Source organism: Malus sylvestris, chromosome 15 (genome assembly GCF_916048215.2).
Source record: "Malus sylvestris chromosome 15, drMalSylv7.2, whole genome shotgun sequence".
In the NCBI taxonomy this organism is placed as follows: Eukaryota; Viridiplantae; Streptophyta; class Magnoliopsida; order Rosales; family Rosaceae; genus Malus; species Malus sylvestris.
This window is the reverse complement of record NC_062274.1, coordinates 19,031,201-19,085,712: the sequence shown is the minus strand read 5'-3', so window position 1 is coordinate 19,085,712 and position 54,512 is coordinate 19,031,201. Positions and strand designations below refer to the sequence as shown.

The window sequence follows — 54,512 nt, the reverse complement described above, 5'->3', positions numbered from 1 at the left end:
AAATCTCTAACGGCTTGGTACCTCTCATCCATTAACCTCTCATGCAAAAACTGATCCGTTAACGAAACGCAAGCCAACCAAAGCAACTCATTTGTGTTCTTCCTCAAGGAATGTGACAAGTCATACATCAAACACCCTGAAGACTTACCATGAAAAGTACCCAAATGATAATATAACCTCTTCAGGTCCCGAAAGAGCTTAACTAGGCTGTTCTCCCGATCCACCCTTCTTCGCTTTCTTGACCCGTCTCCATTTCCTTCTTCTTCTTCCTCCTCACTCTGGCTGTTATCACTGTCACTGTCGCTATCCGATTCAGGGCCAAATTCATCTTCACTATTCAAGTCACCCACATTCACCAAAGCTGACAGATCCTCAATGTCATACACCAAATCAGCCTGCCTTTCATCATCCAAAGTATAGAGCACAACCACACGATCATTCTGGTCGCTCAGATTATGCAAATGGATCGGACGGTGGCTGTCAACCACGAAAACACGACCCTTGGGAGACAAATTGAGGAGCTTCTTCAGGTCTCGATGGCAGCCCAAATTGATCAACAGTATCGAAACCGAGTTTTCAGACGAATGACACAAATCTGGGTCCTTCTACAGATCCAAATCCAAACAACATTTGGGTATGCTGTATGTTCTGCTGATAAATGAGAAATTGGTGTTGGGTGTGGATATCGAAGGTGGATCTACTGAGTTCGTGATTGGAAAGGAAAGAAATGTCATTTTGGAGGCTTCGTTGAAGTTGGAGCATGGTAATTTAACCCAAAAGTTTGTCGTTAGCAACTCAGTTGAGGGCGTGGAGAAGACCTCGGCAGCTCTGAAACTTCTGAAGTAGATCGGGGTTTACGCTGACGCCAAGAAGGCGAAGGACAGCCACGTGATTCACCCCGAAAAGGGTAAGATGAGGAACATAAGGTACATCAACCGCAAATGACCTCTCATTGTTTACGAAACAGAAAGAGCCAAGCTGGTGAAGGCCTTCGGGAACCTTCCCGGTGTCGAGATTATCAATGTGGAGAGGATCAACCTGATGAAACTCGCTCCTGGTAGGCATTTGGGTCGGTTTGTGATCTGGACCGAGTCTGCTTTTAAGAAGCTCGACTCAATTTACGGGTTGTTTGACAAGCCTTCGGAGAAGAAGAAGGGATATGTGCTGCCGAGGACCTCAATCACCGAGCACCAAGATCTGGCATCTGTGTTCATGGCTCTAGACGGCACAGGTAGGCGAGAGGACCTATCAGGTATTTTTTGTGATTTTTGAGATTGTTAAAGGTCCATTTGCTGTGGTGCAAAAGCTTGGACAGGTACAGCCATGGAGAATTCTCGTTTGCTATCGTGCAGGTCAGCTCCTGACTCGGATCCCTCGAACTCGGAATCTCAACCCAGTGACTCTCAGCAGAAAAAATCGAGAAAACACAGAAAGTAAAAGCAAAAAGTAGAAAAGAAAAAGAAAAATGATGAGTGATGGGCACGACCAGGCTGTCCAAGAAAGCAAGCGGGTGGTATCAAGGCTGTCATGTTACGTTTTACAGAAGAACATGCAAGAAATAGAAAAGAAGAAACAAAACAAAAGCAAAGCAGAAAGCAAAAGGAATGATGTGATTTGCTTTTATTGTTTTTAGGGAACTTTAACGAAAAGCACATGGTACTGTTCACTTTAACGAAAAACCACATTTTTACACTAAAAAGTCAATCATGGTACTATTCACTTTACCCTTTATTTTGTCCCTATCATTAAAACTTAAAGTTTTCAAGCCCTTTTCATTAGTTTTCCTTTGTTTTTATGATGTAATTTATTTTTATCTTTCGGAGATATCTGTATAAACCCCATCAGAGGGTAATATGTACAAACCCCATCAGAGGGTTAAAAAAAAAAAAAAAGGGCCCAAAATAATGGGCTACAAGCCCAAAATAAGGGGCTGCAATGTCATGTGGAGGGCGAAGGTCCATATGCCCAAAAGAGCCAAGCCATTTATTATCACCAACCAGGGGACCAAAAGTACGCCCAATACTCCACAATTATTCGGCAACCTACCGCTATTACTACCAACCAGGTGATGAAATGTACAACCTGTACTCTCCTTCATGCCACCAACCAGGTGATCAAAAGTACGCCCAATACTCCAAATTATACATGAGCATTACTCATGTCATTCATACATAAACATTCATGAGCATCACTCATGACAATCATACATAAACATTCATGATCATCATTCATGTCAACATTCACGAGCATCACGCATGGTAACATTCATGAGCATCACTCATGACAACATCCACGATCATCACTCATGTCAACATCCATGAGCATCACTCATGTCAATCAAACGTTCATGAGCATCACTCATGTCAATCAGCTTCAAAAGCTTTATTTACAAAAGCTCTAGCTTCAAAAGCTTCATTTACAGAGCTACAGCTTCAAAAGCTTCATTTACAAAAGCTCTAGCTTCAAAAGCTTCATTTACAGAGCTACAGCTTCAAAGCTTCACTTACAAAGCTTCAGTGCAGGGTATACAAATACCACCTCCGAACAACCGTCACTTCGGCACATACATGGATTCAATTTAAAGTCTCCAGCCAACAAACTCTATTGATCGAAGACTTGGGGGACTACATTATGTACCATATGTTGGGCCTCAATTGGGCCTCATGAAAAATACTTGGGGGACTTAGCCCATTACTTATGTATTGAGGAGCGAGCCCTTATTCTATAAAAGGGACTCCCTCACTTTCATTAGAGAGCACCCATCGTTCATGTACTGATGAGCGAGCCTTTATCTTATAAAAGGGACTCCCTCACCATAATTAGAGAGTAAGGCCGCCAGTTGAGCAACTGTTTCGCCGCGAGCATCACTCCTAACCCATCACTTATGTATTGAGGAGCAAACCCTTATTCTATAAAAGGAACTCCCTCACCACCATTAGAGAGCATCGCCGCCTATTGAGCAACGGCCTCGTCGCGAGCATCAACTCTAGCCCATCATTCATGTATTGAGAAGCGAGCCCTTATTCTATAAAAGGGACTCCCTCACCTTCAAACACCACAAGCTGAGCCAACCAAGGCAACATAAGCCACGAGCCGAGCAGTCTCGTAGCGTGTGCTACTTTTAGTTGAGTGTCATTTCAGATTGAGCACTGCCACATATCGAGCATCAGTTCAAGACAACATCTAGTTACTTCGGCCCACACATGGACTGAATTTCAAATCTCCAGCCAAAAGACTCTTTTGATTGAAAACTTAGGGGACTACTGTTTATACCATATTTAGGGCCTCGTATTTAGATCTCGTACAAATACTTGGGGGACTTAAATGTAATTATGTGATAAAGGAAGGGGCAAATATGTAATAAGTGAGGAGTCCTTATTCTATAAAAGGATCCCTCACCCTCACAATTAGAGGAGGCTCATTTCACCCTCGGAGGCCATTTCTGGAGCCTTCTCACCCCTCTCACCCCCTCTTAAAAGTCTCTCCTATCTAAAGCAAAGCTCTCACACTCTCTCCCTCACTTCTCAGAGAAATACAATCCAATCAGTGTGGACGTAGCCCAAACCTTGGGGTGAACCACGATACATCTTGTGTTATTTACATTTCATGCAGATTCACGGTCGGATTTACGTTGTTCCAATACCTCCGGTTTTGTGCATCAACAGTACTGGTTCTACAATACAAGCATCTCCACAACATACTCTTCATTCCTCTCTAAATTCCAATACTTTGTTGCCTACCCACAATCTTGCACACCTTGAGGTACATCTCTTTCTTGATAATAATAATGCTCATGTTGAAACATCTGGTGATTCAGCTATTTCTCTATCTCTATGTCTTCTCATCATCCTATGCAAACAAGACTTAAGTCGAGGGTTATTTTCAGAAAAGATTATAGTTCTTTTGCTGCTTCAACTTCTGATTGCTCACAATTGTCTATCAATGGATGTTCTGATATTGCATTTAAAAAGGGTTATACTACTGTTCTAAGCATTCAAGATTCTATTAAGATTACTACTTTTAGATCATCTGTTATTCATGATCATTGGAGGAATGCCATGGTAGAAGAATTTAATGCATTACAGAAGCAAGGCACTTGGGAATTGGTTCCACCACCCACTGATAGGAACATAATTGGTAGTAAGTGGGTTTACAAAGTAAAAAAAAAAAAAAAAGATCAACATGGAAATATTTCCAGGTATAAGGTACCGTTTGGTACACAAATGAGACATGACGGAATGGAGGTTCCGTGTTATGTTTGGTATGCGTAGGACAAAATGAGAGGGTTGTTTCGTTCTGCGTTTGGTACGTGCTGGACAGAACGAAACCGAAGAATTAAATGACTAACTTATCCTTGTTTCGTCTGTTGTTTGGTACAATGTTTATGCGTGAGACTAGACCTTTTTTTTTTTTTTTTTTTTTTGAACTTGTTCATGTTCGAACACATATATGCTTATCTATGATATATTTTTTACACTAGCACATGGCTGAAGATATGTTATGCCATGAATTCCGTCATCTTTTACAACAATACCATGATTAGCTTTTGGAGATTGCAGAAGAAGCAAAACAAAAAACAATGGTAGAGAATTTAGAGAGAGAAAACGAATGACTAAAGATTGTATTCATTGAACAATGAATGAATTACAAAGAGAAAGATAGAGGTGTTTGTTATTTATACAAGTGTTCTTTGCTTCACTCTTCAGCTACTAACCAACTAACTTCTTTATATCCCTACAAATCCCAATTGACTAACAGCCTTCTTGCAATCTCAACAGACCCATACTGATGTGTACATATCAATTAACAGACCCATGACCTGAAGCAATAACTTCATATTTCTTGAGTATTCATCTAATAAAAGGCTATTTGGGACAAGACTGGATCTTGAAGATAATCTAATGTGCTGCAACAACATACACAGAGACATATAAAACGAAAAGCAAAGAGCATGGGTAAGCAATAATAAAATAGAAAAACTACACAAATCACAATAAGTTTTAGATGCATAACTTCCTAATGAATTTTAGAGCAATTCTAAAGCCATAGTCAAAGTAAAGTTTCACAAAACCCAGTTGCACAAATCTTGACAAAACCCAGTAATTAACAAATCAAAGCTAATGACAAATAGACCCAGAAATTTTCAGTGTTCAATAAACCCAGAAATTTTGCACCCAGTAATTAACAAATCAAAGCTGATGACAAATAGACCAATAAATTTTCAGTGTTCAATAAACCCAGAAATTTTGCAAGTTGCAGTACACACAAGGAGAAAGTATTATCAAGAGTGTGTCACCTGACCTAACTTGAAGATGCTCTCATTAGAACTTTTGCAGGTTGTAGTACTCCCCCAATATGATTCCCATATACTTTTTTGAGGCATTTAATGAAACAACTTGGAGGCCAAATATGCATAGTACCCACAAAAGTGGAAAGCGAGAGTCACAAAACAAAGATAAATTGTGATTCCTGTTTCAATCAACAATCACAAGTTCATTTTTGAAAAAAACAAAGCAGAAATTTTTTTTTTCTTCAGAGTTTGGAAGAATTGAAAAGAAAATTTTCAAGGTCTGGGTGAAAAATCATACCTGAGATATTTTAGATAATCAACTTGTTGCAAACTATCAATCCAAAAAACCCAAGTAGCATATTGAAATAAAAGGGCTGTATGCTACAGCCGAAGAGAGAGAGAGAGAGAGAGAGAGAGAGAGAGAGAGAGAGAGAGAGAGAGAGACCATTCTTGGTCAGCAGTGTCCTAGATCTGAGCCTTGACACTCCTGGCCAGAATCTGAGACTTGCCCACCGCAGAGTCTCCTATCAGTACCACCTTGAACACATAGTTTACCTCATGGTTTCAATTGTATCAGATAATATTGTGAAAAAAAAGAGATTGGAATTGGATGTAGAGATCGAACCTGGAGATGTAGAGCTTTGAGAAAATGGAAAGAAGCTGATAGGGAAAGGATGAGGAGGAAGGTTGCGAGAGACCTGGGAGATGTAAGGCAGTGACAGAAAAGATGGAAAGAAGATGATAAGGTTTGTTTTGTGATTTTGTTGGTGTAAATGTTGAAAAAGATAAGGGGAAATTTTGTCTTAAAATGTTATAATTTTGTGTTCCACAAGGGTGGAACAAGTTGTTCCAGAGGGGAGAGGTGGAACGAAAATTCAACCAAAACTCGTTCCTTGGAATAACGCGTTCCACCCGTTTTTGGCACACCAAATGTGGGACGGAACACTTCATCCCACTGTGTTCTGTCCCGTCCAACATACCAAACGGTACCTAAAGCTCACTTAGTCGCTCAAGGTTATAGTTAGGAGCATGGACTGGATTATGATGATACCTTTAGTTCGAATTGTTTTAGCTTTGTTTATCACAGAAATGGCCATTAAGACAATTAGATGTCAAAAACGTTTTTCTTCATGGAGATTTACAAGAAGAAGTGTTTATGAAGTAGCCTTAGGGTTTCTAAGATTATGTTCATCCTCAGTATGTTTGTAAGCTTGTGAAGTCTTTGTATAGAATTAAACAAGCCAAGAGCTTGGAATGTTAAATTCACCACTTATTTACCAAATCTAGGCTTTGTTGTTTCTGATTTAGATACTAGATTGTTTGTCAAGGCTCATGGTAGTGAAGTTGTCATCCTACTCTTATATGTTGATGATATTATCATCACTGGCTCACACTCTGGTTTAGTACAAGAAATTATTGATCAGTTGTGTGACAACCCATCCCTAATTTTAAGTTTTATAAATTTTAAAATAGTTATTTTACGAAAATGCCCTCAGAGGTGAGGATGTTTGAATTTCGTTGACCGCTCGAAGTCACAATTAATATTTCCAAATAGATTTTGAAGCTATGAACACATAGGCAAAAGCCTTTGTGAGTTCAGGTTATATCGGTATAGTTACGGACATTTGAAGTCGTTTCACTAAACTATAGATTTAAAGGAATATAAACTTCCACCTTGTGGGAAATAGGCCATTCAGGCTAAAGGGAAGGAACCAATCAGTTAAATGGTGGAGGACCAATCAAAATTTAGGGGGGAGTGAGCAACCAATTAGAAGGAAGGAAGAAAAAAAAAGGAAAAAAAAGAAAGAAATGAAGCTTTCCATTCCCGACGACCCGTGCACCCGCACACCCCACTGAACCAAATCCAGTGAATTTTCGCCATTTTTCCATCGAATCACCATCAACCAGCACCTGTAACCTCTCCCTCATTCTCTCATCTACCATTTCCGCCCAAGATTGAAGGGTTTTAGGTCCCATTTCGTGTATAACTCCACCGGAGCACCAGAGGGGCTTGACGACGATTCATTCGTTCCGGCGAGTTTCACCACCCACCACCCTTCCTAATCAACTCCCCTTAGACCCAGGAACAAGACCCAACCAGTGATAGGGGCATTGGAACACCGGAGAAGTCAAATTGACGAACACCCATTCTAGGGTTTCCGACGGGTTCGTGACGATTTGAGGCCTTTTCTGGCCAAATTGGACTTGGCCACAGGTATAAAACTTGTTATACTCATTGAGATATTCATTTATGTGAAATTTGAGAATTTTTAGAAATAGTTGATTTTTCCTGCGAGTTGGGGCGGGTGGGATGAGGCACCCCCTAACCTTCCTAAGCTAAGTTTGATACCCCAATTCCATAGGTGAAGTCCGATTGATGAAATCTCATCGTTTGAACATATATTTGATAGAGACCGCTACTTGATCCTTATATGAATTGACAATACGTTCGTTGGATCATCACCAAACTTTAATACATTATAGTATGTAATATTTGAGGATATTAGAAACTTATGGATTAGGAATCCGACATACGGATCTTCCCAAATTGGATTTGTAAGTTCGTAAAATAAAATGTTGACCGTCACTTGAATTTGTAATTGGCGGAGATCCAACCGTTGGATCGTAATGAAACTTTCCTATGATGTTCTAGAAGCATAATGTGGATCCTTGAAAGTTACAGATCGAAAATCCATGGTACGGATCTTCCAGATTGAGTTACGTAGGGTTATGGATCCTACCACCGACCTTTAACTGACGATTGAATTTTGGTCAATGGGTTACAAATCATTTTAGAACGTCCTTGGGGATGTGTTTTATGTAAGTTAAGTGTTCTATTGATAAAAATTTTGAGACGTGATTAGATATTTATTCTAGGTGACGATCGTTCGTGACGTCTTGATATTTGTGCTAGGGAGTTGTAGCGTGGACTTGAGGTAAGTGGGCATTTGTTTATCTATATATATTACGGTTTCCATAAATGTTTTAAATTGATTATGCATAGCATGCCATGATTTAAATGTGTTATATTTAAATATTGCATTACGATGAGATTTGTGATCATGACGAATGATCCTACGGAGGCGCAGGTAAGTTCAGGTGAGTTCTTATGTGGTTGAAATGGTTGCATTATATGAGCATGCATATATTCATTTAGAGCTCATCATTGCTGTACCCCGATATTAGTGCTCCCGTCTTGGGCCAGAACGTGATGTTCACCTCCCGCACCACACGCTCGTCTTGGATCCAAGTAGGTGTTAACCTATCATACAGACTGCATTAGGCAGTTCCGACTCATAAGTGACCTAGGATTTATCGCTAGCCATCACATGATCTTAGCACTAGAGCGTACATATTTACACCCAGCCTGTTATACAGGTCACACTAGGTGACTCTGACATGCTAGCATAGACTGATGAGCAATAAGTCCAGTCATACATGTCACATTAGGTGACTCCGACTGGCATGCTAGTTAGACTGATTTCACACCTGGCTTACTCCGACTGGTATGCTAGTTAGACTGATTTCACACCTGGCTTACTCTTATTATTGCTGAGATATCGTGGCATGGCATGCTTCCATTTTCACTGCACTCAGACATTCGTTTTCGTACTTATGTAGTATTATTTTCTGGAAACTATACGGGTTTTATAGGGAGGGGTTATTACTTTCAGAAAAGAGAAATGTGTTTTCTAAAGATTTGTTTTTGTGCCCACTCACCCTTCTGTTTTTCGCCCCTCCAGGTTTTAGTAGCTGAGCTTCCGTATCGACGAGGATTATTGGCATATCCCAGTATAGGTGGCTACCTATGATGGTATAATCATTATCTTACGTTAATGTACTTATGTTCTGTAATCATGCGGGAAATGGGTTCATCTCCGCTCACAGCGCACTCTTATATTTAGGCACTTTTAGGTTTAAATTTATTCACATTTTCCACATCACTACACTTTATGGCTTCATTACCTTCCAGGTGTTGGCCAACACAGCTCGATTCGGAGTCCTAATGGACATATCGGGTCGAGGTGTGTCAAGTTGGGTGAAGTTTTTGATATGAAGGACATGAATCCCTTAACTTTTTTTTCAGGGCTTCAGGTCACTTACAAAGAGAATGAGGATCTATTCATCTCTTAATCAAAGTATGTGAATGATTTACTTAAGAAAGCATCCATGGATTCTAGTAAACCATGTTCCACTCCCTGTAAACCACACACTCAGCTTCTGAAGGATGAAAGGACACCTTTGGTTGATCATACTCTATTTAGAAGTCTGGTAGAGGCTTTTCAGTATCTTACCTTTACCAGACCCGATATAGCTTATGCAATTAACTATGCTTGTCAATTTATGGTTACTCCTACATATACACATTTTTGTTTGGTGAAAAGGATCTAAGGTACTTACAAGGCACATTACATTGTGGTATTACATTTCCTGTAGCAGAATTTATGGATTTAACAGCCTATAGTGATGCTGATTGGGCTTCTGATAACAATACCAAAAAATCCACCACAGGGTATGTTGTATTCTTAGGACAAAATCTAGTATCCTGGCAGTTGAAGAAACAAGGAAGTGTTTCCAGGAGTTCTATTAAAGATGAGTATAAAGCCTTGGCAAATGCAGTTGCTGATGTGGCTTGGATTCGATTAATTCTGAAGGACTTGCATGTTTTCCTGCGTTCTCCTCCACTCTTACATTGTGACAATGTTTCTACATTGACTTTGTGTTCTAATCCTGTGTTTCATATGAGGATCAAACTCCTTGATACAAATTTTCATTTCATTCTTGAACGAGTTCAGAAAGGGGATTTAATGGTCGAGTATATTTCTACTGCAGATCAAGTTGCAGATATATTGGCTAAAGGCTTACATGGTCCGTTGTTCTTGAAACATTGTTCCAATCTCAAACTGGGGTTTTCCAGTTGAGATTGAGGGGGTATTAAGTGTAAGAATGTAATTGAACAGCTGTTATAATCTTGGATGTATATGTGTCACAATCTTGTGTCATTTGGTAGTTAGAGGATTACTTAGTCATTAAATTTTCTATTTCTATATATAGTTAGAGAGATAATAGTTGTAACTAATCTTTCACATTGTAATGAAATCAGTTTATACTCTTTCTCTCTCTAAACTTTTCTCTCAATTTCCTCTTTGTTTAATCGTCCGCTGGTTTGTTAAGAATAACAACCCACAATATTTTTAGGTTTGACAACTCAAAAGGCTTGTCTATAAAAATTGAGATGAACGTGAATGATAAACTTCTATTTCATTAGTCTCCTAGCAAACAGTCTATGGAAAATGAATTTCTCAATGTCTTGCTATGGAAAATATGTAAATTGACTGAATATATCTGGAATTTTGTCGTTAATATGTCATAATATTTCTAAAATAAAAAGAAAGTTAGTCTTGGTATTTTTCATCCCTGTTCCTGATCATGCTTTGAGCTGACTAAATGTTAGTCTTGGTCGTGGGATAGCATTATTGGTCCAACGAGAGTGTTTGAAAATTTTGGTTTTAATCAATTAGTTTCAGTCAACTTTAGATTAACCTTTTAGTGGATCTCACAAGTCCATTTAGGTGAATCCAATTTAAAATGCATTATTCTTTATTGAAAATAAATCTTCCATTGATAGATGATGGATTTTGCATGATCTTATAAGTAAGTTAGCATACTTCTCATAATACCAATTAATTTTATGGTGGAATCTCAATTTTGTTTATGGTATTTGAGCAAGTTGTCCTATATTTGAAGTTCAACGACTACACTCCCTTCATGTCATACTATTTGTGTTGTCTACTTGCTAAACTTAAAAATTTGTCACACGTGAAGAGACGTGTTCACATTAATGGGAGGAAGGACTTTGCATGAGTTTATAATTAAGTTGAAATACTCTTCATATTACCAATTGATTTTATGGTGAAAACCATTAACTTTCTTAATTTTTTTTTAATTCAAGAATACAACCTTTCTTTCATGAAATTTCAATCCAAAACCTCCTCTACCAACAAGGCTAATGATTCTTCCATCTTTCAGTGATTTACTATACGTATTTTTTCTTTTGAGGGAAATGTGTTCTCTATTCATTAACTCAAATCGTGAAGAAGTGAATGATCAGAGACTGAATTAAGAACCCCTTTGTCATATAAAGTGATATGGAAGGAAGAAAATCAAACCATACATCTCTAATATGGACTAATGGGTGAAAATTGAAACATCCTCGTCCTCAGTTATTAAAAGAAAAGCCCAAAATTTCTGTCTCTAACGGATACTATGTCACACCTCGAAATAGGGGTTATTAAAATTTGTCAAACCCATAGAGTGCCATAATCAGGGTTATGATACACACTTTCTGTTTCTTTAGGTCCTTTCCAGAGTCTCCTCCCAAGTGATGGGTTATGAAGTGATTTGAAATCTATGTTTATTATTTGGTAATGTTAGTTATTATTTGGTAAGTTAGTTATTATTTGGTACTGTTAGTTATTATTTGGTAATTGGTATAATAGCTCGGTCTTCACTAGCTCAAGGGCAAGACCAGGGATTCATGTAGGTAGCGTGCATTTTTTCCCTAGTTCCGTGGGGAAGAATTTTTGCGTAGAAGATACTAAATTTCTCAAAGATGGGGATGGGCTATAGTAGGAGTCACCATCTGATTCCGCTTCTAATTTTATTGGAATTAGTCTTTCAAATCAAAATCTATAAACGACAATTATTGAATTAAATAAATAATATTTAAGATATTATTCATACATTTATATAGACAAATTTAGATACAAGGTTAAGTGATTCATTTTTGCAACAAGAACTAAATTCTTGTGTTCGATTCTTTCTTCTCAATATTGCAATTAAAACTAATAACTTAGGGAGCTCTTTTTTATGAAAATTGAAACAAGAAATATCATATTACATAGGATTATTGCATTTTATTTGGAAAAAGCCTTTAATTGTAACAATCCAAGTTGTCCCATGGACTCTCCCAATATCTCGCTGTACCTTTTGTAGAACCCAATCCTACTAGCAACCCTAGCGTCCTGACCCTTGCCACCTAAAGCCCTCCATTGTTGATGTTGGTGATCACTCCATACCCGGGAACCCGACCCGCTGATGTGTCTGCACTAGATGGGCTCCACGTACCAGTGATGACATCATGGCTTGATGGCTTGTTGCCCTGTGGAGTCATCCAAAACCTTATGGCTGTCTTGAATGATACAACCGGTGTAGAGCAAAAAATAATCAAGAAAATTATTAAGGTAACACGTGAATTTTTAGGTTAAAAGGACAAAATTACTCTCGAGGCACAACGGGATTCCCACACTCATGCAATGGACAATAATGCTCAATCAAGGAAGAGTTAAAAGTGATCAAAATGATATTTATTCAAATCGCTCTCATTACTCCTCATCAAATCCTTATTCAAAAGGTAACTCTCAAAACTTCCTATTTAATTTGGATTAATTATTATGATAATTGCAAGATATTATTTCACATAATATCTTGCAATTATTCTCTAATTACACCATATATGGCCGGTCACTATTCTTCAAATATGGTCAGTCACTTCCCTATAATATAATCCTATTATCCCACTAAAAAGCTAAGTCATTTGTTATCCACAAACTCCAAAACCCATTCTTTTCATAATTCTAACTTTGGCATGAGAGATTTTTTTTACCAAAGCCCCCCCATTCATCATGGGCGTATGAGACTTTTGGCCTTAATCTTTGGTGTTATTATTTTACAGGTGCCTTTTCATCAAATGAGAAGATGGCAGAAATTTGCATCCACAAATTGGTGCTTTCATTGAGAGTTTGATTCACACGCTCAAAGAAGACTCTCGCATTCAAAGTTTCTCATTTCTCATTCGTTCGTAAAATTTTCTTACTTTCTTATTCCTAGAAATTTTTTAGTTCTTTGAATAAAGGTAAGGGAAAAATACAATAACGGGAAATTCAGAAACCATGACAAACGGAACTTCCTACGTTCAAAGATCTGGATCAACTGATAGAGACGTGGCCCCACCACGATGATTCACGAGGCTCAACACGAGGGCAAGATGATCAACTTTGGCACCACGGAGCACCACCACCATAGCAGCCATTGGGAACATCGTGGCAATGGGGAGTGGGCCAGCTCCATGGCAGCAAGCCTACGAAGAATAGGGAGCAGCTGCGCTAGCAGCCCACACCGCAAGGTAATAGAGCCAGTCTCGTCACAAGCCAGCCCAAGGTGTTACCCCAGCAGTGCAGGCTCAAGGCGCATCACAGGCCCAAGCCGTGCCAACAATCCCCTCGACCTAGATCCAACGCGCTCCTAGCGGCGCACCGCATCCTGCACGTGGCACGACTCACTTTCGCAGCCTAACCTGCCCCCGCAACCCATTTGGTGATCCAAACCGGTCCAAGACCGATTTAACCTTCCCGGCTTCAGATTTCTGGACCGACGATTGAACCGGGGATATTTTCACATGTTTTTTCATATATTTGACATATCCTAACTCAAATCTCGCATCCGGAGTCCATTACACTTCCACTACTCAAGGAGATGCATATCGTCCAAACTTTTCCACCCCATATGGTGAACAACAATTGTCTCAACAAGTTATAGAGTTGATTAGCGCCCTTGTGTAGTAGGTGACCATGGTGAATCAACTTTTGCAACATATCAAGATACAGCATGCCCAGACGAGGTGTCCTGAAGTAGGACAATGGCAGACAACGAACCTCTCCAGTAATGTCCCAGCAAATAGCCCATTAACCAGCCATAAACCAAACATTCTGGTAGTGTACACTCTCGGTTAAGCCCACAAACGATCATACATTCACGGTTGGGGCCACACTCCGATAATAAACATGGACAACCATCCAGGCGAAGTGTTTATTTGCAGTTAAGCCGCAATGAGCATCATCCACCTCATATTATAGTAGGTAGCACGACAGACGAAAAGAAGTAGTCACTCAATCCAACTTAAGTTGAATCAACAGCCTGCGAGTAACCCTCTCGCCTGCCAAGAACATACCATATGCACCGCAACCGCAACATAGACCAGCCGAGCATAAGGAAGAGCAGCCTAGACCAACATGTCACAATTGGGGGCAACTAGAAGCTTCGCTGCCCTAGTAGAGGCAAACTCAAAAAAAAGGTGAAAGGTTCCTGACCGAATGATTGTGCGATTTCCAGCGTAATGAAGCTACTGACGAGGTGCTCCAACGAGGCATGACCAACATAAACAGATCACCTTTCATTGACAAGATTGAGCAGAATGTATATGTTCCACGGCTATCGGCAACCCCCGATCTTGCACCTCAGTTCCCAACCATGCCGATCTTACCATGTGGCTCCTAATCGGACCGACCAAGCCCATGATACTCTAAACTTCAAAACATCAAACAACTGAGCAGAAGACATGGATTTATTAACAGCCCCTGCTAGCAAAATATTTAACGATGAAAAAGCTTGCAATCCATTCATATTCTCAGCTGATCACCAACCAAGCCTTAAAAGGTCACACGACAAAACATCTAACTATGATGCAATACTTAAAGAAAGTTTAGGAGCAGTTTACCGCATTTTCCACGTACACCCTTACGTGAGTTCCACAAGCAGTTTGAAGTCTTAAGCTGATCGTCGAACAAGACCTAACAGGCTAAGGATTATTTCAGTTGTCTAGCAGTCTAGTTTTCCTCAGATGCACTCATAATAACGACTTCCATAATCTCTAGTGCAAGAGGGTAAACCAATTTCTCGACACCCATATGGGTAAGCTCTCTAGTGCGAGAGGGTAAACTAATTCCCCGACACCCATATGGGTATGCTCTCAAGTGTGAGAGGGTAAACCAATTCCCCGACACCCATATAGGGTCTGTTATCCAGTGTGAGAGGATAAACTAATTGTTCTCCAGTGTGAAAGGGTAAACTAATTCCCCGACACCCATCTGGGTCTACTCTCCAATGCGAGAGGATAAACTAATTGCTCTCTAATGCGAAAGGGTAAACTAATTCCCCGACACTCATATGGGTCTGCTCTCTAGTGTGAAATGGTAAACTAATTGCTCTCCAGTGCGAGAGGGTAAACTAATTCCCTGACACCCATCTGGGTAAACTCTTAAGCGTGAGAAGATAAACCAATTCTCCAACACCCATATGGGTCTGCTCTACAGTGCGATAGGGTAAACTAATTCCTGATCCCATCTAGGTCTGCTTTCTAGTGCAAGAGGATAAACTAATTACTGTCTTGTGCGAGAGGGTAAACTAATTTCCTGACACCCATCTGGGTAAATTTTGCAGTGCGAGAGGATAAACTAATTCTCTGACGCCCATCTGGGTCTACTCTTCAACGGAATTGGGCAAACTGCCAATGAATTTCCACACAATTACTCATTTTGATTGATTAGTTAACGATTTTCATATTCCACAGATCTTTATCATGTTGTGATGCAGGCCACACAGCTCAAAAGATCGAATACTCGAATACCAACTAAGCAACAAATGATCAGGAAGCAACAACCACTTCACACTCAACAGTTTGCTCATCCGACACTTCATGTTCAGCAGCTTCGATCTTGTAGAGATAAATAATTGCCCTATGAAGTTGATTTAATCCCCTACTTAAGGTAGACTTAAATAGGCTTTGGAGGTGATTTATTTCTCTCTCCTAGACGAATCTAATTCCAAGTCCGAGTGGGAATTTGCATCAAAGTTGGATATCTTAACACCTGCTGCATGCCTTTTCCTGCTAGCAGCCCAGCAGGAATGGGGCATTTGTGGAGCAAAAAATAATCAAGAAAATTATGGAGGTAACATGTGGACTTTTGGGTTAAAATGACAAAATTACCCTTGAAGCACACCTGGATTCCCATGCTCATGCAATGGACAATAACGACTCAATTAAGGAAAAATCAAAGGTGATCAAAATGGTATTTATTTAAATTGCTCTCATCACTCCTCGTCAAATCCTTATTCAAAAGGTAACTCCCAAAACTTCCTATTTAATTTGGGATTAATTATTATGCTAATTGCAAGATATTATCTCACATAATATCTTGCAATTATTCTCCAATTACACCATATATGGTCGGCCACTATTCTCCAAATAGGGCCGGTCACTCCCTTATAAATAGCCCTATTATCTTACTAAAAAGCTAAGCCATTTGCTGCCCACAAACTCCAAAACACATTCTTTTCAGAATTCTAACTTTGGCATAGGAGATTTTTCGGCCAAAGCCCCCCTCCCCCCCAAAAATTTATCATGGGTGCATGAGGCTTTTGGCCTTAATCTTAGGTGTTATCATGGGTGTGGAAATTTGCATTCATAACCAGGTCTGTGGCCACTAGATCTGGGTTGTTTATCAGATCCTTTCCGATTGCTTGGCTCGCTTGACCATACTTGTAGTAGCTAGAAAAGTCAAGATGAAGTCAATATCCTAATGGTCAAAGTCTAAAAGTCAACATATCATATATTTGTAATAATTAAATTCTTTTTACCGTCACATTGTGCTACAGACTATGTATGAAAACAAGTGTTATTGTATATAAACTCAACATTCACCAGTATTATAAACTCAAAACTCAACATTCAGACAAAAAAAAAAGGACTTTTTCAAATCTTTTGCAAAGTTGGTGATGATGAATGCTTTCATGTTGAAAGATAAGATAGACTTATTGGGTGAGTTGAATGGGTCCTTTGCCATAATATTTCTTGTCAGCAGTGCATGGATATTGGTTGGAAGAACAACACACATCTTGGTTTTTTTTTGTTAGGACTCCATGTGAATTGTCATTGATATTATAAGAATAATCAACGTAGAATTAATTAATTAAAGTCAAAATTATCTAGAGAATAAAATCCCTTGTTTGTAGGACACTAAGTGTATGTGCATTAGTTGTGGTTTTACAACTGAATAAAGGTGGAGGATTACTAGGCTTCATCTGTCCCATGATAGCTAGGATGCAGTTGGGTAATTTGCCTATATAGGAGATGTCCTTGCTCACAGGAAGATAACGTCAAACACTTTCTAGCACTATCACTAAGGTTTGACACAAAGGTTCCTTAGTGAGTAAAAGGCTTCCCTTGAAGAACTAGGGTTTTCCTACGCTTGTCAGACACATCACTTTCATCTTGAAGCATGTGAGTTTTGCCTGACAAATGTTTGGGCAACAAAGCAAAATTCGTTGCGCAAGTGAGTTTTGCGCGACAAAAAAAAAAAGCTTCATCGCGTAAAAATGGTGCTACTTTGCGGGACGCACAATTGTGTTTACACGATCAAAAAATAAATATTCGTCATGCAAAATCAGTAAGAAAACCGCGGGTAATTTTTTTTTAACGTGAAAAGATTGCGCGACAAAGTTTTTTTCCGGGGAAATCCCTTCCCTTTCTTCACGTCATGACACTGAATTCTATCCTTATCCTTTCTTATCATCATCATTTTTGTTTTAAAGAAAAGGGTCTCGAACAGAGGCATGATAGGTAAGGCAAAGCGCTTTCTTTTAAGAATGTATCTAGTTCCATCTTTCTTCCCTTAGTTGACCCACATTTTTCTAAAAGGGCCCGAGCTTTCCGATAAACCAATCCCTATTTTAGGGAAATCTCTTTGTTAGCTTGACACAGGTTGCCTCGCGCAAGGTCCCTAATCTTCCTATAAATATGCACTTCTGCTTTCCTTATTTTTTACAATTCGTTTTAGAAACGTAAAAGCCAGAATTCCTTTCATAGAATTATTATTTTAATTTTTGTTTTTTTTTTGTACGCAATGGCAGACTCTAGTGGTCCTTCTTCTGCTAAGAGCTGTTACCGAATCACTTACACAAAATTAGTAGGATATAAGAAGTCGGATATAGTGAAGCAGTTTAGGGGTGACGTTAGGGTATAAGTGCGTGACAGATGCGGAGTGAATTGAGAGTCTTGGAGAGACGTCCCCGATGAGATAAAGACTGTCATGATCGATGCGTTAACAATACGTGTAAATTATTAACTGGTTAAATAATAATTTAGTTCTTTAGATAAAATATATTAGTGATATGTATCATTTATTTATTTTTGCATATCAACCTAATTAGGACACTGACAAAAGTGATGCAAATCTGATGAAGTGCATCAACATTGTGTTCAAGTATCGTTTCCGGGAGTTGAAGTGTGATGCTCAACGTGATGTAGAGCAACACAGAGAGACTGGACCAGCGGAAGATTAGAATAGTTTTTTTATTAGTCTATTTATGGTTAATTAAATAATGGCACTAAATTATTAATAATTTGGAAGAATAAATTTATATGAACTGTATTTATTTTGTTTCAACTCAAAAACAGATTCCAAAAATACTATAATATTGACATTAGTATTTTGTGAAGCTGTTTTCGAGACGGAATAAAATAGATAATTTCAATTGTTGCGCAAGGTTTTACGCGACAAAACCTTTGTCGCAGAAACCATTGCGGGACGAAATTTTGTCGCGCAAAACACTTTAAAAATGTCCATAAGTGTTTAATTTTTGGGTCAAAGCATTCAACACATGGTAATCCGCGGAACACTTGCGCGACAAAGGCTTCGTCGCACAAAGTCCAGTCAATTTTTGTGTCAGAGCATTCAATGCATGTGAATCAGAGGAATCAGAATCAATACTGTATTTAGTGCAGAGGTTTGCGCGACAAAGGCTTCATCACGCAAAGTGCCTAACCTTCCTATAAATATGCTTTTATGCTATCTTTATTCTTCACAATTCTCTTCGTGCTCAAATGGAGGATAAAAACCAGGAGCAAAGCATGCCCTTCGGACCTTATCATGTGGAGTTTGCATATGCAATTGATGCTGTGAAGCCAAAAATAATCACAATGTGACACGTGGACCTTTGGATGAAAAGGACAAGAATGCCCTTGAGGCACACCGTAATTCCTATGCGCGAGTAGTGGGCAATTATCCCTCAACCAAGTTAAAAGTACCCAAAATAGGTAATAATTCAAAACATATTTCATCTATCCTCATTAAATCCTCTCCATAAGGTAACTCCCCAAATCTTCCATTTTTTATTAGCTAATCAATTAGGTAATTATTCTATTAATTAGCTAATTGATTAGGTAATTATTCCATAACTCCCAATTTAACACAAATCAAGAACCTGGCCCACAAAGGGAGCTAGGTGGCCGGTCTTCTCTCACCCAAGGAGGATGGCCACTCTCCTATTTAAACCCCATCATTCTCCTCAAAGTTCACTTCCAATTCGCTAGCAAAAATCTATAAAATTCTCCAAACACTTTCCCTCAAAATTCTAACTTTGGCATCAGAGTTTCTTGGGCAAAAGCGCCCCCCCCATTTCATCATGGGCTTGTGAGGCTCTTGGCCTTAACCTAAGGTGTTATTTGTTTTGTAGGTGCAATTTTGTCCAAGATCAAGGAGGAAGAAATTTGCATCCACAAATTAGTGCTTTCATTAAGAGTTGAGTCCCACACTCGTAAAAGACTCTCGCATCCAAGGTTTTCTATTTTTTTGTCTATTTGTAGATTTTTTCGTACGTTCTTATTTTTAGAATTTTTTATTTGCAAAAATTCTTTGATAAAACATAAAAGAAAAGTACAATGGTTAGAAATTTAGAAACTTCAACGAATGAAAAAGAAAAGTACAATGTTCAAGAGATGGGACCACGGCGATCCACGAGTCTAAACGTGACAATAAGTGGAGCGACACCACCACCACAAGGCTCTACCATGGCAACCACCATGATGGCCACCACGGTAGCTATCCGCGGTGAAGTCCATGGTGTCACCACCATGACCCGAGTCGTGTCATCCAAGGCTCACGGTACCAAGGCCTCGGCCCAAGCCATGTCACTCAAATCCCAACGCATTGTCAAGTCGAGCCCTAGCCTCACACCCACGTGCGCAACACGTCGAGCATCCCACTCTCGCGGCCCAACCTGCTCCTGTGGCCCAACCTGCTCCCACAGCCCAACCTGTTCCCTCAGCCCAGTCTGCTCCTGTGGCCTTCCAAGTAGCCCAAATCGATCCAAAATTAGTTCAACCATCTTGGCTCCAAATTTTAGGACCGACGATTGAACCGGGAGCATTTTCACCACATTTGTTTTACAGATTTGACATTTTCCAACTCAAATCTCGTGCCCAGAGTCTACCACACTTCCACTGCTCAAGAAGATGCATTCCTTCCAAGCTATTCCAACCCAAATAGAGAACAACACTTGTCTCGACAAGTCATAGAGTTGATGAGTGCCCTCGCACAGCAGGCGACCTTGGTGAACCAACTCTTGTAGCTCACCAAGATGCAACGTGCCCCAGACGAGGTGTCCTGAAGTAAGACAAGGGCAGATAAATAACCTCTCCAGCAGCGTCCTAAGAAGCAGCCACTTGACCAGCCACGAATCGAGCTTTTAGGCAATATACACTCTTAATTATGCCTCTGAGATAGTGTATACTCTCATCTTAGCGCATAAATGAGCATGCACTCTCGACTAAGCCCACAGACAAGCATACATTCACAGTTAAGGTCACACTCTGATAGTCAATATGAGCAACCTTCTAAGCAAAGTGTTCATTCGTGGCTAAGCCCGCAAGAAGCATCATTCACCTCACATCGAAGTAGGCAGCACGACGGACGGAGAGAAGCAGTCACTCAATTCAGCTCAAGTTCAGACGGCAACCTACGAAGAACTCGCTCGCCTATTGGAACTCACCACACGCACCCCATTTGTGGCATAGATGAGCCAAACATATGGAAGAGCAGCCTATACCAGCAAGTCACGGCTAAGGGTAGCCGAGAGCTCTGCTACCCCCAACAAAGGCAAATTTAGGAAGAAGTAGAAAGACTTTTGACCAAGCGATAACGTAATTTCCAATGCAACGAGGTCATCGACGAGGCACTACAACAGAGCATGACCAACATAAGCATGTCCTCCTTCACGGACGAGATCTAGCAAGCAGAGCCTCCACGATAGTTCAGCATGCCATATTTCACATCTTTCAAAGGGGATGAAAACCCAGAAATACACTTAAAGCACTACCGAAGCACAATGATCCTCTATCGAAACAACGACGATCTCATGTGCAAGATTGGTTCTGCACTCTGCCGCCATAATCCATTTAGAGTTTCAACGAACTTTCTTTGGTTTTCACTAAAGACTCATCCTATCGCTCGATCAAAAAGAAGTCTGACCATTTGTTTAATGTCAAGAATAACCCAAAAGAGTCGCTTCACGACTATGTGAAGAGGTTCAAAGCAGAAAAGGCAAAGATAGTTAGATGCAATGACTCGATAGCTAAAGCAGCCTTCTAAAAAGAACTTCCAGCAGACCACCCGTTATTCAGAAAATTGATCATGAAAAAAGATCTAAATATGTCATACTCTTTCACTTTGGCAGATAAGCATGCATTTTGGGACGAGGCTCGCCAATGCACATTCAATGACTTGAAGAAGTACCCGACATCACCTCTCTACTATCTAAACCGGAAGCAACTGAGAACTTATTTACATATTTAACGGTATCTAAAGCAGCAATAAGCTCTACCATCATGCGAGAAGAGCTGGGGGCCCAACTACCTATATTCCACAGTTCAAAAGCTCTCATCGATGCCAACAGAAATTCAAAAGTTAACTTTATCGTTAGTTGTTGCAACCTAAAAGCTTAAGTTTTACCTTCAAACGCACGCAATCATCTTCATGAAGCATTATTCTGTCCAATCCAGACACGCGACGATAAAGGGAAAGACCTTGGCGGATGCAAAGTTTTTCGACGAATGCAACAACTCGGCCTAAATGACACGTTAAGGGCAGATGAACACTGGAAGGACACACTTGGAAGCAAGTTTTGTCTTCTTGGCCCCAAAAGATTCTACATAGGAGCAACATGTACCAGCAGTTAAGTACCACATCCTGCTACGTGTCACAAGGCCCCAGCCGACCCTTGCTTTATAATTCAACTCTAGAGTGGCCCAATACCAGCAGTTGAGCATCTCCTATTGTGTGTAATATAGCCCCAGCTCCACAGCTCCCTACCATGCATTCACGACGCAACAGGGTGACCCAATAACGGCTTCATGACTCCCTACTACACCTTCACACCTAGCCTAGGAGATGCAATAGAGCGGCCCAATGACGACCCGGAGGTAGCCAAGCACGCTTTAGCAGCACCTGCTCCACCATATGAGACTTCTGGCATTTTCGTGTTGACGGCACATCCAACTACAAAGGTTCGGGAGCAGGCGTAGTCCTTGTCACCCCAGACGATTTGATACCCAAATAGGTAATCACTCTAGGCTTCAAGGCATCCAACAATGAAGCAGAGTATGAGACCCTACTAGTAGGCCTCCGAATGGTAAAAAACTTGGTGGTGAAAAAGCTCGGAATTCATTCTGATTCCCAGCTAATCACTAGCCAGACTACTTGAAGTGTTTCAGACTTACACCCTCACTCAAGTTCCGTGGGCAGACAATGCTCACATAAACACACTAGCTGGCGTAAACTCCACTCTTGACCACCAACTTAAACGCTCTATTCAGGTGAAGTATCTAGACAAGCCAGGCATAGAGACGGAGTCAGCAACCGAAGTGTCACAAGTTAGTATAACTCCAAACTAGCAAAGTTCTTTTATAAACTACTTGGTCAATGGCACATTCTCCACGGAAAGGTTAGAGTCCAAAAAGCTCTAAATAAAGGCAGCACGATACTACATGTGGAATGGCATTCTCGTCCAAAGATCCTACACTAGACCACATCTCCGCTGTCTAACGCCTCCTGACGACCTAAAGGTTCTAAGCTCAATCCATGAAGGCGTTTGTGGAAATCACTCCGGAAGCCAATCCTTAGCATAGAAGGTTCTAAACACAAGCTACTACTAGCCTACCATACACCAAGATGCTAAGGAGTTAGTACAAAAGTATGACCGCTGCCAACGATACAAGCTGGTACCAGCACTGATTACCAACAAATCACACCCGCAGATAAGTCATTGGCCATTCATAAAGTAAGCAATCGACTTGGTCGGGCTAATGTCGCCCGCTACTGAGGGTAAATGCATGACGATCGTGACAACCGATTACTTCACCAAATAGGTAGAAGAAAAGCCCATGACTACCACGACACAGATGGACATAGAGCGCTTCATATGAAAGAACATCATTTTTTGATTTGGCATCCATCAATCCATCGTCATAAACAACGCCTCGCAATTCGTAGGCAAAGATTTGGAGAAGTTCTTCCAAAAGTATGGCATCAAGCAGCACATGTCCACACTGAGATATCCTCATGGTAATAGGCGGGCCGAAGCATCCAACAAGATGATCCTTGACTGCCTCAAGAAATCCCTTACCAACAAAAAGGAAAAATGGCCAAACGAACTCCCTGGATGTCTATGGGCATATTGCACCACCAAAAGAAGAGCAACCGGTGAGATTCCTTTCTCTTTGGCATTTGGCTCAGAAGCAATCATTCATCCCAATGTCATCAAGCTAAGTATCATCGCTCTACTACCAAGCATTGAGCATAACAGTAAAGAGATGGCCACAAGCTTAGATCTGGCAAAGGAAAAGCACGAGCAGATCATCACCTATATCGCAGTCTACCAGTAGCAGCTCTTCTCCAGCTACAACAAAAGGGCCAAGATCCGGCAGTTCCAACCCGAAGATCTAGTCCTAAGAGAATCCTTCATCATTACCTGCAGAGAAGGCTCCAAAAAGATGGATCCCATCTGGGAAGGTCCGTACAAGATCAGCAGAGTAGGCGGCAAGAGTAATTACACCCTCGCCACCAAGAAGCGACAAAATGATCGAAAAGCAGTAGAGCGCCTACAATCTGAGGAAATACCATGTTTGACCTCCCACTATATCAAAGCCCGAAGACTCAAGCAGCTCGACAGGCAGCACTTCACAAGTCGATGATTATCCAATTGTTATGCAGTTTCTACCTTACAGCTAAGTTCTCGTTCGTTTCACTCGTTTTTCAATGAGGAATTCAAAAGTAATCACAACTTGGTTCTGCTACATGCTTACAACAACTTATCACTCCTGCACTTCAAAATAAGACTGCGCCCTTCTTAGGGACTCATCGTAGGAATTGTGCACCCCGATGAACCAACCATGATTTCCAGTGCGAAAGGGTAAGCTAATTGCTCTCCAGTGCGAAAGGGCAAACCAATTCCCCGACACCCATATGGGTCAGCTCTCCAAGACAGGAGCATAAACTCTACACTTCGAATATCCAGACGTGGATGAGTCTGGCTGCCCTAGTATAACTAGATGCACGATGGCTTGCACCAGGATTCCTAGAAGTAGCCACAATGGTCTTTTTCAAGGCTTAGCTAACTGAAGGATTTTGGATCTCTTGGCCCAATCTGTTAGGAACTGGGCCCTAGAAACGGAGGGGGCACATTACGTAGTACACCCTACAGACGACTGCCTTGGAACCCTAAAGCTGCTACTGAGTGCACTAAGGTAGCCTACGATTTCCAGAATACTGCCTATGGCTTGCCCTTTGAGTAGTAAAGTCGCGCTAGACTTATACAACCGCACATTCTTGTGAAAGGTTAAACAAGCTAGCGTGCATATTCGAAGCTTTATCCACTGCCGACATGCTACGTAGTCGATAACCTTCACCTCTGCCAAGTGCGGAACAACTTACACCAAGTCCTAAAGTGTTGTGATACTTGCTACGCACCTACAAAATTGAAGAAAGCCAAGGTTAACAACCTAATGGTTACGTAGACTTGTCTACTTCTGTAAATAAGGCATCCAGCTGCCAACCCTATGGCTAACAACTTCGCAAAGTTCTACACCAACATTTACGGCTGCATAAGCTACGCGGGCCTGTCTATTTATAGAAAAGTAACACTTCTACCACTAGTTTATAAATTCTAAATGTTTGGGCATGAACAAAAGAAGCAAAAATAGAGAAAAGCGAAGGAAACAAGTTTATTAAACTTTCTAGCAAAATTGATAAGCGACTAGCAAAGATCGAAGGAGTTCAAGTAAAGTAAAAGCAACAAGGAACACAAACAAAATCTTAAAGGCTACCTAGAAGACTACTCTTTAGCAGCTTGGACACTCCACGACTACTTGGTCGCCACACCTTTAGTAGCTGCGACATTCTCAGCAGTAGCACCATCTGGCGCTTCACCCATGGTTGCTCCAGCCTGAGCACCAACATCTCCAACTACTTCACCAATGAAGGCCTCAAAAGAACAGACAAGCAAGTCTTCTGGAGAAATAGAGAAGGTCTCGAAACCTCGAGCCCATCCTTCTCATCCTTCAGCTGCTCATCCTCATTAAGCAGACCAACACAGATGCGTTGCAGCTCATCCAATTCCTTCTTCATACTTTCGTTGATCTTCAGTACACCTTGAAGTTCCAACACTTAGGGTTCAAACTTATTAACAATTCTCTTGAAGAGGATCACTTGATTATAAGCAGCAATCAACTCTTCATCCTTTGAATAAGCAGTGAAACAAAGCTCAGAAACTGCAAACTCAAAATCTTGGATCTAAGCTGCAGAGAAGTAAAGACAGAAGTATTAGACCCCTTCAAAGCAACGATCTTAGAATCCAACCTTTTGATCTCCTCGGACAAGGATTAAGCTTTAACTGCCACAATCTTCGCCACCTCCTTGGCAACCTTGCTACATCTGCATCATAGTAAGCAGAACAGTCCTTCTATATTAGGTTGTATGTTTTGCAAAGGAACTTGGGCAAACAAACCTTTCTAACGACATTAAAACTTGGCACAAATGTCCATGTCTTCAAGCATATCTAGTTTCAAAAGCATACAGATCTCAGCAGCCTCCCTAGAAGCAGGCTTAGTGGATTTCTCACAGCTGCCCATGCGAGCAGTCTTCTCCTTCCCAGCAGGCGAATCAATCTCAATGGCAGAGGAAGTGGGCATTGATGCCACTTTAGCAGCAAAGTCCACCTTATAGCTTTTCATAATAGCAAGCATCTCCAAATGTGAACCGAACTTGGCTCCCAACGGACATCTTGGTACAGATTTCAGCACTAGGGGCATGATAGGCTTTTACACTAAGTATCTTATTAGCAATCGTACAAGCCATTCTTAACATGGCAGGCACCACATACTCAGATCTAATAGCCTAATTTTTCTTCCCATTGGAAGAAGTCATGTCAATCACAGGCCTCTCGGTAGCAGGCGGACCCTCACAAGCATTAGATGAAGTCTTCAGTTTTCTCAACCAGCATCTCTTGAGCAGGCTGGGAATATCTCTTCTTTCCACTTTCATTCATAATAGGCTCTACGATAGCGTTCAGATGAGTCAAAGCATCCGCCTTGATCCTCTTTACCTCCTCTCTCGGGAGCAGCTCACATTTCTCCCGGCGAAGAGAACTAAGCAGCCAACGCCATTCACGGTACTCATCAGGGGAGCTCAACCCATACTGGTTTTTCCCTCATTTTTTCTCTTGGACCAGCAGGTAAGAGGCCTGCATGCCCAGCATTCTAGCAGCCCATGAGGCTCGCGACCTTTTCATTTCTTTCAATCACCGGTTTGGCTCGCATCAAGACTAAGAACCCAAATGACATGAACCATGCAACTCGCCTAGCACTGCGCCCCAATGCCTTAATCCGCGGCCCCAGTCGCTCAAGATGCCCTTAGCTCTAGCCAAGACAAGCAGCCCAAGTAGTGGTCCCTGCCACAACACCTCATTGGCCCATGACGAGCCGACTCCTGGCCCTTACCAGCCGACGTGTCGCACTACTCCGATTGCTGCCCCGCGACAGTACATCTAAGAAGAAGACATGGAAAATTAAATTTTTCTTACCTCAGTGCGGCGCGGAGAAGACAAAGAAAGCAACGAAAAACGGTCCTTTGCACAAGCAAGATGTAGAAGATTGCTAGATGAGGGGGAACAAATATCCTCTAAGCTTTCTCTTTCTTATAGGGCAGAATAAATTGCTTTCCAAAGTTGATTTAATAACCCACTTAAGGTGGACTTAAATAGGTTTTGAGAGAAATTTATTTCCCTTTCCTAGAAGGACCTAATTCCAATTAGAGAGGGAATCTACATCAAAACATGAAACAAGCCTATGTTTCCTATAACAAGAAGATCTCTACACTTGCTGCCCTTTCTTGCGAGTAGCCCAACAGGTGTGAGGGCATTTATGGAGTCAAAAATACTCACAATGTGACACATGGATCTTTGGATAAAAAGGACAAGAATACCCTTGAGGCACATCAAAATTCCTACGCGCAAGCAATGGGCAATCATCCATCAACCAAGTCAAAAGTGCCCAAAATAGGTAACAATTCAAAACCTATTTCATCCATCCTCATCAAATCCTCTCCACAAGGTAACTCCCCAAATTTTCCCTTTTTTATTAGCTAATCAATTAGGTAATTATTCTATTAATTAGCTAATTGATTAGGTAATTATTCCATAACTCCCAATTTAACACAAATCAAGAACCTAGCCCACAAAGGGAGCTAGGTGGCCAGTTCTTTCTCACCCAAGGAGGCCGGCCACTCTCCTATTTAAACCCTATCATTCTCCTCAAAGTTCACTTCCAATTTGTTAGCAAAATTCTATAAAATTCTCCAAACACTTTCCCTTAAAATTCTAACTTTGGCATTAGAGGTTCTTCGGCCAAAGCCCCCCCCCCCCCAATTCATCATGGGCGCGTGAGGCTCTTGGCCTTGACCTAATGTGTTATTTGTTTTGTAGGTGCAATTTTGTCCAAGATCAAGGAGGAAGAAATTTGCATCCACAGATGCAACAATGTTGACTAATTACCCTACTGCTGAGTGGCATTCTTGGAAATAATTGCCCTACAGTCTGCCAGTCTAGGTAAGGATTGATATATGTGTATTGTTTTTCGATCAGTCTTCAATTTCCATGATCCTCAAAGGTATGAACTTTGAATCTCCAAAGTTGTCATTTTCATTTTTTTTGCAATTTGCTAATTCATATATGTGTCATCTACAATTGTAAATTAATTTAACAAATTTTTTTTTTTTTTTTTTTTTTTGCAGATTAAAGAATTCCATTATTCCATCATTCCATCAAAGAAAAGATATTGAAGTTTAGTTAATTGGTCAACAACCCAAAGTATGTATTTTACTCTCAATTCCTCTTACAATTTTTTGTTTATAAATTATGATTAAATTGATGTCTTGCAATTTCTCTTAACTATTGCCTAATTTGTTTTAGTTTGTAAAATTAGTATATATATACTGTGCAACGGTTTCAAAATATGAGAACTCGTTGAGGACAATTATTTTAATCATTAGGAATATGTAATATTATCAATGCTATGTTATTTTGAATTTTGGTTACTTTTCATATATATACTGTGATGTTTTGGTTAATAGTTTTGTAACTACTATGGATTTATTTATTTTTTTAATATTTGAGAGAGGCCCCTCCTAACCCGAAATCCTGGCTTCGCCACTGGTAAACATAGATACTAAAGATCTATGTTTACGTAAACTTCATAATTACAATCCATCACGTTCGTCGCACAAATTTTTTTACGACGACATTTCGTTGTGCAAAGAGCGTAAAAAACGCAGATAATGTTATCACCATATTTCGAATGTCACGTCCCAGCCCGGGCCCCCACCACATCCCGAGCTCGACTCCGCCGTAGCACGATATTGTCCGCTGTGGGCCCCAACCACGCCCTCACGGTTTTGTTTTTGGGAACTCACACGAGAATTTCCCAATGGGTCACCCATCATAGGATTACTCTCGCGCGAGCTTGCTTAACTTCGGAGTTCCGATGGAACCTGAAGCCAGTGAGCTTCCAAAAGCCCTCGTGCTAGGTAGGGATGGGAATATACATATAAGGATCACTCCCCTGGGCGATGTGGGATCTTACAATCCACCCCCTTAGGGGCCCGACGTCCTCGTCAGCACACCACAGCCAGGGTTAGGCTCTGATACCAAATTGTCACATCCCGGTCCGAGCCCCCACCACATCCCGGGCTCAACTCCGTCGTAGCACGATATTGTCCACTTTTAACCCCGACCACGCCCTCACAGTTTTGTTTCTGGGAACTCACACGAGAACTTCCCAATGGGTCACCCATTATGGGATTGCTCTCAGGCGAACTCGCTTAACTTCGAAGTTCCGATGGAACCTTCAAGCTAGAGAGCTCCCAAAAGGCCTCGTGCTAGGTAGGGATGGGAATATACATATAAGGATCACTCCCCTGGGCAATGTGGGATCTTACATCGAATCTATATGTTTTAGGTGACGAAACTTTCGTCGTGCTAGGTGATAAAACGTTGCACGACAAAGGCTTTGTCATGCAAAGGTTGTTCAGTTTTTAGGTCAAAGCATTCAGTGCATGTGAATCAGAGGAATCAAAATTGTATTTACTGCAGCTGTTTACACGACAAAGGCTTAGTCGCACAAAGTGCCTAACCTTCCTATAAATATGCGCTTCTACTTTCCTTCTTCTTCAAAACGTATTTTGGAAATGCTTTACTATTTTGCAGATTATAATCAATTTGTTTTTTTATTGTTGGTGCGATGGTCGACAATGGTGCGCGTTCGTCAAAGACAATGGATGGCGAAGGTTCCAGAAAATGTTTACGTTGTAAAATTTGCAATTTGTATAAAGTTTTTATTTAGCTTCAGTATTATGAATATATATTTTATTGATAGACAAGAAGAAAAAAGCTGTGGTACATGTCTGACACACTTATAGTGGGAGCCGTTACCTAATTACTGCTGACGAATTAATGAGGGTGGTGAAGTCAGATAAGCACGCCAGCTTTTGGTCCGACGTTGGAGCATTGGTGCGTGTCAAATGTGTTGTGGATTAGGAGTCTTGGAGAGCCATCCACGAGGAGCTGAAGATGCACATAATTGATGAGTTAGCTATATGTGTTAAGTTATTAGTTACATAATAATTATGTTTGTTAAATTTAATATAATAGTGAGATTTTAATTTATTAATTTTCGCATGACAGCTTAATTGGGACATTGGCAAAAGTAACCCAAATTTGATGAAGGCAATCAACAAGTGGAAGTTTGATAATCAACGTGTAGTTGAACTACAACGACAACTAGAACTACCAGGGGAGGAGTAGAATAGTTTTTTTATTTTAAATTTAGTGCTTATTTAATAATGAGATATGAATTAGAAGTATTTTATTTTGAACGGTTTACTTAAACATGTACTTAATGTTTTTTTTTTGAATAAAATTAAAGCATTTAAAAAAAATATATTTATATTACTTAATTATGCACAAATGGTTTAATGAAATAAGTTTTTTATTTATTAAGTATTTATGTGGTTTGAAAAAAAATTGAAGAATGAAGGGAAAAATTCATTTAAAAAAAAAAAAGTAATGTGCAACGAACAATGGTTCGTTGCACAAAGTGTTATAAAAAACGCGGCAAAAAAGTGGTCGGATGGTCCCAAATGTGGAAGTAGCATATTTTGTACGACGGTGCTTTTCGTCACGCAAAGTGTTATAACAAATGCGGCAAAAAGTGGTTGGATGGCGTCAAAAGTGGAAGCACCATGTTTTGCGTGATGGTGCTTTCGTCGCGCAAAGTCTTTTCACTTCCTGAATTTAACCAAATGTAGGAAAGCAGAAGCTACAAAACCATTGTAGCAACCGTCTTCCTGCTGGATTTTCCAGCAGCATTGAATGCTCAGTTGCCGTTAATCTCGGAGGTATATTTTCTTAACTAATTTATTTAATTTCCAATCATTTAAATTGTGTTGTATGTAGTGTATACTTGTTGTGAGTTTATGTATTTGTATGCAAACATTTTTGTACGGATATGCAAAAAAAATATTTTGTAATGCTTATAAAAGTCCAAAGAAGGTGCTAAGTGGTCTTGGATTAGGATATGAAAAATTCACGCGTGTAAAAATAATTGCATTTTATTCCACAAAGAGAATAAAGCGTTGGATAAATGCCCTATATGTAATGAGTCGTGGTTTAAAATGACCTCTCAAAATAGAACAACGAAGATTCCATAAAAAGTAATGCGTTATCTCACATTAAAGCCCAAATTCCAGCGATTATATATGTTGACGCACACAGCAAGCGACATGAGGTGGCATAAGGATAGACGAGTAGATGACGATGTTATGAGACATCTTGCAATTGGAAAGGCCTAGAAAGAGTTTGATCGGTTGTACCCCGATTTTGCACGTGAGCCCCGGAACGTTGGATTGGAACTTGCAACATACGGGTTTAATCTGCTCGGGGTTCTAAACCAAAATCACAGCACTTGACCAATTTCGCAATTCCGTATAATTTGCCACCTTGGAAGTGCATGAAAACAGAATATATGATGATAACATTGTTGATAACAAAAGATCTGGGCACGTCTATTAATGTTTATTTACAACCGTTAGTCGATGAACTAAAAGAATTATGGGAAAACAATGTTCCCACATACGATAAATCTACCGAGAAGATGTTCACTTTGAGAGCAGCATTGATGTGGACTACAAACGATTTTCCTACTTACGCTATGATGTTTAGGTGAAGCACTAAAGGTTATTACGCATGCCCAGTTTACAAAGAGAACGCAATGTCTGGTTGACAGGCAAGAAAAGTTTTTTACCTAGGGTATCGTAGATGGTTGTCGTGGGACCACGAGTGGCGTCAAAACGAGACAGCCTTCTTCAACAGCACAAAGCTTCAACCAAGACCCAGAGAATGGTTTGGAGATGAAATTTTGGCTCAAGTGAATCATTTGGATTTTGTTCCGTTAGGCAAATTCGTAAACAGGATAAGACCAGACACACATCTGAACTGGACACATAAGACGAGGTTGTTCGAGCTCCTGTACTGGTCCAAATTAAAATTAAGACACAACATCAATGTAATGCATGTTAAGAAAAATGTGTTTGATACACTGAACTATACTAGAAATCAAGGGAAAAACAAAAGACACAATAAAAGCTCGGATCAATCTGAAAAAAATGGGCATTAGGCCAGGTTTATGGATGACAAGGGACAGAGACATAGCAATAAAGAAGCTTGCATCGTTTTCGGTGAAACCGGATAAGAGGAAAGAGTTTTTAGAGTTTCTATCTTCTGTACAGTTTCCAGATTAGTATGCTTCAAACATCAGTCGTTGCGCAAACATGGATGGAGGTAAATTTTCAGGCCTCAAGAGTCATGATTGTCATGTGATACTTCAACGCCTTCTCCCAGTGGGAATTCAACACCTCTTGCCTAAAAATGTGGTGAAGCCGATTATGTTGTTGGCAAGGTATAAAATATCGATGATATCGGAAATATCGGTAATCCAAAAACACGGAAATTTCGATGGAAATATCGGGATATTATCGATATCTATAAAAATTGAATAAAAACCACAGAAATTGTAAGAAAAATTTGAAAATTTTTATTGAAACTTTGCAGGATGTTTATTTAGTCAATTATCTATTAGTTTATCACAAAAAACTGGAAGGAAATGCATTGCATGATAGATATAACTGATTTAAGTTGATTATATAACTAGCTGACAAACATTGTGAGTGTAGAAAATATATAGTAATTAATGAAAGAAGGTCTAAAATATCGATGAGTGACTTAACAAGGTCTAAAATATCGATGATATCGGAAATATCGGTAGTCCAAAAAAATATCGATAGCTCAAAAACACGAAAATTTCGATGGAAATATCGGGATATTATGGATATTTTAGACCATGGTTGTTGGCGAGATATTTTTCTCAATTGACTGCAAGATCTTTGTTCAAGTCCGATGTTAAACAGTTGTGCGACAATATTATTGACGTGCTATGCAAGTTTGAACAAATATTTCCTCCTGCTTTCTTCACAAGCATGATCCACGTCATGATTCACTTGCTGAATGAGGCACTTCTACCCAGACCTGTCAATTATTGATGGATGTATCCGATAGAAAGGTATTTAATAGCCATAATTCTTTAGTTCATGATGTATGTACAATTTGACTAATTTTACATGATATTTGGTTTATTGATGTAGACTACTGGGTTAATTAAAAAAATAGTGTATGGAGCAGGGCAAAGCTCGAAGGATCAATCGTGGAGGCATGGGTCGCAGTTGAGTCGCTTACATTTCATGCAATGTACCTACAAGATGTTGAGACTACGTTCAATCGACAACGACGCAATAATGACGGTGTGTGAAAAGTGAAAAACTTTCTGTTTTTGCCCAAAATTGCACAACCCTTTGGCGAACCAATTAGAGGGGAGTCGTTTAACAAAATGGACATGGAGGTAGCACATTGGTTTGTACTTAACAATCATGACGAGACAATTACCTACCTAGATGAGCATGAAGAGTTGATGAAGCGGGAACATCATGCACATTTATATGCCAAGAAGCATCGTGAATTGTTTCCTTGGTTTCATGAAAATGTAAGTTGTTCGTGTTTTGGGTTATTTGCATAATTTTAAATGGTAAACTAACATGTCAACTAATTTAGGTGAAGAAATTGAAGGACATGAATTCGTCCGCTTACACTGAAGAATTGTACAACTTGGCTATTGGGCCCCTAAGCGCAGAATTGTACTCCGATTGTCATGTAAATGGCATCAAGTTTTTGGCAGCTGATCGCGATGACAAGCTGTGTACACAAAATAGTGGGGTACATGTCCCGGGTGCGAGTGACATTAGAGACATTAATTTCTATGGAAAACTGACAAGTGTTGTGCAATTGCTTTACAATGCACTGAGCGTGCAAACGACGATGTTGACGTGCCTACAGACGAGGAGGAATGGGAGTCTGAATCTGACTATAGTGATGATATTTATTCTAGTTCATACAAGGATTAATGAAAACTTGTGATGTAAATGTAATTATATTTATTGAATGGTATTTATTTTGTATACAAACAAAAGTTTCCTTTAACAAAAAAAATTATTTATTTATTTAACCAAAAATATAAATTAAATGTACAAATATGCACGATGACATTTTGGAAATGTTTGTCGTGCAAATATTTAATTTTTATTTATTTAAAAACTGGTTGCGCGACAAAATTAGAACAACGTCGTCGAACAAACATGTAAAAATTTGATTTTTTTTGTCAAAATTGGGCGCGTTTGAAGTTCAGTGCCTTAACTTATCTCTGTCTCTCTCTCATTTTCTGCATGCGAAGCTCAAACTTAACATCTCTCTCTCGATTCTGTCCGAACTCACTCTCCTCACTCTCTCAATTCTCTCCAGCTCTCATCACTCACTATCACAATCTCTCCTTCTCTCGCCCTCTCTCTATTTCTCTGTCATTCTTCTTTTCTCAACCACCTCACTCCGACGCCACACCATCTCACCGCCGCTGCAACAAGACTAGGTTAGTACCCAGTATCCCTTAATTCAATTATTTCTTAGTCCAATTTTTCATTTTTTTTTTCTGTTGAATTGTTTTAATTAGAACATTTAGGGATTTAGGGTTCGAATTGGGAATCTTGGTTTAGTGCTTTAGGGTTCGAATTGGGAATCTGGGGTTAGGGTTTTCGAATTGAGAATATTGGGTTATGGTTTTCAAATTGAGAATATTGGGTGATGGTTTTCGATTGCTTATAGTTTCTTCTAATATCTGGCCACCTTCACACACACATACGCAAACACTTTTTTTTTTGGTTTTTCAGTTGCTTATACTGCAAAGTGTTTTTACTGCTTAAAGGCATTTTCTTTATATTTCATGTTGCTGTTTCTGTTTGCATATCTTAGACCATCTTCTAAATAAATAGAAGCGGTGTCTGTCCAGCGCACCCATGTTTACTTTAGTTCTCTGGATTGATATATTTTTGTTTATTTGGATATATTTTCTATTACTTCTAGTATGGTAGTTCTGTGCTTGGATATATTTTGGTTTACTTTGGTCCTTTGCTTGATTTCCAGTTCAGATAGATTGGTATTGTTTTGTTACTTTCTAGATTTTCTACATGCATACTACTTATGTTAAGGACCTAATTTTGTCGACAATGAAGTAAGACTAAGCTCATGAGCTTATTACAAGTTGATAGGATCCTCTTTTTTACACCCCACCATGTCGATTGGTATAAATGCAATTTGTTCAGTTAGTATAGCTTCTTTCGCATCCCTATATCATCTTTTTTATATAAAACTGTTTATTCATCTTTCCAAATTTTGAATTTGTTTAATTCATTTGTTAACAGCGTTCCTAATAAAATTCAAATTTTGGGGGTGGAAGTCTTACTTTAAAAGTTGCAAAGTTTAGGCACTGAAATTTACATCACAACTAAAACTTATCACAAAAGCTCTAAAGCAACACTTGTTCTACTACTTTGATAGAGATTAGAGACGTAAGTTCAAAAGTTAAGGCCGACACGCAGTTCATTGGAAACTGCTCAAGTCACTATTTACAAATTAAATAACAAAATAGGAAATGCTAAAGAAATCTGGAGATAGTGTCATGGCAAGTATACAACAAATAGTACACTGATCTGTTCAACACTTTTAACAATCAACAAATATATTATTTCCTAGCAAAATGACTTCCATCTTTATATTTCAAAAAGATGATTGGTTTGAGAGAGAAAGAATAGAGATTGAGAGTGAAATGAAGCAGCAATCCAGGTTAGGAGGATTTGAGTGTTTTGTGGAACCAGCCAAGGGAAGAAGAGCAGCTATCAGGATGCTGCCATTGAACTTGGCAAGGAACTGGTATAAAGCAATGGCTTCTTCTTTTGTTCTTTTTTTCACAAACAATAGGATATCCATCTGAACTACGGGGAGGGGCATTCGACTTAGGTACAGAGCGACAGCCCATTTGGGTTCAAATATAGTTTTTTGGTGGTTTATTTACAGTTGGGTTCTTGGAAAAAAAATTTATTTTTATTTTTGTCATTTGGATTTGAATGTGATTTTTTAGGATGCTTTTGTTCTTGTTTCTTGTTTGTATGAGATGGGTTTTGCTAGGAATTAGTTGGAGTCAAGGTTCTAAAAGACGATAGGCGCTAGTCGGGCTGGGACCTAGCGTTTAGGTAGCTAGGAGGGCGCCTAGGTGGATTAGGCGGATTTAAGTAAATCTATTATATTTCGTGTAAACAAGTGTCTGCTTATACTTAATATATATATATATATATATATATATATATATATATATATAAATACACACTTTCATCATAAACTACAGAATAGAATGACATACATATTATGAGGTATTGAAACATAATGAAAACATGGAGAACAAAGATTTAATGTGTGTTCATTTAAGTATACAATAAGTCTCTTACAATTTATTGAAAAATAAATAAAATGCAGAATGAAAATTATCTATTTTTTGTCTAAGCGAGTTGCGATCTAGGCGGGTGTCTAAGCATGTTTGGATGGGCTAGGCGGGTGCCTAAGCGGTATAAGCGGGTGCCTTAGCAAGTCTAGGCACCATTTCTTAATTTTTAAACACCTAAGCATTAATCGGGGCGATGGCTAGCCGCCTAACGCCTAGATGATGCTAGGCGGGAATTTTTAGAACAGTGGTTGGAGTTGCTAAAACTTGATCATCTTTACGTTTTTTATATTTTTCATGTTATGTGGCACTGCATTAAGAATTTCACCAAAATGACTTCCATCTTTTTATTTCAAGGGAAATTTGGTACACTGTCAGTAGCATTGCAAAAATATAGTCTTGTTAGAATTTTATGAAGGCCATAGAAAGAAGCTAATATAACCTCTCATAGCATGTTTAGACTTTTTAGTTCTTCTATCTCAGGGTGTTACTTTTTCTTTATGATAACATGTTCTAATGTATTTTGGTCATTCCTACGGTTGCCCATCTACTTTTGGTGCAAGTCGCAAGTGTCAAGATTTCTTTGAAAGGGTACCTGCTAGAGAAAAACATGTAAGGTCCCTTTTTTCCTAAGAAAGTGATAAATAGGATTGATTAGTTAATGCTAATTATTATCGACTTCCTATATATGTTAGTCTCACATTTTCTGTCTTATGGTAAATCTCTGGTATTCATGATTTTTGCCACTTTTCTTAGCCATAATATGTTCTCTCCATCTTCATGGCTATTAATAGGTCAAAGTAGTGGAATGTAACTTTTTTATTTATTGTTTTTGTAGATGTCGAACTTAATTTCAAACCATCGAACAGCTAGTAGGGTCAGTCAGACACCTTCTCCAACAGGTAGTGTTGTTGCCACCTCCCCACCTGATATGGGCATGACGGGTGTACCTCCGGTCATGCCTATCAGTCCAACGGTGTTTACAGCTCCTACGTCATCGATTTCTTTGGTGATGCATCCTATACTAAGTGCCAGACGGACTCATCGACAACCCCGGAGTTCTGAGGAGGCTGAGCAATCTGGTGAGGCTTCATCTATCCATGGAGAGGGGTCCCAAACAAGTAATGCATCTTTCTCATAGTATAATCGAAATTTTGAAAGTCTTTTTGGCTGTTGTGAAAATCGAAGGGCATGTCATACTCTGGAAACTTGGAGGACTGAGTTGAAAATGCATAATTCTGTAAAACCCTTAAAGGGTTTTGGGTACAAGGCAGTTGGGGAAGAGAGTTTTGGTTGGGACATTGGATTGATAGGGAGGTAGGAGTAAATTTTTGAGAAACTTACTGTATCCTCTTAGGTCATTCTTTTGGTCCAGCTATATCTGCTTTACTCAACCCAATTGTTAAGGTGTGTTTTGCTGGACATTTCGTTATGTAAATGGAATGATTGATAAGCTTGTTTCTGGTTTCATGATGGTCAAAGCAACATTGACATTAGTCTTTAGGCATGCTTGAAGCTTCAAAACTGTCACATTCCCATTAATTAGGACGAACTTACTGAGAACTTCACTTTGAGTGTTTTGTTCCTATTGTTGTGAGTTCGTGTAATCCCACAAATAGATGCTCTATATATTAGTAGAACCACTAACCGATTTAAGTTGGCACACCTAGCCTTGGAAGCCAAAACTTGTTGCAGACTTGCAATGTGAAGTCATATAAACAAGTTGTAAATTTTGTTTTAATGTCCCCAATTGGTATAAACTGTTTGAATTGTTGGATGGATGTGTTTTTTTTTTTTTTTAATTATATTATCTACAGGTTTTAGGAAATGTTATAGTATTAGGGGAGGTTCTACCGAATTTTCAGTAGAAAATAGAATTCATCTAATGTTTACTTTGTTTATTTGGTAGTTCAAAAAAATAATAATAATAACTAGGGGCCATGCAAACTTCTGAAGACGTCACAGACCACTCGCACCACGACTGAGAAGATCACCATTACGTGGAATCCTTGACATTGTGCGGCTACAACAAAAAAGCAGCACAGTGCATTGGCCAACAACATTGGCTCGGTTATCAGGAATCATTGCCCCTCCTGTGGAAGTCCTGGAAAGATGTCTGGTAAGTATTTTCAACCTCAAATACTAAAGTTTTAATAAAGTATACAAATTATTATAAATTTTAACTACTATTTATTTATTGTGTTTTGCAGCATCACTATAAGGTCATGAACCTCGATGCCAATCAAAACCAGTACATCAATGACCTTTGCGCCGGTAGTTTTACTCAATGGAAGAGCGACCTCCACAAGCATTATGAGAAATTTGACGGTCCAGAGGTCGCTCTAGCAGTTGGGTGCCCTATAGAGTTGGTGGACCGTCGAGATGAGTAGAAGTGGCTCTGCGGCCATTTTCAAGACGAAAAATACATCGTAAGTATAATATATATATATATATATATATATATATATATATATATATTTCAACAATATTTAATCAAATTTTTTATATTTTTAAATAATATGTTAATTTTTTCATTAATTTGTTATAAATATCTAAACTAATACATTTTTTAATTCAACAGAAAAAAAGTGAAGGCAAACTCAATCAATCAGTCGAAGAAGAAACTTCTTCACCACTCTGGCGCACGACTCTTATAGGTTGGAGGAGCAACGTAAGGTAACCGTATATTTATTTTACATTTTCATTCTTTTTACTTTTTATTACACAAATAGTAATCTATGTTAACATTTTTTTTTTCAGGGAGGTCAAAGTTTCCTAAGATTGACATGCTCAAGGAGGTGTACGTTCAGCTAGGGGGTGAGCTGACGGATCATCTTCATATAAGTTATTTCAATTTTTTTTAATATTCAATTAGTATTAATATTAATTACATGTATATTAAAATTAATTTGTTTATTTCTTTCTGCTAGTCCACCATGGTGGGGAAGGGCCAAACTATTCTAAAGGAGGTGGCTTCCCAGCTTCCCACAGAGACCCTGATTGAGGAGGTGTTTCCCCCTAAGGATACCGGTTTTCAGATCATGACAGACACACTTGATTAAACCCTTGGTCGTAGGCATGAGAATGTTCACCAAGGGCTTAGGAAAGCCCGCCTTCAAGATCCATCTGCCTCATCCTCCAAGTAGAGAACAGAAGAGGTCGAGTCGCTGACATCTAAAATGGCGGACCTGAAGACGCAGATTGCCGCCCAGCAGTCTTAACTTGTAGCCCAAAGCAATTTGATGAACCAAATTTGTCTCGCCCTTCAAATCTCTGGCATTCCGTTCCCTGACGTTGAACCACCTCCAGGAGTGACCTCCCAGCCCCTCACCGTAACAACTACGACCTTTCAGCCCCCCAACGCAGCAGCAACACCAACAGCTCGCAATTGTGATGTGGAAGACTACCTATTTTAGTTTAGTTTTAAATTGTTTTCAAATTTAAAAATATTCTTTTCCTTGTATGTACATTTTCAATAATTTTTTAATTCCATAAATATTCTTCTTTACATTTTATGTTTTTAATTTCAATAAATTAATTTATACATTAAAAAATATTATCAACATTTAAAAGGAAGAACTAAATAATAAATAAATAAAATTAATTTTACAATCTTACTGCGACGCCCTTTATGTCCGTCGTGCAAGGATTTGGGGGTCGAACCCCTGTTTCGTTGTGCAGAGTATCACGTGCAACGAACACTGCTTGTCGCTCTTCATTTCGCGCAACAACAACCACTTCTGTCGCGCAACATTCATTCCGCGCTGCAAAGCACTTTCCTCCATCGCGCAATGTCTGACGTCACGAGCTTTACCCGACGATGTGTTCACCGCACAATGTTTCTGGCTACCGTATTTGCCTTTGCGCGACAGTTTTCTCTTCGTCGCCCAAGCAGTTATGCTTACTAGTGTAATAACAATTCCCTTTCTCACAAAATGAAAGTCAGTTTCCAAAGAGTTTAATTCTAGAATTAATGTTGCACAAGATTTAAACACAGAGCCATAACACATGTCATATTACAAAGGGTGGTCTATCCACACACCATCTTTTACCTCCCACACACACCCCGTCAACTTTTGTCCTTTAATCATTTTCAATTCATTTGATCCGACAGTCGAAAACTGAGAGTGGTGTGTGAAAGGTAAAAATGGATGCATGGATAATACCACCTTATTACAAAACATGTCATAGTTTATACGCACTTTAAAGTAAAAACTTGTTTTCTACTCGTACAATAAATGTAGGCTGAGTATATATACCCCGTGGTGGTGTTTATAGTAATTACATGGGATCAAGTAAATTTTCCAACTATAGCAGTTGTACATGGGATCAAGTAATTGCAAATACAAAGAGATCATTAATTCTTATTTTAGAAGAGCAGAGAGTGTTTAGAGATCATCAACTACGCATGACTGCATTATGCTTTCTTCCTTATCTGGATTACTCTCATACTTTATTTAATTATTTGTTTATCGTCCGAGTCAGACTCAGGGAGACGAAGGAGAAGCATGTGTACATGAAGTCATCCAACATAACGTGTGGAGGATGTGGATTGTCTGCCTTCTCATTTCCATACTCTTCACATCCATTTCTATTTTATGTGGTCACGGTTAAGCTATGTCAACATTTTATATCCCTATTACTTTTTGTTTTATTATTTTTATAAAAAAAAATCAATATAAAATGTTGACGTGGCTTAACCGTGACCACACAAATAGTAAGAGATGGGAAGAGTATGGAAATGAGAGGGCAGACAATCCACCTCTATGTGGGTGGAAGAGTCCTATATATATTGTGGTTTTGTACTTAGCTAGGCAAGCCATCTAGAGACGTAGCAATCATGAATAAGGCTAGTCTTGTTCAGTGCTCGGCAAACTACATACCCTTGTCGCCTATAAGCTTCTTAGAGCGAGCTGCTGTTGTCCATGGCGATAAGATTTCGATCGTTTACGGTGGAGTGAGATTTTCATGGCAGCAGACCCTTGAAAGATGTCTCAAGGTTGCCTCAGCTTTCGTCCACTTAGGCATATCTCGCCATGATGTTGTAAGTAGCTTATTTCTAATATTTTATGACATGAGTACATATAGGGATTTCACTGTATTTGATTTCATTATATTTTAGTTTCAAGAATTGTCATATTAGTTTGTATATGATTTTAGAAATAAAAGTAAAAATTTTGAATGTTTCATATATATACGAATATATCTTTATATGAGTATCTCACTCATCATTCAGTAAAAAGACAATTTTCTTTTGTTATAAGTAGTGTTTGGCTTTTCAACACAAACTGGTATCTCAAGGTCTTCTAACAATTAAGATCACATTACATTTTGTTTTGAGTTTCATGGAAATTTGATTACCAATATAAGCCATGGCTATGGAGATCGATCTAACTTGCTAGCTAGCTGACGGCTGGCTAGTCACCAACGACTCCGACTGTAGTAAGTCAAGAATTGATTGGTTTTTATTTAGTATTTAATATTGATCATGATCTCAACGATGGACTCAATATTATAAGACCGATCTCAACGACGGACTCAATATTTTAAGACACAAATTAGTTAATCAATTCTGTAAGTCAATGGTGGTCCTTTTTTGTGAGTCGATTGTGCCAAATGACCAAGTCGCAACTTGATCATGCACCTTGGCGTGGATGCTGGGTCAAATGGACAATGCCCTTGAGGAACCAGGATCATGGAACCACCAAAGTAACATGCATGGTGAATCATCTGCCAATCTATGCATAAGTCAACTTTATATATATGTAAAGATTTTTAGTCAAAATGATTTTTGAGATTGGCATAACTTTTCATTTTAGTTTCTAACCATGAAAATCGATATAAATAGTCTCTAAGTTTGTCCACCATAAATCATTTTGGTCATTCTGTACAAAATTTGTCAATATCCTCATTAAATTGTCACGTGAATGACCACATGACCACCTTTTAAGGATATTTTCATCAAACCAACTTCTTTACTTAACAAAGATATTGACTAATTTTTCACGGAATGACCAAAATGATATACGATAGACAAACTCAAAGACCACTTCTATCAATTTTCATTGTCAGATACCAAAGTAAAGAGTTATGCACATCTCAAAAATCATTTTGACTAAAAAGGCTTTTTTAGATAAAACTACACATCCCATTTAAGTTAATATAAAACACTTGCTAGCTAATAGGTTAGAAACAACTCTACGTACGCTTATATACACACAAACAAACAAACACACACACACACACGCGCACACACACACACACATATACATATACATATACATATATATATATATATATATTTGTTTCTAGATTGTTCTTTACACATATACATACATATATATATATATATATTTGTTTCTTGATTGTTCTTTACTAAGGGTATCTCAAATTTGAAATGAAAGTCTTGTATATAAATTGCTTAAAAATATGGAGTCTCTTTCTCTCTATTGTCAGATGTAATCATCTTTGGGAGGGTTGCAATGTCAGCTATCCTGATAAGTAAGTGGTTATAGTTTGTTAAGTTCTTAGTAAAGACTTAATGCCCGTTTGGAGTTCTTTTCTGCGTCAACTTTTGTGTTTTGTTTTTTCCAAATTTCTTGATAGCTATTAAACTCTCTCTAGAATCTTATGATTGTTTTGAATATACAATCTAGACATGTATGTATATGTATATGTATGTATGTATATATATATATATATATATAGTAAGCTAGCTTTGTAGTCGCTAAAGAATAAGATTGCATTTGATCATGAAGAAATATGAGAAACAGAAAAGCTCTCAATTTGTCATTGTTCTTTCATTTCTTTAGTTTCGACCATTTAGTTCCAATTCAATTACAACCTCTCACCCATTATTAATTGATTAATTTTAAGTTAAATGTTCAGTTCAAGTGTGTCATAGGACTCTTAAGTCGTTGCATGTAGAGAATTATGTGTAGAATCCACATGTACTCACATGTTTTCCTAACATGTACTGATATATGCTAGTTTATGTTCTGTCATTGAAATTGATTCGTGCATGAGTAGATGTTTGTTGTGTATTGCTAATTTTATTCCCATTTGTAGATTTAATTTGTGCGTTGTATGTGTGTTTATTTTCATCTTCCAGACCTCACTAGGCCGACAAAGATAAATGGTAGATAAAGACCGCAAAAACCCTTCCACTAACTTATTGAGAATAAGAATTCAATTGAAACACAAACACTTTGAGTCTTGACCAAACCGACTAAAACCCAAAAAGCTTACGTTGCATGCGATACACGTATTCACGCACTTCCAAAATAAAAGGGGTCTCAGACTCAGTTCTCAAACTTTCTCTCATATTCTACTGGTCCTGTTTAAAAATTAGCATGTTGCTAAAGCTATATATATATGAGGCAGCACATCGACCAGAACCAGTGACATAATAACTAGTGTGACATACATAATCAAAACTTCTCTGTATCATATAATAAACCGAATTGGAGAAAGAAAAATCTCCACTAATAATCTTTAGTAGTTGGAAACGGTCATAAGCCATTTTAATATATCAGATAATTTAATATCGTCTTTTTTTATTCTTTCCTTGTTAATTAATTTGAAGTGGGATTATGTCAAAAGCTAATCACTTGTGTTGATGGGCTCTTAAATAGGAATATTAATGTAAACGTTTGAATTGTACTGCAATATTGCATTATAGAGGGTACTACATCAAACTCAAAGTAGTACACAGACCCAAAGATAACAGAAAAAGCTTGCATATCCTTGTTAATATACATTAGTTGTCTCTGTCTGTCTCCTGATCACAATCTTGAAAAGAACTTGAATACAGATTCCGGTTATTAATATAATACTTATTCAAAGCATAATGAAGAAAAAAAAAATATCTCAACTGTAAAATACACATGTTTTTGTTCTCTCTCACATACCATGATAGAAAAAATCTGTGTGCGCAAATCCAACTAAGTGTTTTTTATTGCACAAGTGATCACTTGTATATATAAACTAATCACGTGTTCTAACATGAGTAGTGAAAAATAATATTAAGTAACAGTGTGACAGTCACAAAGAAAAACTTCTCTTAACAAAATACCTACGTAGCACCTTAGTATTGGATCAAGAAATAGCAAAAAGTTCTTACCCGCTACATAAGATACGGTGATTTTTTGTATAGCAGGATGAGCCAACACTTGACCTGATTACCTAAAACAGTGTGTGTGTGTGTGTGTAATGTAACAGTAATTGATAATTATTTAAAATGTTTAAATTTCTTCCCTGACCAGGTTGCAGCTTTTGCACCAAACATTCCAGCACTCTATGAGTTACATTTCAGCATTCCAATGGCAGGAGCAGTCCTTTGTGCACTTAACATTAGGCTGCACGCACCCGCATTAGCTTTGATATTACAACAATTGGAAGCCAAAGCCATTCTTGTAGATCATCAGTACCTTGAAGTTGTCCTCCAAGCAGTTGACATTTTGTCCCAATCAAACTCCAACTCCAAGCCACCTCTCTTCATTCTAATCCCAGAATGTGACCAATCATCATCATCTTCTCATATTGATCTTGATCTTCCATCAGGTGCCATAAATTACAATGACCTACAGGAATCAGCAGAACCCGATTTTCAGATTCTCAGACCCAACAATGAGTGTGACCCGATTTCAGTGAGTTACACTTCTGGGTCAACAGGTAATCCCAAAGGAGTTGTGTACAGCCACAGAGCTGTGTACCTGAATTCACTGGGAGCAATTTTTCAGAGTGACATGAGAAAAATGCCTGTTTTTCTATGGACGGTCGAAATGTTTAGGTGCAATGGATGGTGCTTCCCTTGGGCTGTTGCTGCTCTTGGTGGCACCAATATCTGCCTAAGAAGTGTCTCTGCCAAAGCCATTTTTGAAGCAATTGATCTTCACAAGGTAACACACTTATGTGGTGCACCCTCTATATTAAACATTCTAGCAGATGCCTCAGAAAATGATCAAACTAGGGTTATAAAATCAAGGGTGGAGATTATTGTTGCTGGTGCATTGCCAGCATCGGAGATTCTGATCAAGGTTACAGAATTAGGGTTTAATGTGAGCCATGGATATGGCATGACCGAGGCTCTTGGACCAGCAATTGTCACACCATGCAAACCCAAGTTGGAATCTCAGTACAATCTAATGATGGAAGGTGTTGATGTGAAGGATTTGAATAGTATGGAGAGTGTGCCATATGATGGAAAAACAATGGGGGAGATTATGTTACGAGGCAACACTTTGATGTTGGGATATCTGAAAAACTCAAACCCCAATCATGAAGTTTTCAAGGGCGGATGGTATAGGACTGGTGATCTGGCAGTTCGGCATTCAGATGGGTACATTCAGATGAAAGATAGGGCAAGGGACATTATAATTTCTGGTGGGGAGTCTATAAGCACACTTGAGGTGGAGGCAGTTTTGCTGACTCATCCACAAGTTTTGGAGGCTGCTGTTGTGGGGAAACATGATGAGGTTTTGGGGGAGACTCCTTGTGCTTTTGTGAAGTTGAAGGAGGGTTTTGGTGGTGGTGGTGAAGAAAGTTGTAAAGAGATTGTGAAGTTTTGTGAGGAGAAATTGCCTGTTTTTATGGTTCCACAAGCTTTCGTGTTTGGGGATTTGCCTAATTCTACTGGGAGAGTACAAAAGTTTGTTCTAAAGAAGAAGGCCAATCTTGTGGGAAGCCAAGAATAAGATGCCTAATCTCTTCTATGGACACTTACAATTGGCAACACGTTTGTTGTAGACTCTTTGTTATATATGCATGAAGCTTCAAGAATTTGGGATATGAATGATTTGGGTTCGGGTAAAGATTTCTTTGGAGAAGGCTCCTTGGACCTCAGCACAACTCTCTAAAGGATTGGCACTTTGGATGTGTGGTAGGGCTCTTGCTTGTTGATGTACTACAAGAGGAGAACAAAGTTAGTTCTGAAAAGTGCCTTTATGGGGCCTTAGGTGTAGGCCTTGAGGCTCACAATCAAAACTAACTAAGTGCTTAGGCGTGCCACTACTATCTCAGTATAGCAGATGTTGAACAAGTGTATTTTATGTTGATTACTTACGCCCCAAGTTACTTCAACTTCTTATTATCAAATGATTGTCATAGATGTGTTAAGTTTGTATTAAGTTATTTTTCTTACCTTGTAAACAAGGACTTTTAGTTCATGGTCTTGTATGTTTGAATGAAGGGAGTTCAAAGCCCCTTATGTCATGTGTTTGGTTCCAAATTACTTTTAATGAAAATATATTCATCAAGCTAACCATATCCAGATGCAAATAAGACTCTTAAAACAGAAAAATAGGTGGAAACAACTTGAATACATGCTGGATAATGCATTAAGCAATAGATCTACTAATTTAGAAAGTAAACAAATAGTTTCAGGCAAGATTTAACCTTGTCTGGTAAGGTTGAACTTCTTGCAGTCACTTCTCTTTGAATTTACAGGGTTTATATACTAAAAAGGGATGGATGGTAAACAAGTTTACACGAGGGAATCGATACTACAACACTAAGGGAGGTAGTAGAGCTTTTATACTAGACAAGAGATAACTTTTTCAGCTTTTAGATGCTAAAAATGACTGAATCTGGGTTGATTTCAGCTTTTGGATGCAAATTTAGCTTGAAAGCAGAGTTTGTCTCTTCTTCCTTTTATAGGCAATTTGGCCTAGCTGCTGTAACTTTTGCCCTTGCTCGAAAACACTTGGAGGGTAGTAAGTCATCAACTTTTTACTTGTAATGCCACTAGAAAGTGTTCTTTGGATGATAGTAGGTTAGTCTCCATCACTTGTCACTTCACTCATAGACACGTGACTTGTTTCTTGACTGAGAAGGCTTGAGTTTACTCATGGGCTTGATATTGGGCTTCGGGCAAGTCTTCCTTTAATTTGGCATCCTTGGACTTTCCTTCTTTTGAGCCCCAATATTCAAATATTAAGCCAAACAAATTGATCTTATTATTTGTTCATACTACTAAGTTTCTTAGTTGGACGTTTTATTTATTGAAATTGCAATAGTGGTTCGCTCTATTTGGATATCAGAGATACATTAATGGGTCAATTGATGCAAAGCTTTCATTGAGAACTCATACATGAGTAGTTTTTTAGAATACTTAGAACATCGCTATTGTTATGTATACCGGGTGCTCCTCCTTCTACATCTGAATTGGAATCCATGTTATTTAGATGAATAAAATATAGATCGATGATGGCATCAACAAAAACAATCAATTTATAATATAAACATATCAATCATATTGTCCGACGGCCACCCATATATATCAAATGAATAATAGCATCACTTACCAGTGTTTCCAAACTTCTCATCGTAGAAGCCGAATGACATTTGACTATTTAGTTATATAAATTAAATTCTTAAAAGTTAGATAGAAAAAATAAATAAACAAAAATATAGAACAAAGAATGCAAAACGCCCAAAACCAACCCAACCCAACAAAAAGGCAGCAAGGTCCAAGAGGCCGGCTAAAAAGAGATATACTATAAACCCATAAAATTAAACTTGGAAAATTAGGTTGTGTGTCGTGATCTTTCAGCTGCTGGACCTTATGATTGAGCTATTTCTAGGTTAAGTATCCTGTTAAACAAATAAAAAGATTCTGAAACCCTCGCCGGCCTATCTAGAGACCAAGAAATCCTTATTACGAATTACATAAAACATTTATTTAATATTATTACGTGATATGACAAAGATATACGTATTATAATATTAGTGACACTCAAATTTTCGTCTAAAGAAGTTTTTAGCATTAATGTCAACGAGAAATTAGTATGAAGCAGCTTTACTTTCAAATTTTAATTGATTGTTCTACACCCATGGCCACGTGTATGTTCTAGCTTTTGAACCAATGGAGTTTTTTGTGTAACGACAATATGTTGGTCATATATCGATGACATAATAATTACCTAATAAATGATTATATAATGAGGACATAATCTACCAATGTCAACATATATTTATTGTATCTAATTGTCCTAAAACTTAAATTTGAGATACAATTGATTGAAGAAGAAAACACTATACACTAGAGCAATACCCAACTCGCACTACATTATTTTTTCAATTATCTATCAAACTGAATACGCAACGGGCCAATAACTAAATATCAAATCAAATACAAGTGTATACGTTATTGTCAGCTAAGTCAAACTTTCTCCGGTAAAAGTGATGAAGAATTCCATTAATAACGAGGAATTCGAAATTATTACAGTAATTTAAGAGATTGAAGAGTTTTGAACTATGAATGTCCAAGTAAAATCTCTACATTTTATTCATTAAAATGTTAGACCACTGCACCTTGATACTCGGAAGTCTCATGACCACTCAGTGACTTGGATTTTTCAAGTCTCCAAACGAGAAGTTTTCCTCACTCGGGAAATTAAAGGAGCACTACCTCAACCTACATGCTTTTACTCACAAAGCATTAACATACAAGCTTCAACAAAAGGAAAAATTCAAAGAACTTAGTGAAGAAGGTCTTGGTGTATTTAACACAATATGTTGACATGAAGCAAAGCTTGTTTATTGATATCTCCGATAAGTTACAAATATGTACATATACATCAATCAAAATAAACAAACAAGAGGGAACTTTCACAAAGGTTGCTCAGGAGAAGTCTCAGCAGTCAGCAGAGCCCCAGAAAGAGGAGGCACCAGATGGTGATTATTCGGAGCCTCGTACTAGGCAGAACCTCAGAAGGAGAGGCACCGAAGGTTGATCATTTGGAGCTTCATTACGCAGTACAGCCCTAGAAGACGAAGGCAATAAATGCCTTTGGAACAAACCCACAAACCTCTGATGATCAAGTAAAATCTGACCATCAGATTCTTGCAGCTGGTCGAGCTTCCTCTTCATGTTTGTAGCATAGTCATGTGCGAGCCTGTGCAACTGTTTATTCTCATGCTTGAGCCCTCTGATCTCCTGTTTGAGACTTATCACTTCAGTCGCCAATGATTCAACTTGGCAGGTTCGAGAAAATAGGCATTGGGCCATATTAGACACAGAACCTGCACACTGAACACTGAGAGATAGAGAATCCTTAATAGCCAACTCATCAGACCGTTTGGAAAGTAGTTTGTTATCTTTGGGAGTGAGAATGTTCCTGGCCACCACCGCAGCGGTCATATCATTCTTCATCACAGAGTCCCCAATGGTAAGAGGACCAGTAGGGGATAAAAAGGATGGGCGCCATATGTTGTCTTGAGAAGGCATGGCTGCCTCTTCACCAAAGTTCAAGTCAAAACGACAGTTGGATGGGCCAGACATTCTTAGAAATGATGAAGGAGAAATGAGGTGCAATAAATCTCTGAAGTAAGGGGAAAATTCCTACAAGCAATAACTCTCTGAATGTACTTATTGCACACAATTGGTGCCCTTATAAAAGAAAGGGAAACAGGGCCGTTGGTTCAAAAATCGAAGAGGCACCACTCTTCGGATTCTGAAGAGGCACCACTTTCCACATGCAACATCAGCTCATCGAGTACCACAAATAACTTTGCCAAAGATCTTTGACAAAGTTTAGACACATAAATCTTGAAGGTCCAGCTACCCTACTATTACTCATAAGGGTAAAGGAACAGCACCACTGCTTGATAACTAGAAAGTCCCAATGTGTGTCAACCTCCGTGCTCCGTGGCAAGACAGACTGGTAAAAATGCCCAACCTTTACTCACATTCGAGAAAACACTCCCATCAAGATTGCTTGCTCAAAAATCGAAAAGGCACCGCTCTCCGAATCTTGAGAGCCAGACTCCCAATAGGATTACGTGCTCAAAAATCAAAGAGGCACTGCCCTCTGAATCTTGAGAGCCAGACTCCCAACAGGATTACTTTCTCAAAAATCGAAGAGACACTGTTCTCCGAATCTCAAGAGTCAGACTCTCAACAAGATTGCTTTCTCAAAAATTGAAGAGGCACCGCTCTCCGAATCTCGAGAGCCAGACTCCCAACAGGATTACGTGCTCAAAAATTGAAGATGCACCGCCCTCCGAATCTCGAGAGCCAGACTCCCAACAAGATTACTTTCTAAAAAATCGAAGAGACACTACTCTCCGAATCTCAAGAGTCAGACTCCCAACATGATTGCTTTCTCAAAAATCGAAGAGGCACTGTTCTCTGAATCTCGAGAGTCAAATCCCCAACAGGATTGCTTGTTCAAAAACCGAAGAGCCACCACTCTTCGAACTTCGAGAGCCAGATTTCCTTGGATAAAGCTTGTCTGCAATCTTCACACGCAACATCATCTTTCCAGATACCACAGACCACTTTTTCAAAGTGCTCTGACAAAGTTAAAACACGTGAAACTTGCAACTCCCACTACATTGCTATGACCAAGAAGGGTAAAGGAATAGCACTACTACTTGTTGTTAGGGAGACTCCTATATATATCAACCTCCATCTTTCACAGCCAGGCAGACCTGCAAATAAAAAAAAATACTCAACTTTTCTTCACATCCGAGAAGGCACTCTCAGCAAAGTCTCTCAAAATACTCAGCTTCTTTTCCTCCCGATAATACCTCTGCAAACAAGCCACACCAGAGCAAGAGTATCTCATATCATCAGGGTTAAAAGCAAGAGTATCCCATATCATGCTTTTTCCCTATCTTTTCCTTTGGCCTTGTTCTTACCTGCAAGACAAGGAGAAAGAGAGCAATCAATCAACATTTGGAATCAAGCTTCTAGTCAGGAATTGACTGCCTGGAACCCTTTGCCTGATTACTCACCTGGCATTACTCTCAAGTACTCATCTTCAACATCTTATGCTTCCAAAGAAGATACCACATCTGCCTGAGGAACAAATAGGGCAAGTGAGAATGATACAAGGAAACATGTGGAGACAAGCGTAACATAACACGTGCCGATACATCCACTACTTTGTCAACAGCAAAAGTATCCCATATCATCAGGGTCAAACGTACTCTAGATTTGATGGACTTGTTTTGACCCTCAAATTCTTGAGTCGGCCTTATACTATGGAGGAAACCAAAAAACCCTCCAGCTCAGTTCAAGAATAAGCTTGTGGAAATTTACTTCTTCAAAAGTAAAGGTATCTCATATCATCTCTTCTCCAGTTGCTTCTCCTTATCCTTGTTGCTATTTACGACACAATGAGAAGGAGAACAATTAACTGGAAGCCGAAGTCGAACCTCTGATCGAGGTTGCTTGCTTGGAAGTCTGATTGCTTACCTTGTCTGTTACCTCCTTCGGCAAATCTCCTAGCTCGACTACTTGGGGGACTCCTACTATAGGGTTTGTATCGCACTTGACCAAGCTCGAAACTACAAGTAAGTTTTAAGTGAAATTGATACATTACCTTGTGCATCTTCATCGGTTAAAGATACCACCCCTGGATGGAGGAAAAGTACTTCTAGAGAAGATGCCACATTTACATATGAGACAGATAAGGCAAGTGAAAATGATACCGAACCGAGGAGTTTCCCTTACTCGGGAACTTAAGGGAGCATTGTTTGTACCATACTTGACCAATCCTGAAACTACTGAGCACCGGTCAACGTTATACCGTCAAGGACCCAGAAGAGTTTCCTTCCAACCAGGAGGCCAATCACAGCGCGACACGTGTCGACATCAGAAGCCAATCATAGTGCGACACGTGTCAACATCAGAAGCCAATCACAACACGACACGTGTCAATATTAGAATGAAACTAGAAACTCTCTTCTATAAATAGAGATCATTCTCTCACAATATTCCTAATGTCATTTGTACTAAATCATTCACTAGTACTCACTAAATGAGAGCTTGAACCTATGTACTTGTGTAAACCCTTCACAATTAATGAGAACTCTTCTACTCCGTGGATGTAGCCAATCTGGGTGAAGCACGTACATCTTGTGTTTGCTTCCCTATCTCTATTCATTTACATACTTATCCACACTAGTGATCGGAGCAATCTAGCGAAGGTCACAAACTTGACACTTTCTGTTGTACCAAAGTCCTCACTGATTTTGTGCATCAACAAATGTTACAGGTTCATTTTTAAGATATTGTATGATATTGTATCCAATGAAGGCGTAGTATGTAGTGGATAAAAAGGCATTTGACAAGGTACATTATCTATAGTATAGTATAGGGTGTGCTATCCATATACTCTTTTTTACTTATTTTACATCTCTTGTCAATTTCTGTCATTTGATATTCTTCAATTCATCCGATCTGACGGCCGAAAGTTAGAAGAGTGTGAGAGCAGTAAAATGAGGAGTGTGAACACCCCTATATTATTTACAAAATAACAAAATTTAATGTATGGCAGGGCTTGCTGAATGTGACAAGTGAGGGTGAGGTAAAGGTGCTGACAGGTAAGGTTGAGGGTGTAAAATTTTCACTGACGGACGCTGTAGATGTTGCAATGGATGGAATGATTTATTTCACAGATGCTTCATACAAATACAGCTTAAAAGACCATGTTTGGGACTTTTTGGAGGGTCGGCCTCACGAAAGACTCGTGAGCTACGATTCAGCAACCAAACAGACCACAGTGCTGGTGCGTGATCTGTACTTCGCTAATGGAGTGGTGGTTTCACCGGATCAGAGTCACGTAAACTACTGCGAAACTCCAATGTATGTTATTAGTGTACAACTTTTTCATGTCATCAATTTGAGCTTGTCCAATTCATAAATTGTTGTTCGAATGCATAATGTAAACTAATAACCTGATACTAAGAACATAACATGTTAGACTGTCTTTCTATTTATACGTACTACAGGAGGAGGTGTATAAAGTATTACATACAAGGTCAGAAAAAGGGAAGCGTGGATACTTTTATTGATCATCTTCCAGGGTATCCTGATAATATAAGATATGATGGAGAAGGCCGTTACTGGATCGCATTGTCCTTGGTAATTAGTAGATTAAGATTGTTATAAACCACTTCACATTTATGCCCTTTAAGCTTCCAACATTACCTAGGAAAGGGCTCAAAATTGATCAATTTTGAATGCAGGCGCCCTCATTGGCATGGGATTTGGCTGTTAGGTATCCTTCCATAAGAAAAGTGATGGCAATTATGGAGAAATACAAATTAAGAGCCAGTGTGGAAAAGAATGGTGGAGTTCTGGCCGTTGATTTAGAAGGAAATTTGATTGATCACTACTATGATCCAAGATTGTCGATGGTTTCAAGTGGCATCAAGATTGGTACTTACATTTACTGCGGTTCGATACTTCACCCTTACATGCCCCGCCTTAACATTCAAGAAAACCCACCAGTTACAGCCATCACATGAGGAATTTCAGCCGGGTGGGCATTTGATTGTAGCAAAATCTTAGCACTTAAATATCTCATTTTGTGACATTTGCTTGTGTTATATACATTATAGTCAATCAGTTCATTACTATCGTATTTTCTAAAGGAGAAATAATCACACATAAGATCATAAAGGCTAAAAGCGTTATTGATGCTCAACTCAGTTAATTTTGAGAGAGTTTGTATGTTTGTATTTATAGAGATGAATTACATCAAAGAGTTACAAGAACTTATTACAAATAATTATTCTATATAAATCCTCAAATATAGGAGATAATACAAGAGTATATCAGATGAAGAGTTGAAAAGGAATCACAACTCATAGCAGCAGCATCTTTAGTGGAGGTGGAGTTGGAGTGCATGTAGGGTGATCAGGTGGGTTAGGGATAGACCCGGCAGTTTCTAACACAACACGGTGATACGACACGAAAATGACACGAAAATAATGGGTTTCAGGTCAACACGATAACTAATCAGGTCCTTATCGGGTGACCCGTTAAGAACCCGTTATTAACGGGTTCTTAACGGGTATACACGCAGGTAACACGTGAGAAACCCGTTTCGACCCGTTAAGAAAAAAATTATTTTGATAATTTTAAAGTTTAAGTACTAAAAGATTTATTATAAAATACAATAGCCATATTAATATAGACAATATATTCTATATTAAATATATAGTTTTGTATTATTATCCATATAAGTTTTTTTTTTAAATAGTCATTATTTATTTTTATTATGAGAGTTCCTTATTATCATTACTATGATAAATTTTACTTAACATGTTGTTATC

The 54,512-nt window shown here is 38.9% G+C and overlaps 2 protein-coding genes and 1 pseudogene across 2 annotated transcripts; 2 read left to right on the top strand and 1 right to left on the bottom strand.

The window, feature by feature from the left end:
* Positions 1-12,224: 12,224 nt before the first annotated feature.
* LOC126602760 (endochitinase-like) lies at positions 12,225-17,218 on the bottom strand (annotated as a pseudogene).
* Positions 17,219-41,248: 24,030 nt separating this feature from the next.
* Positions 41,249-46,609, top strand: LOC126602330 (butanoate--CoA ligase AAE1-like). The gene is made up of 2 exons (XM_050269165.1): positions 41,249-41,487; positions 44,708-46,609. The coding sequence occupies exons 1-2, from the start codon at positions 41,284-41,286 to the stop codon at positions 46,136-46,138; spliced, it is 1,635 nt and encodes a 544-aa protein (XP_050125122.1). The 5' UTR covers positions 41,249-41,283; the 3' UTR covers positions 46,139-46,609.
* Positions 46,610-52,438: 5,829 nt separating this feature from the next.
* Positions 52,439-53,702, top strand: LOC126602758 (protein STRICTOSIDINE SYNTHASE-LIKE 5-like). Its single transcript, XM_050269635.1, has 4 exons — positions 52,439-52,447; positions 52,730-53,037; positions 53,184-53,316; positions 53,421-53,702. Exons 1-4 carry the CDS (start codon positions 52,439-52,441, stop codon positions 53,700-53,702), a joined length of 732 nt encoding a protein of 243 aa, XP_050125592.1.
* Positions 53,703-54,512: the final 810 nt, after the last annotated feature.

Coding starts and splice junctions, on each gene's coding strand:
- LOC126602758 (XM_050269635.1), top strand. Junction 53,038..53,183: donor AACTACTGCGAAACTCCAAT/GTATGTTATTAG, acceptor TACGTACTACAG/GAGGAGGTGTATAAAGTATT. Junction 53,317..53,420: donor ACTGGATCGCATTGTCCTTG/GTAATTAGTAGA, acceptor TTTTGAATGCAG/GCGCCCTCATTGGCATGGGA.
- LOC126602330 (XM_050269165.1), top strand. CDS start 41,284: ATGAATAAGGCTAGTCTTGTTCAGTGCTCGGCAAACTACATACCCTTG. Junction 41,488..44,707: donor GCATATCTCGCCATGATGTT/GTAAGTAGCTTA, acceptor TTCCCTGACCAG/GTTGCAGCTTTTGCACCAAA.